Genomic DNA, 72,089 nt, shown 5'->3' on the forward strand with positions numbered 1-72,089 from the left:
TGACCAGAAGAATCTTCTTATTCTTTTCTTAGAGACTTTAAGGGGAGGTGTTGACTCAGCAAAGCAATATAATGGAAAGAAGAAAACTTTGACTTACACAGCATCCAAACGAAAGGACACATACCTACTATCACAACAGGACGCTCAGGATAACAAGGAGAACATGATGAGCAATCTTTAGACGTATCCTCGGCTCACCAAATTCTTTTTGATCTATTGATCAAGAGGTTCAGCAGACTTTGACAAATATTTAGTTTACTTATTTGTAAGACGAATGGGGTAACCGCCAAGCAACCAAGAGGAAGGAAGGAACTCGCAGGTATCATAAAAAACAGGACTCAGCAGCACTAACAACTGGACGCTTCAGGTATGAAAGGTTTTGTGTATTTCTTTTATAAAGAGATTTGAGTATGCATTTGTCCCATTGGCATATAGCACGTAAAATATGCATATATTATGTGAAAATAGCCACTTTCAAGTGATATTGACATTCATAGTCTTCAATTTGCAGAGGAGTGACAGCTTTGACCTAGTATAACTTTGTTAGTAATAGTGCGATTTACACCAAATTTGGCGGGATCATGCTCTATACTGTAGCCTATATTGCTGCAATCTTGTGATTCTAGGGTGAACCTAAGGGGCGTTTTCCTGTCAATTACTAAAAATTGTAGTAATGTACTATTATTAACTTTATTTGAACAGCTATCGGTATGGAGGGTATTTCGGAGCCTACGGACCATATAGTGGCAGCCCCCTGATTTTTTTCAGATTTTTCGGTTTGGTAGTTTCTGAGAATGGCCCCCTTAAAGAAGTGATTACTTTCAACCCCCCACGCTCCCCACCCGTCCAACGAATGTCAAAACTAAGATCGGCTTTGAAAAGTACTAATCGAGACCTTTAATTTGATACCCCACATGACTATATTTGATGAAAAAAAATTTTACACCCCCTTTTTGCATGTATGGGGCCCCCCGTAAATTCGACGTAAAAGGATGTAATTCACTGTATGCGTGAGTTCCCACCTTTCTACCAAATTTGGTGTCAATCGCTATAACCGTCTCCGAGAAAAATGCGTGTGACGGACAGACAGACATAAGGCGGCACATAAACTGCGTCCATAAGCCTAACACTTGAAGCGGCCAAAAGGGCTATCGCAGCCAGTAAAGTTCGGATTGGCTGGGTCGTCTGCCGACTACGAGAGCAGGTAACTCTGAAAAGATGTGGCGAAGAAATGTACTAGCGTTCACGATAGGTCCGACCTGTGTCGTAAATGCGGAAATAAAGGCCACATTGCAAAAGCCTGCGAAGAAAAACCCAATTGTCTGTTCTGCAGGCAAATAAACGACATTGACAGCGCCCATGTCACAGGCAGCAGCACATGTCCGGTGTATAGGAAGGCGATCAACACTATGCGCAAATGAGGTTCCTACAGCTAAACCTGAACCATTGCCAAGCGGCTCAGGACCTGCTCTCCCAGACGATATTGGAAAACAAAATCGACGTTGCTATTATCTGCGAGCAGTACAAAAACCTAGACAGTGGAGTATGGGTCGCGGATAAGAGCGGAAAGGCAGCGATATGGATATGTGGAAATCGGGCTATAGAAGGAACCACCAAGATCCTCGAGAATGGCTTCACTAGAGTAAAAATAGGAGGAATATCTATTTATAGCTGTTATGCGGCTCCAAGCCTTACGACAGGGGAGTTCCATTCTTTGGTGGAGAGGCTAGCAACAGACGCACACAACCATAGTCCTAAGATAGTGGCTGGAGATTTCAACGCATGGGCTGAGGAATGGGGCAGCCGAGAAACGAACGCAAGAGGACGTATATTACTCGAAGCTCTTTCTCGTCTGAATCTTGTAGTGGCTAACACTGGATGCGTGAACACTTTCCGTAAGAGAGAAATGGGGTTCGTAATGGATGTCACTTTTGTTAGCGATGTTTTAGTTAAGGATCTGTTGTGGTATGTCAGTGAAGAATATACACATAGCGACCACCAGGCCATCATTTTTTAAATCAGGCATGGTAAACGAATGAAATGGTCTCGGACGAGAGCTGAAAGGTAGGCAGCTAATAAGTTTGGCGAGGAGATTTTCGAAGAAGTTCTGCAGCAAAATACAGCGCCTGAAGGAAGCGCAGAAAATAAAGCTTTGCAGATTGGCTAGAAGTTGCGACGAGCATGTGACGCATCCATGCGAAGGTATGTTGTATCACAGAAGCGAGTTCCGAACTTTTGGTGGAATTCTGAAATTGGAGAATGCCGCAAGGCCTGCCTCAAGGCCAGAAGGGGCAGTCAACGAAATAGAAACCGATCTGGATACGAGCAATTACATGAAGAATATAAAAACGCTCGGAAGAAACTACATGTGGCCATCATGAAAAGTAAAAGCGAACACTTTAAGCGACTGTGTAATGAAGCTGACACGAACCCCTGGGGTGGCGCCTGTAAAACCGTAATATCGAAAGTTAAAGGCAAACGCTCCCCACCGATCTCTTCCCCTACTCTGCTTGATGAAATAGTAACGGATCTTTTCCCACAGAATGTGAGTACCGCTAACCTTCCCAGATAGACGAGATAGACACCGCCGAAGATCCCATGGTAAGCGAAAAGCAGGTCCTCGAAGCTACGGATAAAATTGTTGGAAATAAAGCAGCTTGGATAGCATCCCAAATAAAGCTCTCAAAGCAGCAGTCAAAATAGCTCCAAATATGTTTGCCGAGGCGTTCGCCACATGCCTTAAAGAAGGAGTATTTGCTACACAATGGAAGAAGAAGAAACTAATTCTAGTCCCCAAGCCAAACAAACCTTTGGGCGAAGCTTCGTCCTACAGGCCGATATGCCTTCTAAATAATACTGGCACTTGTCCTAGTAGCTAACACAGCTAAGACCGCACTTGACGAGGGCAAATGTTGTGCAGTGATTACACTTGATGTGAAGAATGCCTTCAATTCCGCTAGATGGAGCAAGATACTTGAGTCCCTAATTAACTTAGGCGTGGCGAAGTACCTGGTGCGTATTGTTCCCGACTTCCTAATCGATAGGACTCTGCGCTGCGAATCAGATGAAGGAATGAAATCTTACCAAACGACATGCGGAGTTCCACAAGGGTCTGTCCTAGGGCCACTCTTGTGGATTATTATGTATAACGGGGTACTGACCCTAGACCTTCCTACTGGTGTGGCCTCCATTGGTTTCGCGGACGATATTGGTGTGACGGTTATTGCACGCCTTCTCGAGGAAGCCGAGCTCTATACAAATGAAGCAGTCTATGAGATTAAATCCTGGTTAGAGAATGCTGGTCTACAGCTCGCAGAGCATAAGACGGAAGTAGTACTTATTACCAAACGGAGAAAGTGCACTTCCATGAAGATCAAAGTTGGAACGCAAACAATTTATTCCAAGCCTGCACTTAAGTACTTAGGTGTAATGATTGACCAGAGGTTGAATTTCAGATTGCATGTGGAGGGTGCAGCAACCAAGGCATATAACATCGGAGCGCTGGTTGCGAGAATGCTACCAAATATAGGTGGCCCAAGGCCGAGCTGTCGACTCCTTATTTCAAGGGTGGTCAGTTCGATCCTACTGTATGCAGCCCCAGTATGGGCAGATGCACTGCAAAATATAATAAACTAGCTGACCCGACAGACTTCGTACTGCCTCAATCGATAAATAAAAGACCTAAACTTTTGTATAAAATAATTTTAAAACAAACAAAACGAATCCATATTTAATAAAAAAGCATATTGTGAAGCATTCCGTCTGTGGATTCGACCAATTTTATGTCGTGATTGCGGTTGTTGTGTTTGATGTGCACGAACTCGTTGCATTCTGCCTAACTACTTCATTCTCACTCACTAAATAACGCAATTCTGACATAGCAATACGACTATTTTCTTGATCTGTCTCTCTCTGGTCATCAGTGCGGTTAACACGTGAGGTAGCTCTTCGCACATTTGATTGACTGCGACGACCTAAGTCAGGTCGTCTTCTCCTCGGCATAATAAATTGTAAATAATCAAAGTGAGAAAATTTTTCGCTCACTTAGCAGTAAAGTGTCACAATCACAAAATATCAAAAAAATAAGTCGGGAAACCGGAAGCTAGACGCTTCAAGTATGAAAGGTTTTTTGTATTTCTTTTACATATAAAGGAATTTGGGTGTGCATTTGTCCCATTAGCATGTAGCACGTTCACATATTATGTGAAAATATCCACTTTCAAGTGATATTGACATTCATAGTCTTACATTTGCAGAGGAGCGACAGTTTTGACCTAGTATAATTTTGTTAGTAATAGTGCGATTTTGGCAGGATTATGCTCTATGCTGTAGTCTATTTTGCTGCAAAATTTTGTGATTCTAGGGTGAACTTAAGGGGGGTTTTCCTGCCAATTACTAAAAATTATAGTAATGTACTATTATTAACTTTATTTGAACAGGTATCGGTATGGAGGGTATTTCGGAGCCTAGGCACTATATAGTGGCAGCCCCCTGATTTTTTCCAGACTTTTCGGTTGGGTAGTTTCTGAGAATGGGTTCGTTAAAAAAATGGTCACTTGCAACCCCCGCATTCCCCACCTTTTCAACAAATGTCAAAACTAAAACCGGCTTCGAAAATTACTAACCGAGACCTTTAATTTGATACCTCACATGACTATATTTGATGAAAAAAAAAATTTACACCCCCCTTTTGCATGTATGGGGACCCCCCCCCTTAAATTCGACGTAAAGGGATGTAACTCACTATATGCGTGAGCGTTCATAGTTCCCACCTTTCTACCAAATTTGGTGCCAATCGCTACAACCGTCTCCGAGAAAAATGCGTGTGACGGACAGACAGACAGACAGTAAACCGATTTTAATAAGGTTTTGTGTTTACACTGGGATACCCAGAAAGCAGCTTAGGCAGGAGTCATCCGAAAGAATGAACGCGAGAGGAACACGAATGTTGACATGAGCGCAGAATAAATTTCGATCCAGCTCCGCGACGTGATACCAAATAGGAGTCCCGCGGGGAGAGTGGAAGGAGAAGGAGGTGGTTTTAGTGGGTAAGAGTCCCACACAGCCGTGTGGCAGGAGCCTTCGGTAGCTTTTGAAGCTTTCCACCTTCCATCGGCGGAAAAAAAAAGACAGACAAACAGACAGACAGTAAACCGATTTTAATAAGGTTTTGTATTTACACAAAACCTTAAAAACGAGTCCATAGTCGGAGATATCGACAAACAAATCTGAAATTTACGAGAGCTCCATTAGCTACAACACCTATCAATTTGTAGTGCAAAATGAACCACCCATACCGAAGGATGAATAAATACGAACCCGAGACAGTTCGCGATTACATCTCTCCATGTAGAGATTGCAAGAACGGGCGAGAGTCCTGCAGATCGCGCCTAAATGACAGCTGAAACGTAGTGGTTTTACTCATTTCAGATGGGGGTGCATTTCTGCCTTAGTTGGGATAGGCTATGGAGGTTAGGGAATGTGCACCCCCGGACAAGAGGAAAATAAACTTAGACCGGTCCGTCTCTCAAATTTCAACATCTCCTCAGGCACCTGCAGGGCCACAGTTCAAAAGCCCAACAGAAATCGGTGGCTATGGCTTAACCAGGAAAGAGAGAAGGGGATCAAGGAGTCCGTCAAGATCCCCAATTCAATCTCCCACAATCAAACAGCCAAGGGTTTCTGGAATTTTACCAGTCACGGCTCAGTCACTCCTTGTGGTTGAACAGTCTCAGGACCTAAGTAAAACTTTTTCTCCCATGGAGAAGCAAAATATAGTTCCTATGAAGCAAACAATCCCAGTGTACAAATACGACGAGAACACTCAATGCAAAGCGTACACAGCATGTATGGAGAGAAGTAACCGACATACGTAGACAAAATTAATGATCAAGAAAGAATTGAGGCTTTCAAATCCCTCAATTTCCATCAGCTTATGAGGTGTCTTAATCTCAATGACCAGGTAATTATGGTCAAGGAAGATGGGCCTACGAGGATAAAAGTTTATTGTAGGTCAGCGTCCTTTGCGAATAACTTGGCATCCGACAATTGCTTGAGTACATTAGAGCTAAAAGCATATATATCCTTGAGAGATACTCATAGATTTGAAATTATTAATGGTATCCCCCATTGATTACTCAGAAGAAGAAATACTACAGGATATAAACTCTCCGAAAGTACAAAGCCTGAATTTCAGATTTAATGAAAACAAAGATGTCTTCCTTCCGTTTCGAACGGTCAAACTAACCTTCGTAAGGTCTGAAATCCCTAAACATATCTCAATTGGTAGCGCGATGGTAGAGGTTGACCATTACTTGAACAGACCGAGACAATGTTTCGCTTGTTGTAGATTGAGCCACATTGCCACCAACGGCAAAGCAAAATCGAGTAGATGCTTAAAATGCAGTGGATCTAAAGATCAGTGTGATGGCAAATCTTGCGAAAAAAATGTGCTCTATGTGGCGAGACAGGTCCTGACGCCAGGGGCAGAATTTGCACCACCTGGGTTGAACATTTGAAGATCTCCAAGACAGCAGCAATAAAAAATATCTCCATGAGGGAAGCTACCAAAGAAGTAAAAAATTATTATGATTCATTGGACTGCGATGTTGAATGTGACGTTACCATCCTTTCGCCGGAGAAAAGAGCTAGTCCGAACAACTGGACGAGGAATCCTCAAGATGAGTGCAACAGAATCATCAGAGGAAGTAAAAAATTCAGTTCTGCAGTCAAATCAAATCCATGCCCGAACACAAGAACACCCTTTCCCAAAGCTGACTATCAAGAACCACTTATGCCAAACCATCCTGTTTGCGAACACCAAACCTACACTGCTGTATCCCAGTATCAAAATGAAAAAACAGACTGACAGAGTTAACATTACGAGCGACTTAACATTCGTAGAAATTGCAAATGGTCAACATACTACAATATAATATTCAAAGTCTAGCTAACAATAAGTCTGAAATAGAATACTTTGCTAATACTCACGGCTAGGACATAGTATCCCTACAGGAAATTTTCACCTTTAACTCGTCCCATCATTCTCGTTATCTAAAAAGTTTCAAGTTTATGTACAAATTCAGAGAGGATGGCTATGGAGTTGCCCTGGCGTTTCGCAAAGGTAAAAATCAAGGCCAATAACCTATGATACCGAGATGGACATCATTATCGTTAAGACTCTGAACCACCTTAATCCAAACATCACCATTGCCTCCATATGCATGGCCCCGCATACACCTACAACTACTTTCAAAGTAGAACTGGATAAATTATTTCAATTTCTTAGCACTCTTACTCTTCCACTTCTTACTCCAAACACAACAATAACGGGCGACCTAAATGCCAGGTCATTCATACTCGGAGATTCCATAAGGAATAGTAAAGGGAGACATCTCTCAAATACAATATGCAAATCAGATCACTCAACAACGGTTCATTGACCTTTGTGGACCAGCTTACAAATGGCAAAACAAGAGCATCTACCCCAGATGCCACCCCCACTAATTTCAATAATATATCCTTGTCCTAAAAATCGGTTGAACCAGTGCGGAGGTTCAACCGATTTCTAAGAGCAGGCATAAACCAATAGCCATTCACAGTGACACCATTGTAATTCAACAGAAACACACAATAGGTCCCCTGCACCTAAAAGCTGCCTTGCAGTCCATTCCTCCCACTGAGAACTTGAACGGTTTGACATCGGAAATCCAAACTAAATTTAAAGAGTTGACATTCAAAATCCGTAAGGGTTCCACCCACAAACCATGGTGGAACAGCGATCTGAAAATACTCTTTGTAGAAAAAAGACAAGCTCTGAGAGCTTACCACAGTAATGTCAATCATAGCAACTCCGTGTCCTTCTCTGTTGCAGAGAAGAAATGATTACAGGCGGTGAAGGCGGCTGAGAAAAAAGCCTGGGACAAGATCTGGAAGAACTCATTGTTGAAAAAGATACTAAGGTGTTCTGGAAAAGCATAGAAAATTTTGAAAATTTTCAAGAGGAAGAAACCAACAACCGAAGTTGGAACTCTGATGACCAGAAATACCTACTTTTTAAGCTCAAGCTACAACAACCTAACCCCAAACAATTTTACATCCCATTTACTGTCAACATCACTGCAACAAAACTTTGCTCCTGAGGAATCCGCTCTGGTCCTTAACAAACGGAAAAAGAACTTTGCGTCGGGTGACGACCAAATTACGTACACGTACATCCAGTGGCTAAACCCGTCTGTCAAATCTGCTCTGTTACCCTTCATTAATGAAACTTGGCTAAATCTCAACCTTCCACAGGAGTGGTCTATTATTAAGTTTGCGCCCATACTCAAAATAAACAAAGACCTGCCGGACTTTAAAAACTTCAGACCCATATCCCTGATTAATGTTTTCGCCAAAATGTCAGCATACAGCATGCGAGCGTTTCTAAACATTGTACAAACATGTACGGTTACCGCTGGAAATGCAACATGGGGAATGGTACGTTGCGTTCTCTGTAGTAGACCTCGTCGCAACGTTTTTGTGAGGTTCCCTCTAGGTGGGCGTTCCAGCCCCCTCATAGGTTTGTGTACCCCCTGCGGTAATAGAGACGAAGATGTTGCGTTGGACTAGTGGCGTGACACGGTTTGATCACATCCGAAATGAGGATATCCGCGGAAATTGCGGGAGAGGCGTCTTCGATGGTATGGTCACGCAATTCATGCTAACGAGAATTCGCTTGCCAAGATTAGTCTGAACATCGAAGTCGATGGTAAACGACCAAAAGACAGGCCGAAACAACGGTGGCTTGATACTATTAATTGGAATTTAAAAGCCTCGCGATTGCATCCAGATCAGGTATTTGATAAAATAAAATGGCAAAACTGATCACGACGAGCCGGTTCCACTGGAAAAAATCCAGAGTATCCAGACGTTGTTGGACGAGTCGAGCGTATTCAGTCTCTCAAGGCGTTCCCATACCAATTTAGAGTTCACCTGGTTGGACCTAAGTGTCCTTATCGCTGCTTGGCTGTCGGTGAGAATAGCAATGTTCTGCCCCCTGTAGTTCCTTTGGAGATTAAAGGAGGCACATCTGTCAATGGCGCCTGGAATACGCTAGTGTACCTACTCATTGGTTTCCAGTACATTTTCTATGGGTCAATGACACCGGCATCCGCTCCCTCCGCTGTGAGGGATCCGTCTGTGCACCCAGTAATCAGTTGCTGGTTTAAGCCGTATGTCCTAGCCACGCTTTCCCAATTTGGCTTGTTATTCCAACGTGTTTCAAACTTCTTATCAAAGGGAAACCTTGTTATCATGTTATCCCTTAGTATCAGTAATTCGGGACACTGCCTAGAATATCAATCTTCCTTCGGTTTAGGCAGCCCTAAGCCTCAATGATACTCCCGGCTATCCTGAATATTGCCCTGCTTGCCTGCATCTGTATGTGCAGATGGAGAGGGGTTTATCCCAGAAGCACCTCCAGGGATGCCGTTGGGTATGTCCTCATTGTCCCACTGATACACACGCAAGCCAGTCTTTGGAGTTTGTGTCATTCCCTGGCTTGTGTGGTGAGTTCAGTTCTTTCTGCTCAGATTACCGCTTCATAGGTAATCATTACTATTACAGTATACATCCAAAGTAGTATCTTCGGGCTGTAACTCCATTTTTTTTCCTGCTATGGATCTACCTCGTGGGTTTCCGACATATGTCTTCCAGAGTAATTTTTGGTCTAGCGTAATTTCCAAATATTTGACCTGTTTTATCGTTTCACCTCCATATCATGTAATCTTATGGCTCTCAGGTGGTCAAGCTTACATCTCCTAGTGAATGCTACTATGGTGGTTTTGGCTGCATAAATTCTACTTTATTGTTCTTATAAATTACCTTGAAGTCGAGAAGTGGAATTTCTCCTCCTCCGTCTGCCATCATGGTGAATTTGATGTTGGGGATGTAGCTGGTTTATGTTCTACAGGACTATCTCCTTTTTGCTTTTTTTCAACTATGGTAAGAATATCGTTCACATACCGTATTCATATCTTAGGCATGATATTGTTTGTTCCCATTTTCTTCTCAAGGTTGGCCATAAATATCTCACTTATCAGAGGTGAAAATGAGTTACCCATGGCTGTTCCCTTTGTTGTTTTGTAGAAGCGCCCCCTGAAGGTAAAGTAATTTTCTGTCATGCATATAGCTGCCAGCTTCTTCAGTAGTTTGGCCTTTTTTCCTCTTCTGGGTGTTGTGTCCAGGTGGACTAGCTAATGTTCAAGGTTCGCAATAGCTTCCTTTATCGGGATACTAGGGAATAGTGTCGTTATGTCGTACGAAACTATTATATTACCGCGTCGTTCTGTAATTCTACATTCTTAAGTTTATCGATCACTTCGTTCGGAGTGTAAATATTTTCCAGTGCTTTTTTGTGTTAGTTCCTCATTTGACGTGTGAACATGTGGTTTTTCACGGAAATTATTAACGGCGGTCTTGTTGCTACTTAATCTCTTTCAGTTGGTGCCGCTAGCCCTACATGATCAGCCTTTGTTATCAACAAACAGAAGATTTCTATTCCTAACGTGCCGAATACTACTGGTAGCCGCTATTTTCGGTCATCAGTATGCGTCAGGACCTCCCACAAAATCCCAACAACTTTTTTTAATATGACCCAAAAAGCAAAGTCCACGCATGCATGGAATGAACCATGCGAAAGCCCACGTACTTTGCACGCACCTTGACCACCAGTTCGGGACAAATGTTGGTATAAATGAATTAAATATCTACAGCACAACAAAGGAGCTGTCGCTGAAAATGTAACCATTGGAGAAGTCAAAAGAATTCATTATGGTGTGCTTGTTTCCAATTCAGATACAACCTTCCTGTACTTTACTAGAATGAAAACTTTGCTGATCAGAAACCTGCAAAAGGATACCAACAGAATTGGGAGAGGGAAACACTCCTTTAGTACAGTTTTGAAGCATTATTCCACCCAATAAACCAAACCTTCAACTTTCCCTACAGCAGAGACTTTTACTTTCAATAATGGTGTCCCTGTCTTTAACCTTCCGAGCAATCAGGTAGTCTCGGGTTATCAAAAGCAAAAACAGTAAATGATGCAAACCACTATCTTTCAAAGGTCGAGCGCTTGCAGAACTCTTTTTTGGAAAAGATTTTAAAATCATAAACAACGACAACTACCTACCACCATCTCATCAACAAAACATGGACCCCCTCTTGGTTTCGGATCTACCGATAATTAACAACCCTCGTTTAGGATGGATGTGGAACACGCTGGTGGTTTATATCAGCAATAGCCACCACAGCCTAATCCTAATTTTAACCGCTTCTACTACCTGAAGGACAGAATCCTCTGTAGCAGGCAGTCTAGTAAAAATCAATCTAAAAAATGTCCGACTTCCTGCAGAAATCAACCAAATCATGCCTGCAGTGTGAAGTACGGAGAGCCACTTTTCGAACTAAAAACAACTATAGGAAGCCAAAAGGCCGGTGGAATCATTTTTTGACGGAAAACAGAGTTGCTATATAAAGCGTTCCATTCCTCCAACCTCTCAGACTTCTGGATATTCATCAAATGAATCTTGGAACTCTTGGCAGGCAACTCAACAAATTTCATTTAATGCCGAATACAACGTCAAATACCATGATTTGTTAAAGGCTGAATACCATACAGCGTTGCACCTGCTCCGGTCCTAAACGTCTCTGATTGGTGTACTCCAAACTTCTTACTTGCGAATCTGATGAAACTGCTTCCCAAACAGAGTCGTTCATTTACTCCAGGTATGGATGGCATTAATTATTTTGATTTAGTTCGGCATGCTGCGTTTCAGTTTGCAGAATGTGGACCTTATTCAGTGAATTTTTAGTTGGGATTGTCTTGCTGAAATAATTTTTGACTAAACTAGGGTAAAGTGCAAAAGACCTTTGTCAGTTTCATCAAAGAGATAAAATCAGTTTTTTACTAACCAATTTTGACCAATCTTTGATTAAGTCACTTGATAAAGAAGTAACCAATTTTCACCACTTTAATTTGGAAGTAAATGTCAGGGTTTGACAAATCGTTATATCTGGATTTGACATCAGATTCTGGCCGATTCTAGGAACCGCCCAATTTAAATTTTCCACTTCAGAAGGTAATTCCAATCTCTGTATATGAACGATGACTTACCCTGTCTGGTAATTCATTTTTATTGAGAGAATACACTGATCTTGAAGGGTGGTATTTCTGCCTTAACTAGATGTCATACTTAATTGTCATCCCAGATCACTGCGAATCATTCCATCTTTTAACACAGATGGATATTCTACTATTCATAAAAAAAGGTTGAAAATGAAGCTTGGATTTGAAAATACATATAAGCACCCTCAAAAAAACCTGCAGAAAGACCTAGTAGTTTCTGCTTTTTCAAATCTCTCACAGAATTTCAAAATCCCCCCTTAAATACTGGCTTGCACTGCATCACATTTCCATCTAAATTGAGAAAACCAAGCTCAATATAGTTGACTGTCCATTTAATTGGTTTGTTCAGCTTTTGCCCGCAAGTGAATGTTGCGCCCGGCAAAAACCCCTCTGTCATTGCGTCTAAACTTCCCAGCCCCACGGTAGTTATAAAATTGCCTTCCCAAGTTAATCAATTTGTTGCCATTAATTCAAACATTGGCCCAAGCGACGACATATCTAGAATGTCGGCTATGCAAGCAAATCGAGATACAAAAAAAAGCTGTGAGGATCTCGAAGGCAACAGCATCAAATTAATTGATGATGTAAATTCTTGAAGAAGCTGAAAAATATGCAAATCATCACGGATCTAATCGCGATGCGGTTGATATTGAAGTCGGCAGGAAAGGGTAGTGGTGCGTTGGCCTCCGAGATCAGGCTGAGTCATAGGGACATTGGATTTGGCTTTTGAGCCACATGCATGGTTGTAATGATGACAAATGTTCAACTAAATGATGTGAGTCATGTGGCGTTGAAATATTTTTAATATGTGGTGTGGTGGATGTGGGTGAAGTGCATTAAACTTGTTGTCTGCAAGCAACTCCATATGGGGTTCATTTTATGTGTTCGGCACCCTAGTACTGAGACTGCATCTTATATGCGTCATGCATACCATTTCCTTAGCAATCATGTTTCAATTCGGACCTTCAGGACGTGATAAATTCTTAAAAGGAATGTCTTGATTAGATTCATTAGATCAAAGGACGGGATTTTCTTGCTCTAGCAAAGGCTGTGAGGCTTGGAGGTAGATTCTGTATTCATTTAATTAATTGTGACAGCTCTAAGGAGTCTCTCAGACATATGTACAATATGTGTTGGAAAGTGCTTGTCAGAATCTGGCCAAAGCGGCATTTCACTAAAGTTCCATGCAGAGGATGCGGAGACCGAGATGATGAGCGATCCGGATTTCGTACCGTTGATTCATATCCCGGCTTCACTCATGGATGTTTCAGATTCCCTTAAGGAGGTAGCACAATGACCCTCCTAAAAGCATTTGTGCTAAAACTAGGATTCTCTCCTTTGAAAAACCACTCATATTTACTGGTCCCTATGTCGGTTCTATGTTACATAAGAGGTTCAGTGACAAGAAGTTCATGTTCTATTCCAAGGAGTTAAAGCGACCCCAGGGATAATTCCTTTACAATGCGTACCTCTTCAACATATAGTAAGTTATATTTGACATAATATCAACTACATTTCATACCAAATATGGTTGCTGTACCCTCATGTGGGACGAAGTGTTTTAGTCATACCTATGAGCCGTCGTTGTACCAGACTATTTTCTGATAATCTTGCACTCTTCAGCTGTTCTGGGCTGCGTACCTCATCATCATCATCAACGGCGCAACAACCGGTATCCGATCTAGGCCTGCCTCAATAAGGAACCACTTGGTGTAATTGGTCGCCTCCATATTTAACCAATTCGGCTGTAATTCCATCGGCTTCATCTCCAGGGTCTCTGCTGACTGCGGTTATTGCGGCATCCATTTCTCTCTTATAGGTGTTGCGGAGGGCTGTGTTTTGGATGGCTTCAGTGTTAACTCTCACCTGATTGCCAGAGGGGATTCTGGGTGATGTTCTTATTCGAGCTCGGAGCATCATGCCAACGAAATAGTTATCCGAGTCTATATTGGCCCCCCTATATGTTCGGACATTCATCAAGGCTATGATCAATTTAGTTGAAAGTGGTCTCGTCTATGTTTCTGGACCGCTTTCCGCGCAAACCAGGTACCACCACCAACCATTTCGTGTGACACTGATAATTGAATAATCCGCAGTTCGTTATTATTTGTATTTTGATGTAAGCTATGGGAGCCGACGTATCGCCTGAATACGGGCTCCGTCGCTACTTGGCTGTTAAAATCCCCAAGTATGATTTTGATATCATACCTGGGACAGGCTTCGAGGATTCGTTCCACTGCCTCATAGAAGGTATCCTTCTTCGACTCTGCAGTCTCCTCCGTAGGGGCGTGAACGTTAACGAGACTTATATTTTTAAATTTGCCTTGCAAGCAGAGAGTGCATAGCCGTTCGCTTATGTTTTCAAAGCCGGTAACAGCAGGTTTCATATATTGTGTAGCGACTCTTCTCCAGGAAACCCGTCTCTGTCCAACGCATTTCCTGCAACGCTGGTACATCAGCCCTATATTGGGACAGGGTATCGGCTAGCTACTTGGCAGTTTCATCTTTGTAAATTGAGTTGCCAGAGGGGCCACAATAGCGGGTTACGCCGATGATATAGCGGAGATTGTTGTTGCGAAGCATCTCGCGGATGTGGGAGAAGGGGAGAAGAAACCAATGCTATGGAGGATTGGCTGAAAAAAGCGGGTCCCATATTCGTGGAGGATAAAACAGAGGTAACACGAAACGAACCAACCGCTCATTACAGAATGTCATCACTCGAAAACCAGCGATCAAATACCTTGGAGAAGGACAAAGGGCTTTAGTCAAGCTAAGGAGACTTGTTTAACCGTGCCCCCGACTTTCAGACTTTAATGATGTTGGCCTCGCTCGAGTAAGGTGGCTACAACGGCCTCTGAGGAACGTCCATCCTAATTAAGACATGCGTACAGGATGCCCTGGGCACGTCAGTCACGATATTCGAGTGGTTGGCGAGTGGTAGCGGCTTCAGCTGCATGGTGTCCTTTAGCAGACGTAACAGACAGGTAGCGTTAAGTCCTGACCTGGTGTCTTGGGCGATTAGAGCGGTTTTCAGGGCCCTGTGCCACTTTTCGAGCACCCCATTGAACTTCGTGTGGTACGCGGTTATCCGGTGGCGTGTAAAGCCAATGAGTGTATCCAACTCTCGCATTCTCTCGCCGGTGATTACTATTCCCGGCACACTAAAGTGTGAAACGCATTCTCAACAGAGGACCTCCGTACAAGATTGTGCAGTAATGTCTTTCATAGGTATCGCCTCATGTAAAAGGAACAGAAAACAGTCATTTAGTTTTTTCCCAATGGGGCTGCTGTTTCTTTCTAGCCGGAAACTCCGCCACGTTATTTATATAGCAACGTACTTTGTACTTGTACTTTGTAGTGGCGATGTCGTGAGAAGAAATGATCTCACTTGATTACCAACCATTACTAATCTGGAAGAATCGTGGAACCAAGTTAAAGACACGATTCACAAAGCGGCCTATGCAATCCTCGGGGACACCAACCCAGATAAACGGTCCACCAACCAAGATACTTGGTTTTGGAATAACGATGTTCAAATGAAGATCCGTGAAAAGGAACGCCTCTAAGACAAGTGTCTCGACGAAAACGTTGGCCCATTGGAAAACTTACAAGAATGCCAACCGGGAAGAAAAGAAAACGATCGCTGTCACCCAAGCGATCCTTACGAAAGGTCTTTCCGATAAACTGGACATTCGGGATGGTGAGAGAGATCTTTATCAACTGTATTGCCAAAAGCTGACACCAACGCCTACAAGATACCGAACATTTCTGTTGCGCTAATGATAAGAACGGCACTTTGCTCACCGACTGACGAGCCGCGACATACAAATGGCGAGAATATTTCGAGCAGATTTCAACAAAATTCTTCCTCCATCCTCCATCATCCTCTACTTCCACAAGCATTGTCGATATTGGGAGCAATTCCACGTATCAGCACCACTGAAGTCGAGGAAGCAATCAAATGAATGAAATTGGTGAGAGCAACAGGACCTGACGACATCACATTTGAGCTCTGGAAAGCTTAGTACTGAGATCCAACAATATGACTATTGAGGATGGTAGAACACAATCTGACTAGGAAGAAAGCACCACCGTTTCAATATGGAGGTAGTAGTAGGTGCAGAGTCGGAGAAGAATACCTTCTACGAGGCAGTTGAGCGGACCCTTGAAGCCTGTCCCAAGTATGATATCAAAATCATACTTGGAGATTTCAACAGTTAAGTAGGGATGGAGCCCATATTCAGGCGATACGTTGGCTCCCATAACGTACATAGGGATATCAATGATAACGGACTGCGGATTATTCAGCTAGCAGTATCGCACGAAATGGTTGTTGGAAGTACCTGGTTTGCGCAGAAAGCGGCCCACAAACGTGCATGGGCCTCTCCAGACGGGACCACTTCCAACCAAATTGATCACGTGCTGATTGAATGCCGCCATCTCTCAGCCTTGATGAATGTAAGAACATATAGGGGACCAATATAGACTCGGACCACTATCTCGTTGGCATAGTGCTCCGAGCTCGAATTACGACACCACCAAGAATCCCCTCTGACAATCAGGTGAGAGTGAATGCTAAAGCCATCCACAACACAGTCCTCTGCAACGCCTACAAGGGTGAAATGGATGCCACAATAACCGCAGTGAACAGGAATCCTGGAGATGAAGCATCAACAAATGATCTTCACAATCACCTGAAGAACGTTATCATTGATACGGCCACAAAAATACTTGGCTCCAGCCGCAAGAAAAGTCGGAACAGCTGGTTTGATGGCGAGTGTAAGACAGCAACGGAAAGGAAGAATGCTGCATACTGAGTAATGTTGCATTCTCAAAGAACGCGGGCACGCGTAGGGACTTATCAGACGGAAAAAGGAAGCTTGGGAAAACCAACAAGTCTGTGAACTAGAAAAGTACAGGGAGCAACCGCATCAGGCGTGCAAATTTTACCAACAAGTCAGCAGGATAAAGCCTTATACACTTCGATGTTCATCCTGTCGAGACAACGAAGGAAATCAGATTTCCGACAGAATCGGCATATTGGAGCGATGGGTTGAGTATTTTGATGATATCGGCGAGTTGGAGGTCCCGCCAACTGAAGATGACGGACAAATGCCGCCACCACCAAGCATAGAAGAAACAGTCCGTGCAATTCATCGGCTTATAAACCATAAGTCGCCAGGAGCCGATGGAATTACAGCCGAATTGATTAAATATGGAGGCGACCAATTACACCAAGTGGTTCATCAACTTGTGCTCTAGGTGTGGGACAGCAAATCAATGCCTGATGACTGGCAAAGAGGCATTATCTGTCTCATACATGAAAAGGGAGATATCACGTAGTGCAGCATTTATATAGGTATCACGCTGCTGAATACCATCTATAAGATATTCTCCGCTATCTTGCTAGGCTGGATAGCCCTATATGCTCAAACATCATTGGCCCATACCAAAGAGGCTTCTCTCCAGGCAAATCAGTAACAGATCAGATTTTCTCTCGGCGACTCTCTCTTCATCGACTTTAAAGTCGCCTATGATAGCATAGCCAGGGTAAAACTGTACACGGCTATGAGAGAATTCGGTATCACGACGAAATTGATAAGACTGATTAGGCTGACCCTGACCAATGTGCAACGCAATGCTATCTGCCAATGGTGACCTGGGCTATGAAATTACTTCATACATTAGTGCAACCTGTATGAATTGGCGTTCCATAACTGGTAGTTTTTGTGATCGACATATCAACGAATGTCTTAAATCTAAAATTTACCGCAGTGTCGGCCGCCCTGTTGTCCTCAATGGTTCTGCATATTGGCCGACTATAAAAAACAATGAACGGCGCCTCGCGGTAATGAAGACGAAGAAGTTGCGTTTGCCCGGTGGCGCAATGCAACATTATCACATCTGAAAGGAGGAACAAAATTTCGCAAGCGACCAAGACCAGTCGACCCAGCTTCTGAACGAAGAAGATTGGTTTCTAGCCACACTGATGTGTTGTGTTCGCCTTGGTTTGGAGTATAGGCAGCCTCTTCTTCCCTATTGTTATATTTTTTTCGCATCTCATCTTTAATGAAGTCCAATCCGTGAAACGACACCGAATAGCTGATGTTCGACAATCGTACTATCGGTTGGACTGGAATTTTGGTCGTCTTTATCTTAATTTTTTAGATGAATTCGATGGTGAATAAAAACCATTTTGAGAACATACAAATCTTGTCAATAATACAAAAGACAGCAAACTCGTCTGTGCTCCAAATTGCGCCACAGTAAATACTCTGTTTGAGGTGAATGAAATTCGATATATTTTTATTGATTGACTCATGGCCGACTTGTTATGTAGGTCACGATTGGAAAAGCGGTAATGCTCATGATTATCACTTTATCGGATATGCTTTTATTATATTTGATAAGCGACAGTAAAGGCATATCCGACTTTATTGAATTAATCCAATTGCAAGGTGGAGGTGTAAAGGAATGTGATTTTTTCCGCCTTTATGACGCTATTGCAAGCATATCTCCAAAATATACGTAATTCAATCTCCATTATTGAAATTATTAATGCATGCGTAGATAGCATGGAATACTGGAAGATACTATTCCTAACTTCTCGGAATTCTAGTCACTATTCTCGTCTAAATCATTAAAAGGTCATTTGAATCAAAGTTAAAGGTGTACTCCTCCGCGGTAACCGCTCGTTGTAGGCCACTCGGCAATATGTTTTACTAATGATACATTTATAGGCATTTTCTCTGAAAACCACTTCCACATTTGGAATGTTATCTTTAAGGAATTTGGGCGTCTGATATCCCACTTAGCACATTAAACGAATGAAGATGAAATACAATGTTATCAGCGCAGCCCATATTTTTTAAATCAAATCACTTCAAATAGGCGGGCCGTTGCGCACAGTATCTGTGCTTACTGCAAGTGCCATAAATATCTATCACGTGGATAAGATATTACACGAGTAATCGTCAATTGACACATTTCTCTTTGTTGGGTTTGAGTCATAAACGCCTTACCACCGCCTGCCAACGGACCCTGCCATCGGCCTTAATTTATATCCACCAATATGGACGTACGCCTCGTGGATATTATGACGAACTGCTTAAATACTTTTCTTTAAATGGAAACCTCTGCCTACTAATTTTTTCCTCGAAAGAATTTCATATCCAGACGAATGGATTGCCGATAGCCCAAATTGAGGCGATTCTGTATAATGTAGGGCGTGAAGTTAAGCAAAGACTATTAACAGATTAGATGAAGGCTAGGTGTTAATGGTTTTATTCAGTGCATTCGATTATGGGGTTACGAGTTGCCTTCCGACTAATTTATGATGTAACCGACAGAAATGTTGACATCAACTGGATAGATTGCGGGGGAATAATGATATTAACTGCAGAGAGCCAAAGGGCTGTATTTCGGGACTCAGAGATTACGGAGCCCATTTGCAGTCGGAAAATGGCATTACACGAGCGAGGAATAGAATTTTATTTATGTGCTAAATAGGCCGCTCATGTCACCCTTACGTAAATTGCTTCTTTTGTGTTTCTATTGAAAATTATAATTCCAGAAAGAATAGCGTCATTGCTATCTTAGCTTCTGAAAAGGAATGAGCCAATATCTCATAAGAAGTCACACTTCCAAGATGGGTTTTGATGACCAGTTGTAGCTTTTCTGTTCTTTGTTATCCAATAAAGGTTGTTTTGAGCCTTGACTTTCCGTACATCTTCCCCTCCCTTTTATGATCTGCCCATTAATACAGACAGGGAGAGTGTGTTGATCCATCAGATTGAGAACCTTGGTTTTGTTGGTGCTTGTCTCTACTCCACTTCTACCTGCCACTCTCTGCCATTTGACTAAGGTTCATGACTCAGTCGGAGAACAAACAGATATCAGCGTATTAGTGTTCCCGGAGGAAAGATAATGTCGTCCATTGAACCGCTCCATGTATCGGTGACAAGATACAATCCTAGCGGATTCTGCTTTAGAATTTACCTCGACGAATCACACGATATTTGGGCCATTATATGTCGTTCTGACAGCAGCTACTAGCTTCTCCGCAATGCCCCTCCTGTGTAGAGCATTCAGGTATAACAAGCTTTCTCGAAATCAAGAAAAGCAAGTTAAGGTCAATTTCATTAGAAACAAGGTGATCGGATTGAATCACAAGCGGGGAAAAATGCTAGGGCGTCCACCTAAGTCGACGCGGCAGGACTGGCCCTAACCCTGTCGAGAAATGGGCAAGGGTTCTTGACGCACGGACGGCATCAGGACGCAAGCATGTCAGTCAAATACGAACCTGCACGCTAAATGTTGGCACCCTAACTGGAAAAACCAAGGAACTGACAAGAGGCCTTCGCATTGATATCTGAGCTCTGCAAGAAACCCGATGGTCTGGTGTGAAAAGCTGCGACATTGAATGGCTATAAACTTCTCTATTTTGGTAGCCCAGTCATCTCAGAGGGTTTCCCTGACGCCATTAAAGAAGTTGAACGATTTGATGATCGACTGATGAAGCTCACCATTATATCAGCCGAACGCACTATTCACTTCTTCACCGCGTACGCACCACGACTTGATGCCGAGAAAGAGGCCTTCTGGCAACTTCTCGATGAAAAGACTCATCATGTACCTGACTATATCATCATTGCTGGCGACCTTAATGGTCATGTTGGTGAAAAGGCAGACGGTAATAAGTGCCATGTGGTTTGGAGAATACAATGAGGGTGGCGAGCGTATAATCGACTTTGCTGACACACATGACATGGCCTCATTAAACGATTGTCTTATCTTCCTACATTTTATCGTGGGAACAGTAAAACGCAAATCGATTATATTCTCATAAGACGCCGACATTTTACCACTGTCACTGATTGCAAAGCCGTTCCCTACGAGACCATCGCACCTCAACATCGGCCATTGATTGCCATCCAGCGAATTCAGCCGCCGATAAAACAGCGATCACTGGCTCGCTGCGCATTAAATGGTGGCGATTTGGTGAGAAGAAAGAAGAAACGATCTTACTCACACGATTACCGACCATTACGAATATGGAAGAATTGTGGAACCAAATGAAATCATCCACAAAGCGGCCTCTGCAACCCTCGGGGTCACCAAACCAGGTAAGCGGAACATCAACCGAGAAACTTGGCTTTGGAATGACGATCTCCAAATGAAGATCCGTGAAAAGAAACGCCTCTACCCCAAATTTCTTGACGATAAAACACTAGCCAATTGGCTAATTTATAAGAATGCCAACCGGGAAGCAAAGAAAGCAGTTGTTGTCACCCGGACCCTCGGGATGGCGAGAGAGATCTGTATCGACTTGACAAAAGTCGTAACGAACGTACACAGGATATCGAACACTTCTGTTGCGTTAATGAAAAGAATGGTACTTTGCTCACCAACGGTCGAGCCGCAACGGATAGATGGCAAGAATACTTCGAGTAGATTTCAACTGAAGAATTTGCTCATCCTCCACTTCCACAATCATTGCCGACATTTGGAGCAGTTTCATCTGTCAGCGTAAATCGTACTCGAGGACGGCGATCAGATTCGGGTCTGCAAGGGACTCATCTGAAGTGGCTCTGCCACGAAACTTCACCGGAGGTTATCTGGTACCATGGGAACCGGGATGGCCCTCTGAGAGCATATGCTCCAGGAGAGTTCCTGGAGGATGTGTTCTTGGCCCGGTTAATTGCCGTTGGCCCCTAGTGGGAGTTTCATTGTGGTTGTGGTTATGCCTACATCGCGGGCAGAGATCCTCGGAGCTCAAGCGTGGAGTTGCGCTGTAGAACTCGGGTGCAGTACCCCTTAGTTGCGGCAAAGGTGTTAGATAGGTCTCGCATCCACTGGTATGAATGCTGAGCCTGCATTCAGTATAAAGCAGTACCGCTGTGCTAGTCATGGCGGGGCTCTGATTGTGGTCCCAAAATCAATCCTTGTCCGAAGAGAACCGTGGGATTATGCCTAAACGGCAGGTACTCACGTTAAACCCCCAGGACTTTCATGTCAACGCAAATGAAGTCGAGGAGGCAATAAAACGAATGAAATCGGGGAAAGCCACAAGACCTGACGACATCGCATTTGAGCTCTGGAAAGCGAAAAGCTGGGATCCAACATTGTGGCTCAGTGAATTCTTTAATAGGGTTATTCAAGAAGGAAGAACACCATCTGACTGGTAAGAAAGTACTACTGTTTCAATATGGAAAAAGGAAAGTAATCTAGCAGAATGTTCAAATTACCATCCGATCCGGTTACTTTCCCATACCATGGAGATTTTTGAACGCATTCTTGACAACCGTATTCGCGAAATCATTAAAATAACCGTGAGTCAAGCCGGATTTGTCAAAAACTACGACACTACTGATGCAATACACGCTGCGCGGTTACTCATGGAGAAACATCGTGAGAAGCATCGCCCTCTTTACATTGCCTTTCTGGATCTAGAGAAAGCGTTTGACCATATGCCACACGAACTCATCTGGTATGCTTCACGACAACATTTAGTGCCAGAAGAGCTCGTGCGCCGGGTTCAATTGCTCTACCACGATCCGAAAAGTAAAGTTCGAAGTGTGGCGGGTGTATCAAAACCGCTTCGTGTCTCTATTGGTGTTCATCAAGGAAGCGCCCTCTCACCACTCCTCTTTGTTCTTGTTATGAACACCGTCACAGGAGACATCCTACGTCCAGCGTTCTATACACTGCTTTATGCAGACGATGTTTTCCTAGCATCAAATAGCAAAAATGATCTCGAGCAACTTCTCCAGAAATGGGATGGTCGCCCCATGCAACACAATTTTTGACGACCGATCCCCATCAAAGATGCGCAATCACTGTTCGGCCCAGAACCTCGGGTGAACACTATCAGCCAATGGAGAACTGCGTTATGAAATTGCTTCACGCATTAACGCAACCTGGATGAAGTGGCGTTTCGCAACTGGTGTTCTTTGTGATCGACGTATTAACGAACGTCTCAAATCTAAAATCTACTGCAATGTCGTCCCGTCCTGCCGCCCTCTATGGTTCTGAGTGTTGGCCGACTATAAAAGATAATGAACGGCATCTTGCGGCAATAGAGACGAAGATATTGCGTTGGACTAGTGGTGCGATCTCATCCGAAATGAGGATATCCGCGATCGTTATGGGGTGGCACGGATCGTGGAAAAGTTGCGAGAGAGGCGTCTTCGATGGTATGGTCACGCAATTCGTGCTAATGAGAATTCACTTGCCAAGATTGGTCTGAACATCGAAGTCGATGGTAAACGACTAAAAGGCAAGCCAAAATAACGGTGACTTGATACGCTGGATGCGGATTTAAAAGCCTCGAGATTGCACCCAGATCAGGCATTCGATAGACCCAAATGGCGAAACCGATCACTACGAGCCGACCCCGCTTGTGAACGGGAAAAAGACTGAAGAAAAGAAGAAGATGGAAAAGATTGGGTTGGTAGTTTCGGCTACATGCAGCCAATGTGAGGAGGAGGAAGAGACGCCCTACACTTCATATGTAGCTGCTCACCCTTCTCAGATCTCAGACGAAGACACTTTGGCAAAGTTTTCTTCAATAAAGAATCTGTACACTCTCTGCCGCTGAAAAATATTCTCAGATTCGCTAAAGCCTGCGAACGCCATTGAAGAGGCAATTTGCGGGGAAAGGAGCTCGGCTTATATTAATTTTCACTGAGGGCTCGGTTTTTTTTCTCTATGGTCCTGCTCATTTTCAATGGCAGCAGAAATCACATCGTTTGTATAATATCTGCGTTGCCGCCTTTGAGACCATCTAAAAATTGATTATCAAATATTTGCGGATAATGATCGATGCTAAGCTAAAAATCTACCAGTTTAGTCCCGGTATTTGGATTATTGTGGGAGAAATCAACAAGGGTTATTTTCATCACAAATAAAGATGCTGCTCAAGATTAGAGGATCAAAGCACAGTTGAAGAAACTCGCAGTGTCAAAAAGATACAACTGATTAATTGAAGATGCATTCAGAAGAGCACCAGGCGAGTGAGCATACATCAGCGTTGGAATGATTGCTGCAGCTCTCCTACCAAATTAGAAGCATTCTCTATATGAGACAAGGAGACAGAATGCCTTCCATGTGACTGGATTTACAAAAAAGCACACTGGAAAGAATTTAGAAAAAATAGCAAAAAGATTGTGATAAAACTTAACGAATTACTAGGGGTGATTAAATCACGAATCTTGGTTGATTTTTGGGAATCACGGACGCAGATTTGTAACTAAAACATAAGCACCAAAAACGAACGCTACACTTACCTCGTCTCTTAAAAAATGGATTAAGTATAATAAAAGCCCGGAGAAAAAACTCACGGGTCTTGGGGATTATAGGAAATATTGCTTCAATTTGGATGTGCCTTCTTACTATTTTGAATGTGGCAAGACACCTTAGAGATACAGACGAGGATGCTGAGATAGATCCTGGAGGTGAATCTAAGACTCTATAATCTTATCAAGGAGATGGCAGGATCAGAGCCAATCGTCGTAAACCGCGGAATGTGGATGATACAAAAGAGATTTTAATGGTTTAATTTTTGTCTAGAAGCACAGATTTGGACCATCTATCCTTTGGCCTTTACTCAGACTTACCAGCCTTAGTTAGTTAGTTTAGTTAATTGTGGGAGCCGCAGCTCCGAGCACTTAGGCCATTGTTAGGCCCATTGTACTATTCCCGTAAGTTGCCTATTCAATGGCTTCCCGCCTACGGTGCTCGCAGGCTTTAGCGAATCTTACAACATTCTCCAGAGGCAGAGAGTGTGCAGATTCTTCATTGAACAAAACCTTGCCAAGGTGTCTCCGTCTGAGATCTGAGGATGCCGGGCAGCTGCATAAAAAGTGCAGGGCCGTCTCCTCCTCCTCTTCACATTGGCTGCACATAGCCGAAACCACTACCCGAATCTTTTCCATATGGTAGTTTAAGGGGCAGTGTCCCGTCAAAAGCCCTACTAGGGTTTTCATGTCCCACTTCTTAAGGGACAACAAAAATGCCGCTCTAGTGGCCCTAGGCTCTTTCACAAGGATTTTCGCTTGCCGGCAAGAGTTCAAATTTCTCCACTTGGTTGCGTGAATCCTTGCAATTTCACCTTTCAGAGTAGACTTGACAGTACCAACGGATTCCAAGAGCTGGTTCTGACCCCACCATTGTGGATCCAAACCCTCGGCGATCCAGTCTGTCAGCCTCCTCATTACCAGCGATGTTAGAGTGCCCCGGCACCCACATCAGGAATGTTTCGTTCAGTCGGCCAAGTTTCAGCAGCACCTGTTGACAACTCCACACCAACTGGCTTGATATGTTGTTGCCATTTAGTGCTGATATTGCCGCCCGACTGTCGGAACAGATTCGAATGGTGCGACCGACTTACCAGCCTACTTCTTTTTCTTCTAACGCCGCAGATGTGTTCACGTGATTACGCTTTTTGCTTTTGCTTTCAGGGGGTATTACCAAAATTTTGGAATTTTTTTAAAAAGAAAATATGAATTTTCGCAAATAAAAAATTAATAATGCTATGTTTTATCACTGCTGAGTTGTTGTGCTCACTGTTTGACCCATGGTTTCCGCAGAACGTTAGGATACCCTATGCCCTTTTTTCAATGTACCAAAAAACGGTTCGTTTGCGCTGTCAAATGTTACAAAAAAACCTTAAAATAGACTTTTACCCCTTAAACTAATGAGGCTAATATTAGGACGTTACAGCTGAGGGTTCTCGAATTTAGGTGGATCCATTTCGACATGCATTAAGAATGTTGACGAAAGAGAACATAAGATGAGCAATATGACTTGTTTTGTCAATCACAATGATTGATGTATTCCTTGGCGTGCAGTTCCTTATCAAAAGTCGTTCTGCTTCGATGACACAGGAGTCACTTTGGAAATACACTTTTCATATTTCTCATCATTGTTCAAGCAGAAATCGGTTCTTTCCAATTTGCAATGATGATATAGTACTTCTAGCAATTTCTAGTTTAAAAAAATCGTCAATGTGGAAGTTACATGAATTCCAAGAAGATATCAATAGATGCACGACGGAAATCGTACCTGGAATTGGGTGGGTTACACTTCCTGAGAACATGTAGGCAAGGGAACCTCGATTTTGTGATTCATTGCTAAAGAGCGATAACCTTCTTGTTTACAAAGTCCAACGTGGCGCTTCCCTCTTCAAAGTGTTAATGTGATTTGAAGCAATGATTTCACCTGAAATGGAAAAGACACAACAGTAAATAAAAGATAACTTTGCAACAGATTGATAATGAAAAAGATATTTCCAATTCCAGGTGAGTGTGCTGAATGAATCACAGCTAACTCTGGATAATTCAAATAGATGATTCAGTTATAACTCGGTTACGAAATCCGAGCAAGTTCTCCCCCTCATTTAGTGTAATAACTTGCATTTTCTACATTTTCCGTTATCATCAATAAAATGATTCACCCCCTCCATTTGTTCATTTGCACTCATAAAGTTTCGAATGAATCTGATTGGATTACGCACGAGGAAGGCTACTCAACACACCTACTTCGAAACTATATAGTTAAGCAATTAAAAAAATTCCAATCTTATCAAAGGCGCGTCAGCACAAGGTAATCTCCGCGCGATACGTAGTAATTATTTCCGCTAGATTGTGCAACGTCAATTAATTCTAAGATAATTCTAAGATACTTCAATTCTCACAATGAAAACAATGAATGTGAATCATTGGCGTCAAGAATGGGTTCTGCGCAAATTTATTCATGAATTGCAAAATTGCAAAATGTGTACGGTTTTTTCCTCAAAATAATTAGGTTGTAATTATTTTCATTGTAAATTCTAAATATAGACGAGAATGGGATGATTCCATTGCAGATGATGAAATTATGGAGATAATAAAGATGATCGTTCCAATGGAAGTACGACGTTGTTCCCACCGAAATATTGCACTTGTTGACTATTGCTGGGACTCCCGCGTTTAAAACATCTCAGCAAAAATGTGAATTTTGAACATCGCGAATGCAAAAAACTAGAACCATCACGTTTGCGAATTTCCGAATTATATAAAGGCGCACTCAACATCTGCGAGCCGCTTCGGTCACGCTGATCCCAGGGCAGAGGTGAGGCAACGTCTGACGATTTGTCTCTGCCCTGGTAAGAAACCGTAAAGCCGTCATCGTCTGACATTTTGTAAAGTTTGGGTGCTAAGCCCTAAGGGGTCCGTGGACCAAAAAAGAGGGAGTAAGTTGCTCCCCATTTGGTCCGGTCCAACATTAAGTTGATGCTGACTTAGGACCCCATAATTCTCAAAGTCCAGGGCAGAGGCAACTCATCAGACGCTGCCTCACCTCTGCCCTGGGAGCAGCATGACCGAAGGTAACGACAGATGGTAATTGCTCCACCTAATATCATATAATCACAAACACGTAATGGGTACGAATTATATTGAAGTGAAATCCGTCATCAGTCCAGACCTAAACCAGGCCGAAGTAAATATCGTCAGTCAATTTTTTTGCTTTTTTGTAAACCCTGCTGCGCCACATCACTCCGCCCCCAGATGAAACCTAGGGCTTTCAGCGACTGAACCCGGAACTGCGAAGCGAACGCGACGTTGATTTGGGGCGCAAACGGGCTTCAACCTGGACAAGGGGACAGCCCTCCTGTGTCCCCCAATCTCGAGCTGGAAAAAATGTTCTCCCCGCTCGAAAATACGGTATGGGCCTTCGTATGGAGGCTGCAGCGGCTGACGGACGGCATCTGTCCTGACCAGGGCGTGCGTGTACGAGTCCAGTTCCTTGGAAGCGCAGGCAGTTGCAGATGTGTGTCGGGTGGGAGGCGTGGTTTTAAGGCGATGGAGATTGTCTCTCAGCAGACGCTGCAATCCAGAGTCTGTGAGACTGGATCTCTTGTCGAAGACCGGATCACTTGGGAGCCTTGGGTTCTCCCCCGTATACCAGCTCCGCGAGGCTAGCAGCATATTCCTCCCGGCGGATTGTTCGGAGGCCAAGTAGGACGAGAAGCAAGACTTGAGTCCAGGACGGATCGTCGTGGGCCATAATGGCGGATTTCAGCGTCCGGTGCCAACGCTCTAGCATCCCATTGGATTGCGAGTGATATGCAGTAGTCCGCTGGCGTTTGAAACCCAGGAGTTTGCCTAACTCCGAAAAAAAGGATGGACTCAAATTTTATTCACTGATCAGTTTTAATCACTGCAGGGACGCCAAAGCGAGGTATCCACTCTCGACAGAGGGCTTCGGCACAATATTGCGCCGTAATGTCCTTCAGAGGTATTGCCTCAGGCCACCGCGTAAACCTGTCGAAGATTGTAAGGCAATACCTGTAACCGTGCGAATCTCACAAAGGTCCTACGATGTCGACGTGTATGGTGTGGAACCGCTTGGTACTGCGGGGAAATGAGCCCACTTCTTTTCTTACATGCCTGGTGACTTTACACTTTTTGATGTCCTTATTCATGGAGGGCCAGAAGTATTTCTCGGTGACTAACCGATTTAACGTCCTGATGCCTCAATGCCATAAGTCGTGGACCACGTGGAACACTTCCTTGCGAAAGGTGGCCGGAATCTATGGCCGGGGTCCCTTTTCCGAGTATTCGCAGCAGAGAGAGAGGTTCAAGCTGAAGATGGGCAGTTCCCGAAATTTGTTTTGCGGTTGGATTTGAGGTACTGGGTCATCGTTCTGCGCCTTGGCGATAGCCGAAAAGTCGAGTGAGGCGGGGATACATGACAAAGTATCAGCAACTCTGTTTTCCTTGCCGGCAAGTGCTGTATGTCGGATGTGAACTGGCATATAAAACTCAGGGGGAGGCTTTGTCGGGCTTTTGTTTTAAAGCATACGTGAGAGGATTATGGTTCGTGAACAGCGTGAACAGCCTGCTTTCTAGGAAGAAACGGAAGTATTTAGTGCTCAAGCACGCGGCGAGCAGTTCTCGATCGTAGGTGCTGTAGTTCCGTTGAACGGGATTCAACTGTTTAGAGAAAAAGCTGCCAGACTTGATTCACCTTTTGGTGAAGAGCAGCACCTACTGGGATGTCAGAGGCATTAACACAAACGGCTAGTGGTGTATCTTGTCGAGGAAATGCCAAGAGTGTAGCATCAGCCAGTTGTTGACGGGATTTGTCAAACGCGCGAACAGCCTCTTCAGACCACACGATCTCTGGTGTGTCTTTTGTTTTGGGGCCAGACAAGTACGCGTTCAAAATGGACTGGTGTTGGGCGGCCTTGGGCAGGAAACGACGATAGACGTTTAGCATGCCCAAGAACCTCCGCAATTCCTCCACAGTTTTCGCACGCGGGAAGCTTGTGATCGCTTGCACCTTGTCTGGGTCGGGTTGTATTCCGTCAGGGGGAATGAAGTGGCCGAGGAATATCTTCTGAAGCTACAGGGATTTGGTGATATGCCTTGGTTAAATTCAAGGTCGAAAAGATGCGGCAGTTTGCGAGATGATGCGCAAAGTCATGGATAAGTGGAATGATTGCACATTGTGCTTCACTGGTTTAGAGAGACTACATTCGGTAGTAATCTGGCTGAACTTTTGGAGGAGTGCCCGAACACGAAAGTCAGTAATGGCCTCCAAAAGTACGGAAAGATTGTTGTTGAGAAGGGATAAAATTCGGCCTAATGAATTAAGACTAGTCGTGGGGTCTATAAGAGACCTGCTCTGCAAGTCCACTAGCAACCCATAGTGACACAAGAAGTCTGCGCCTAAAATGGGGAAACTGACATCCGCCAGGATGAATCGCTACGGGAACGTCCTACGCAAGCCAAGATTGACGTCCACTTTCCTGCACCCGTATGTGTTAATACGCGAGGAATTTGCCGCCGTAAATTTCAGAGATTGTAGGAATAGCCGGCGGTGCCAGGGCACGGGAAAAACCGAAACCTCCGCACCAGTATCAATAAGATAACTGCGCTTGCTGAGAGGATCATAAATTGTTAGGCGACGTAGGGCTGCGTTCTGGGTGGCCGTCGCCAGGACCCCCGGGGACCCTGTTAGAAGCGAATTTACACGGAAGCTGGTACGGAAGATGGTACCAACAAATGCTTCGATCCGTAGGTTGTTCTGACAGCCTACTACCCGATCGTCTTTTTCGAGCAGTAGACCGCGAACGAGCTCGAGACCTGCCGCCCGAACGCTGAGCGTCCAGCGTCGCCTTCATCTCCGCCATGCTGGCCACAAGAGCGACCATCTCACGCTTCAGTTCGCCTAATTCATCTGAAGGCTGCTGAACAGCCGCTATCATGGGACGCGCATGCACCTCACGCAGCTGCCAGCGCCTTCAAAGATCCGGAGACGCACGCGAGGACCGCCTGGGTGCTCTCCGGAAGTCGTCAGAAGTATGAGTTGTTGTTGATGAGGCGTATGTTGATTATGTTGCTACTGGTGGTGTTGTTGGATGATACCTCGTTGTTGCCTTATTTGAATCTTCCCTGCGGCGGCTTGCACTGACAGCGTTTTTTTTTAAAGGTTGGGGCTCCTGGGCTTGCGATTGATTCTTGACGGCGGCTCCGGCTCCCTGCAGCGACGTCGTCGAAGTCAGCTTCCGCTTCTTAGAGGCTGGCGGTTCAACGGTATGGTTAATGATTTCAGCACCAGATATCGGGGGAACACAAAAACCAACGGAATTTTTCGCGTCTTTCCCAGTGAAATAAATGGCACGAACCTTCCAGTCGGCGCTGATACGAGGTGTCCTCGGCATAATTCCTTGCGATCACTCAATCGAAGCCACGTTCGCTGTGCATCTGGGTCTGGCTCCTTCTGGCGCAAGGTTTCGCTACTTTTCGCCGTCTTCGCAACGAGAGGCACACATAAAAACAGCCCGAACTGGCCTTGCTGCGACTTCTTCCGGGTCACTACTTTAAATGTCTCGTGAACTTTGAATTATTTCTGACTAATGCTCGCACGAAATTAGTTTGGATTCAAGGATTTTCAGATCTGCACGAATTTGCCTCTAATGAATGACCTTTTGTAAAGCACCCTGATGGCTCTCACCATGTTGTTAATGGCTTGGTGCGCGTTGTGCTTGTCCTTGATGAATTCTGACAGCTCAACTATTTTAGTCACAAGCTGCATAAAAGGTAGTTCCTCTGGGACAGGGCTCTATTCTCGTGAGTCCTGGCCAGATTACTCCTTTTACTGACTCCTTCACCTTTTTCAATTACTGGGCTCCCATGGACTTTCTCTTTTGCCGGCTTTGGTATTGAAGGAGATCGTAAAATTGATGAGCTTCTCCTGATCTATTTGCTGCTGCTGGAGTAGCTCTTGATTAAGTCCGATGAGTGTCGAAATCGCCTTTTTTGGCCACCTATCTCCTTTTAGCCCAGCATTCTTTGCTTTTGCAATTGGTGTTCTTGGCAGAGTTATGCTTCGCTTGAACGCCTCCTTCTCCAAATCTAAAACAGATGCCACGGTGGCCAAGTTGTCCACCACCGAGACACTGTCTGTCTGCCTGTCCGTCACACGCATTTTTCTCAGAGACTGAGAGAGACCACATTTGGTGAGAACTGCGAACGCTTATGCATACAATAAATTACATCCTGTTACGTTGAACTTAGGGGGGAGGTCCCCATACATGCAAAACGGGGTGAACACTTTTTTTCACCAAATATAGTCATGTGGGATATGAAATGAAAGGGCTCGGTTAGTACTTTCCCAAGCTGGTCTTAATTTTGACATTCGTTGCAAAGGCGGGGAGTTTCGGGAGTTGAAAATGATTATGGCCATTCCCAGAAACTATTTCCGATTTCTCAACTTGTTGATTAATTGACTTGGATTTTCTGATAATATTGGCAATTTCGTGATCCCTGATCACTGATCAGGATTGTTTGCTTGTCTTGATCACTTGTTACTTAAGAAATTCCCGCTTGAATTTTTAATTTGCAATTCAAAAGGAGGCTCATTATTGGATCAGTTTATTATCTGAACTCATTACAGGGCGGATTTTTTTGTGGAAATTATCAAATTTCAGAATCTTTCACTAGAAAAATGAGTCAATTCTTGGAGATAAGTATAATAAAGCCTATTGAAGGATAGGAATTAGTATTCTCAGCATTGTGCAGTTTGCTTCATTATTGTTTTCTGGGACATGTCAGTAGGTCGGTACCTTTCAAAGCAATTGACGCATTAGCAGGCATTATATTGTTTATTCTTTGAATCGTTACATCCCAGTAAGCACTTTCAATCCAAGCTAATGCCAGACCTTATCACATATTTCCAATGAAAGCAATTATTACATCCACATTTGTTGCATTGGATAACAAAGAGACGACACCCCCCATCCGCATAACTTCGAATTTAAACCACAATTTTCCTGAGAAGCCGCACATTATTAAACATTAAGTCATCAAGTTTCAATTTTAAAAGAATGACTGCGCTCCACAAGTTGGCGAAATTACACGGCACTAGTGTCTTGCCGGGAATACGTACTCTTTTCATTCATTTTTCTATGTTATAGCCAAGGCCCTCTTATGGCATAGACCCCGATTCCAATTGATTGTTTGAATTTCTCAGGAAAAAAAATGTTCTAAAAGTCTCCTTTGCTCAATTCGGAGAATTGCAAACAGCCGATGGGAAGAAAGGCAAGTAAGCAAAATTTCCATTCCGTTAAATACACAAAGTGGAAATAGCTGGTCGTAGGTAATGATTAATGCGAATTGGGAAATTAAGGTGAAAAATCATGCAAAATTGCAAATATGTGCGCCTATACTGCGGAGTGCAGGGGAATATTCTAATTTGGCGACTGGTGCCAAACAGTTTTTCATCGCTTAGACTTTAAGGCGAATTATTAAGTTTCCCTGGAAAATCGTCCCACTTTGATGTCATGTTTTATCGTCTGGAAATTTGATTTTCTTAGTATCTATTTGTATCTTTTTACTAACTTTATCACTCAACAAAATAACTCATTAGTCAGAGACATATTTCCGCCGAAAAATTTCAAATGTGAAATATCTTTAGATTGGATAAATCAACGGAAGCAATTGGTCGTTTGATTAGAGACGGACGCAGTCAATAAATTTTCAAAATATTTACGATTTCTAATGTGACAGGATGAACGAAAAAATTATGTTTGCTTGTTATTATGTTGTTTATTATTATTAACTGCAATTCCAATTTATTGGCGATAATCAAAATCTAGAAATGCTGCAATCAATTCTGCTTCCGTTACTAATTTTACTTGGAAAAGTAATAAATTGTAAGAGCCTAAGCATGAAAAATTCAAAGAATCAACGCTCTGTAGGCCATAAAAACTGATACTCTGATTAAGGCTTTAATCCTTTTAAATATAGAAAGAGAATTCTACGAACTTGGTCGTCGTTATCTATCGCCAATATGAAGAGGAGGAAACTGCCCTGCACTTTATACGCAACTATCGGTAAGCTGTCTTCCACGAGGAAACTCTGTCCTGCTCACAAGTTTCGCCGAACCACATGGTTTTCAGTGTGTTTCCAGCCCCTTGGGATGGTTCTCCTGGAGTCATATCTGTGGAGCTTCAAAAATACCTTATTGCCGTTGATGGCAATCCGCGGGTTATTTCGTTCTTCCTCCATAGTGAAAGTCATTTCTAAGGTTTTGGGTAAAACAAAACCTTATTGACATTGATGTGCTGTCTGTCTGTCTGTCACACCTTATATATCAGAAACGGTTACTCCTATTGATAAGAAACTTGGTAGAAAGGTGGGGCCTGAGAATTCCATTGCATGCAGGGAGTAACTTAGTCTCATATTGTTTTAAGGGGGCACCTAGTATAGTCATGTGGGGTATCAAATGAAAGGCCTCGATTAGTATTAGCTTTAACATTGGTTATAAAGGGGGGGGGGGGGGGGGGGGGAGAGGGGGGGGGGGGGGGAAGTGCGGGGATCGGAAAAGGGTCAATTACTTCAACGACCCGTTCTGAGAAACTATCGAACACAACTATCTAAAAAAATATGGTGGTCCATGCGCATGGTATCTAGGCCTCAAAATACTCTCCATATCAATCTCGGTTTAAACAAAGTTAATAATATTAAATAATCATACTTATTATAAGTATATTTTTTAGAAATTGACAGGCGACCCCCTTTAAGTTTATCCTAGAATCATCAACTTTTGCAACAACTGACAAAGTTTTAGGAGGCCAAAGTTATTACTTTTGTGCGAATTTCGTGCATTCTAAGACTTTGAAAGTCAGCATCATACTAAAGTGATTGCTTTGACAAACTAAATGCATTAACGTTACGAGTTAGGGACAAATGGAACGATCGGCCGCTGAAATGTGCTTCCAGTTTCTCGACTTCTTTGTAGTCTCTCTTACGTCGCTTTTATTTACATCATCCACATATCGTATCCCGGACCTTGGGCGTTGTCTATTTTTTTTAGGTGCATTTCTATATCATAAATACATAACAGAGAAAGGTGGGGGAGAACTTTCCGTCGACACAACTGTAATTGCTCAAAGGTAAACCACACACAAACTGAAAAGTGGCGGTCAAAGGGTAGTATACGTCCCAGGGCGAAACGTGGGTTGGTACCCTCGATGGAGCACAAAACCTGGGAAACGCCTGCTGCACCAACGCCAACAGCTATACCCTATCTCCACCTCCACGTGGTGATCGCTGGGAGTTCTTTCTTTATGAAAAACTGCAGACATAGAAGGATGCAGCGAGTCTCCCGCACCTAAAAAAGGGACAAAATGTAACAACTGGTCCTCCAGGTTGGGGGTTGGGTAGGAAGACTGTGTACAGGAGGAGCAAATCTAGTGGCAAAGGGACACGGAATATCATTGTGTACCTTTGGGATAAGAGTGATAAGAATAGGGGTAGGAAAAGCTGACTGAATTACTCAAATTTGAGAAAAAGGGTCTCTTTGATATATGCGGTTTCGGGAGGAGTATTAACCGCAAACTTGATATGGAAGAGAGGGATCAAAAAATTTGAACGACGCGGTGAAAATAGGAAATAATTTTTATCCTTCATTCAAAGGCAATATTGTGTTACTTGGTCGAAATCGAGGAGAAGGCCCGCGTGGGAAATTGGCCACAATCTTCATGTTAGCTTGTGGTTGAAAAGTGGGAAAACGCCTGTTGCCTCCTTAAGCTTTGCATTTACATAACAGCTTCTGAGAAGAGGAGAAGAGGAAATTGAAGTAGTTTAACATCCCTTAAGGCTAATCTCCAACGTCATGAGAATCCTAATTTTAGTCAAATTATCACTTTCAGAATCAACCCCAAACATTAGTCCCAAACGCAACCCCCGACCTGTCTCATTAATATGTGATGGACAACAGTTACCAGCAATCACCGAAACAACAGAGCTTGCATCACTCACAACTACTTCGCCAAAAACTGGAGGCTACTGCGAGCTGAACCTTATGAAGGCTATTGATTTGAGTGATCCTAGCAAAAATGTTAACACTGCAAAAACCAACGGCAAGTATGAAATGGACGCGAATATAATCCGAAAAGCTGAGAGTCTGCTGGGGAAAACAAGTCTGGATAACATTGACCTGACTATAACCAGTTTAAACTACATCGACGGCCAGCAACAGAATAACGTCTATTTGAATGGCAAGGGTCTGAAAGGAGTTTTTGAAGCGCAGGATGACACCAAAGGTCGTGATACTACTGATTGCAAGTAAGTCTTTTTGGATTACTGGATCTTATACTTGTTTTGAACATTGTAGTGATGCCCAAGAAGTCGTTAGAAACACAAATCTTAGTCCAAAGGGTGAAAAGCCTATGATACAAACCGACAAACCCGATTTTATCCTCTCCACCGCCGTGAATAAGGTCACTAACAATAACGCTGTTGAAAAGAAGAACCTGTAGAATATTGAGAGCGAGACGAGCCTTGAGTTGATGGTGTCATCCACAATATCAGCGAATTCGAGCAAGGTTCCGCTGATCGGAGGCCAAGAGAACAAGATTACACAAGAGCAGTTAATAAAAATGCGGAGGAAACGGAAGTGTCCAAGCTATTTTCATTTCTACAAATATTGACTGCAACATTTGGAAGCTTCGCACACGGTGGAAATGATGTCAGGTAGGATTTTCATAAGTAAGGTCCCATCCAGGTTTATTAGTTTTTTATTCTCATCAACAGTAATGCTATAGGCCCATTAATCGCTCTCTACATGGTCTATAAAGAGGGCTCAGTGCTGCAGAAATCGGAAACTCCACTCCCCATATTGGTATATGGTGGTGTTGGGATTTCCGTTGAACTTTGGCTGTGGGGACGACGTGTGATAGAAACCATTGGCAATGATCTAACCAAGATTACACCATCGACGTAAGTTCAATTTCATTCAACCGACCTTAAGGTCTTAACAAGCTGTTTTTGCTTTACAGAGGTTTCACCATAGAAGTTGGTGCTGCTATGAAAGTATTACTAGCCAGTAAAGCGGGAAAGCCGATGTTACGAAGCCACGAAAGGAGCAGCTACCCGATACCCTGTCCCAACATAAGGCTGATGTAACAGCGTTGCAAGAGATGCGATGGAGAAGAGCCGCTACACTATATATTATAGCGGCCATCCAGTAAACCATGTGTCCCGTATACAGGCGATATGTCGGCTCCCATAGCTTACAAAGGGATACCAATGATAACAGACCGCGTATAATTCAGTTAACAGTATCGCACGAAATGGTTGTTGGAAGTACCTGGTTTGCGTGGAAAGCGGTTCACTAATGTACGTGGGCCTCTCCAGACGGGACCACTTTCAACCCAATTGACCACGTGCTGATTTAAAGCCGTCACCTCTCAGCCTTCTTGAATGTCAGAACATATAGGGGGTTCAATATAGACTCGGACCATTATCTCGCTGGCATCGTGCTCCGAGCTCAAATTACGACGCCACCTACAATCCCCTCTGACAATCAGGTAAGAATGAATACTCAAGCCATCCACAACACAGCCCTCTGCGACACCTATAAAAGGGAAATGGATGCCGCAATAATCGCAGTCAACAGAGGTCCCGGAGATGAAGCTTCAACAAATGATCTTCATAACCACCTGAAGAACGTTATCATTGATACGGCTACAAAGATACTTGGCCCCAGCCGCAAAAAAAGTCGGAACGGCTGGTTTGACGATGAATAGAAGCTAGCAAACCAACGGAAGAATGCCGCATACCGAGCAATGTTGCATTCTCAAAGAACGCGGACACGCGGAGAGACTTATCACGAATTCCTTCGAGCGGAGAACCGACTTCACAGACGGAAAAGGAAGCCTGGGAGAACCAACAAGTCCGTGAACTAGAAAGTCTTAACAGATAAAATGCAAAGTGTATTTCATTCGGTGAAGGGCACAGCTCTGCGGGGTGGCTGAGTACCTGACGCCAGTTCTGAAGGTAATTACTGCTGCAGAAGTTTTTCCCAACATTATGTTCCTGGGTCTTTCTCCCAGTCGCTTTCTCCTCATACTGCCCGACTGTATTTGCGTCTCTTTGTCATCATTTCTACAGGAAAGTAAATTCCGCGAGACGGGAGTCCTTACGCCTGAAGAGTTTGTGGCCGCCGGGGATCATTTGGTTCATCATTGTCCGACGTGGCAATGGGCAACAGGGGATGAGGCGAAAATCAAATCTTCTTTACCGAAAGGTGTGTGATTGATCCATATTTCCAGCTATCTAGTAAGTGTCTAATATTTTCCAGACAAACAATTCCTTATCACACGAAATGTGCCATGTTATCGGCGCTGTAAACAGATGGAGTACGTCGGAGAGGAGACTGTGGTTGAAGACGACGCAGGCGATGGATCCTGGGTCGAGACGCATCACTATGATAACGACGGGACCACTGAACTGGAGGATAAGGTCTGCGAAATAACACTGGACAATGCTAAGGTAAGATTTCGAATAAAGAACCTTTGGCGCGCCTACAATATTGACAATGGTATTCACAGCTCGACGAGTGCATTGATAACAACTCAAGTAAAAACAACGCCGATAATGATGACGACGAAGACGATGAAGCCATTGACATGGAAGAGTTCGAGGAAAGCGGCTTGTTAGATCTAGTGGACCCAGTAAGTAGCTTTATCTCACTAAGGTGAGCCACTAATAACCAATTTCCTTCGTGCAGGCCACAGCAACAATAACAAAGAATCCTGAGGCCAAAACAAATAGCCCAACTGATGGCGGGGACGGAGGCGCGGGCGATTCAGTGATTCACACGAGGACCTATGATCTGCATATCACATATGACAAGTACTATCAGACGCCAAGGTTATGGGTTGTAGGATACGACGAGGTAAGTGGAAAGCGTCCCGAACTTGTGACTATTGATATCATCATCAACAGCGCAACAAGTGATATCCGGTCTAGGCCTGCCTTAATAAGGAACTCCAGACATCCCGGTTTTGCGTCGAGGTCCACCAATTCGATATCCCTAAAAGCTGTCTGGCGTCCTGACCTATGCCATCGCTCCATCTCAGTCAGGGTCTGCTTCGTCTTCTTTTTCTACCATAGATATTGCTCTTATAGACTTTCCGGGCTGGATCATCCTCATCCATATGGATTAAGTGACCCGCCCACCGCAACCTGTTGAGCCGGATTTTATCCATAACTAGACGGTCGTGGTATTGCTCAACGATTTCGTCATTGTGTAGGCCAAAAATTCTTCGGAGAATTCTTCTCTCGAACGCGGCCTAGAGTTCGCAATTTTTCTTGCTAAGAACCCAAGTCTCCGAGGAATACATGAGGACTGTCAAGGTCATTGTCTTGACAGTAAGAGCTTTGACCCGATGGTGAGACGTTTCGAACGGAACAGGTTTTGTAAGCTGAAATAGGCTCTGTTGGCTGCCAACAACCGTGCGCGAATTTCATCGTCGTAGCTGTTATCGGTTGTGATATTCGACTCTAGATAGGAGAAATTTTCAACGGTCTCAAAGTAGTAGTCTCCTATCTTTATTCTTCCCATTTGACCAGTGCGGTTTGATGTTGTTGGTTGGTTGGTTTTCGGTGCTGACGTTGCCACCATATACTTTGTCTTGCTTTCATTGATGTGCAGCCCAAGTTCTCGCGCCAATTGCCGCCTGCTCGATTTTTCGTTCTTCCCATGATGTCGATATTGTCAGCATAAGCCAATTGTTGGGTGGACTTAAAGAGGATCGTACTATAAGGTCAAAGCTCTTACTGTACAAGACTATGCTCTTGGAAGTTATTATGTCTTCCTCGGAGACTTGGGTTCTTAGCATCACTTTCCTCCATCACTTTGAACCTTCGTGGAACAATCTCCTTTTACCTGATGATCCTCCTTTCAAAGGCGTTTAACCTTTTTAGTATTAGGGTCTACGTTTCGCTACCACAACATAAAAAAATTCGCAGGGATATATAGGGTCTTTCAAAAGTAAAAAATATTTTTCAAACGCTATCTTTTATCTTCATATTTGTCAAAAAAAATAGTAAACAATATATTTGCATTGCCGGATGCCCGAGTTTCATCAGGCCAACAACTGACCATCTGAAACAAAACAATGGGTACTCGCCGCAAATTGCGACTATCGCCGGCTGTACACTGCACTTGTTCCAGACGAATAGTGTCGCCGACATTTGGCAACTGCTTGGACGGAATACATTCAATTGCACGGTAACAAGGACTGGTACATAGCATTGTAATGCTAAATGAATAAAAAGATGCCAATAATTAGCTTTGTTTCTGATTTTTTGTATGATTATTAAATAAGATTCAGTGCTGTGGGAGATTTTAGAGCTGATAGATTTTAGGCAGCTGGGTATGGTTGTTGTAGGATGGAGTGATTTCTACAATTCATTTTTTGTTTGCATTCGACTAGGATTTCGATATCATTCTGATAAATTTAACATGTTTCCAAAGATAGACCACTGAAATCTAAACAATAATGATGATGACATGAATCAACAACAGCAAACATATTAATATCTACTTTCCTAGAATTAAATGAAACCAAACAAAGAATGTTATTTACTTGTTTACCTCAAAAGTCGGATACACATATTTCATTCCGAAGCTGAACAGTAAAAAGACCCATTTTCTTGGTGTTTTCAATACATGTAGTTCCTTTTCCGAAGAGCATTAGTATCTCATTATATAAATAGAATCTATTAAAGTAAAACAAGTAAATTAAATTCCCGCAAACTGCAAACATTGGCACACGATAATAAAGGCACACCAAATCAACTCCCCTGGAAGCCAAAAGAAACACAGTCTTCCCTCATTACTACTGACTCCAATGGGTATTGAAACATAATATTGGCGTGGCCAATATCCGCTAGCACTTTAGAATAACAAACCGCACCTTTCAGTACGAGAACTCCAATTCCAAGAACACAGAAGCCATTCATCTGATTCAAGCTGCAACTGCTCCTGAACGCGGCTGACCTAAAGGTTATTGTTCGATCAATTGCGAGACCACTTCCGCAGTGTGAGAAACCGTAGATAATTTTATGCAAAATTTAGATAGTTGGGGCTTTGCCGGCAAAATTAATGAGAACGTGTTTTGCAAGAGGAGGTATCAATTCGGCACACGAGCATCTAAGATGGTTTCGAAATAGATGCAAGAAATATTGTTCAGTTATTTGAAAGGAAGTTGTGCAAAGTCGCAGAATCACTGAAGCGATATTTGGAAATTTGAAGTAAAATTGGGGATCATTAAAAAGTTAACCTTAATAAAGTTTGAAAAAACTGTACTCCATAATTTTGTAGACTTTTCTCCGATGGTTACTGTAATTGGGAGCTGTTGAGCAATAGATGTAGCTTACGGTTGAATGTTTGTTACTCCTATCTAAGATTTGGGGTAAATTTAATTCGTTAATAAATTAGTATTTATCGAAATACTTAACACAGAACAGACAGACCCGATTTAGATAATCGAAGTAATTATGGCTGCTATTATCTCTCACGTTTTCCAATTCTCTGAAAATTATATTATACAACTTTCCGACAATTTTCTTTTATGGAATATTTTCTTAGTAATGTGGTATTTGCAATATCCTCCATACTGTGGTTACATTGCGAATTATATTTCAGTATTGAGTTGTAGTTTCGAGCTCAAATCAAATTTAAATCGAGGTTTTAATATGTATGTGAATATTTATTGAGGGAAACAAAATAAAATCCTCAGCTTTTCTCCATATATCACATATTTTCCTAGCGTCGGGCCCCAGTAATTCTCTTCTTCGAAGAAAGTTGGAGCTTAAGCCACCATACAATGACAGATACAACCTTCAGCAGAATTTACAGACCTTTGTGTTCCTTTTAAGCCACGAGCCACGTTCACCAATATATCCTTCCAAAAACTACTGTGAGACCATAGCTATGGAGTAAAATGACAGCTCTGATGGGGATGCCTGCTTTTGACTTTACGAGTTGGGGTAGTAAGCGGAGTTTTAAGGGGATTCTCAGGAAAGGTTCACCTCGCCTTCTTTGTTTCTATACCTGTAGTCCACCTGATGACCAAAAAGTAATTTTCGGCATAAAGGCACAGGGGATTTAAGAGAAGTTAAATTAGAGAGTCAAATGACACTAGCCGTTGGTTCCAGTCATTTGAAATCATAGTTTTGATAACCTCGACGTGTTCGCAGTAGACTAAAATCGCCCCTCCCCCTCCAATTAGTGCGTGATAGCAGGCATACCATGTATGAGGTGCCGCTAACTAGCAATAACAAAACGCTTTGCATCTATACTGGAGAGTGGAAAAATACTTCTCCCAATCCTATTAGTTAGTTTACGGTCGTGATTAGCTGACCGAATTCGAAGCCATGACTGTCAGAAACCAGGGCCTCCACACAGGGTTGTGGAGAGGGTTTAGAAGCAACCCAGGTAACCAAAAAAAATCTACTCACGGCCAGAGTAGATAACTGACCTTTGGTGGTAACAAAGGATAGCAAGCAAGTAGCGCATCGGATACAGATCAGTAATCCCGTTGCATTTGTGCAAAGGAAAACTACAAAAATGAGGATACTTCGGAAGGTAAATCGAGATACCTGAAGGAACCTTGAAAATGATGGAGTGAAAGTGGGAAGTCGCGAGCAAGGAGATAGACCTGTAACCTGTTGAGGAAGGCTCTCTAGTGACTTAATGAATTGGACGATTGCTAGAAGTCCATATGAGTTGGTCGGAGTTGGTCAAGGGAACAGAGCTATCTCAAAAATCTAAGAACTTGACGGTAAAGCTCTGCCCGTAAATATGGAAACTCCACTGAAGTCGACACGCGCTCGCATGCCAGTGTGTTAGTCAAGCTTGAGAATGTGGGAGGATTTGTTTGAAAACTTCAATGGAGGATTGAGACGTCGATCTCTTACAACTCAAGGCAAACAGCGATTCACAGGCGAGTAAATTGTATCTGCAGTAAAAGGACACCAAAATAATGGCTACTACTAACCGACACCTTTCATTTGATACCTTACGTGACTATATTTGGTGAACAAAAAATGTACAGCCTACTTTTGCATTCATGGGGACTGCTCTCTATCATAGAGGTGCTTACTTGCCTTCCGTATCGACGGAGCACTTGATGGAGCTTCAACATTTTCGGGTTGGCCTTCAGGATCAATTTGACCATCTTTTATTTTTTGGGGTAGCTATCCCCTCTAGGTTGTTTTCAGCCACTTAAGATGGTCTCTTGATCATCGCCCAATCATTTATGTCATTACAACTGCTGTCAGGATAAATTTTTCTTTTCTCTGCCTGCTCTTTTATTATCAGGTTTCTATGAGCACGAATGGCAATAATCCCGGTCTGGATCCTACCCATAAGTCCTTCTGACAAATCATGTTTACCGGCCATTGATCCCATGCAAGGGACTCGCCTAATTCTTGCAAGTTCAGCGAGTCAACTTAGCGTTGATAGTGTGCCACAGCGTCAACCATATCCCTGTCACCGATGTCACGAGGTAGTTTCATCCGTTTCACGACAGAATTTGAATGATGCATTTGAAATTTGGTTCAATGGTCCATTCTACATAGAATTTTTATTTTATTATTTTGGAGGTAGGCTTCAGAAATTGATACCTCTTTAATTTGAGGATCCCCTTTTCCCTTCCTCCCTAATCAGCAGTATAACCTACGTTAAATTAACGGGCCATTTTCAATTACAATCGCCGCGACAAGCCAAGGTATTAAGGGGACCTCCAAGATCATGTCGTCATCGATCTTTCCACGGTACTTTTTAAGGTTTAGTGTGAAACAAAACCTTATTAGAATTGAGTCGATGTCTGTCCGTCTGCCTGCCACACCCAATTTATTCGGAAACGGCTGGACCGATTGTCACGAAAATTGGTGACGGAATGTGGCCTGTTGTTCCCTATATATACGGCATGGTGTCATGTGTTAAGTTTAAGGGGGGCTCCCCATACCAACGAAACTGATCCCCTATTTGATATCGGGTGAAACATCCCGTTTCGATATCTGCACAAATAAAGTTATTAATAGTATATTAGCATATTTGCAACAGAAGCGAAATCTCATTCGCCTTTTTCTGAATTAATTTTAACTTTCGCAGCAGATTCCACATTATTCAATGCATTCGGGCGAATTCATCTTGACAGAGGAGAATGATTTACCGCATTTGTAGGCGCATGCGCATGTTGCTGCAACATGAACTCTCGGAGTTTAATCGAGTTCAAGGCAAGCGTAGCGCCATGGGGACCGGTTCGTAGGTGGTCAGCTGATCAACGGACGGTGGGAGTGAAATTTTTTTCGTGAGCGAGGCGGTGAATGATTCAACCATATTTTTTTTAGTAAATTGAAATTGTTTCGAAAGTGTGTTACATCAGTGTTTCAATTCGAATGAATTTTGGAGAAAAAAGAAGTGAATACCGGGATTTAAAAATTTCGTAGTTTTGACTGGAACTGTTTAGCGTGGAGTTCGTCCAATCACTTGCATTTGAAGTGGTTTCTTTGTCTACCGAATTTAAGTTTCGTGCATTGATTGGTTACTAGGTGGATCCCAGTGGATTCTGAAAGGAAGTTTTCGATGTTGTGACGTCGGGCAATCTTTTCTACTTTATAATTACCAATATGCAGATCCTCCAAATAATAGCCTGAGGATGTCAAGGATGGGAGGGAACCTCAGGGCCTCGCCTCAATAACCATCTGAGGCAGAAGAAGCAGTGATCGAGACTGTGCTCCGTCGTGGATCTTCCCTCTCGATCGCGGCACTCGGGTGCGGAGACTAACGGCTCCACGCGCGTGGTCGAGCTGTTTTTTAAGGTTTTGTGTAAAACAAAACTTCATTAAAATCGATTTAGTGTCTGTCTATCTGTCCGTCACACGCATTTTTCTCGGAGATGGTTATAGCAATTCAAACCAAATTTGGTAGAAAGGTGGGAACTGTGAACGCTCACGAATACAGTGAGTTACATCCTTTTATGTCGAATTTAAGAGGGAATACCAATACATGCAAAAGGGGTGTGTAAATTTTTCACCAAATGTAATCATGTGGGATATCAAAAATCTCGATTAGTACTTTCCGAATTTTTAACATTTATTGGAGAAGTCATTTCTTTAACGGGGCCATTATCAGAAACTACACAACCGAAAAATTTGAAAGAAATCAAGAAGCTCTAGGCTCCAAAATACCCTCCATACCGATATCCCTTCAAATAAAGTTAATAATAGTATAATATATTACTATAATTTTTAGCAATATCCCCCTTAAGTTCACCGTAGCACCACGAAATTTAAAGAGAGCCAAGGAGGGTTGGATGTAGTCAAAATCAGAGGAGGAGCGAAGTATAAAGCCTGACAATTTTGCAGCTCGATTGATGACATCGACGCAATTGGTGTGAAAGCAGAGCTTATTGTTGAAAGTGACTCCGAGGTCTTGAGTTGAATTCAAGCAGGATAAGGAATGCCCGTTAAGAGAGTAGGAGAAAGAAGTGGGTGAGGATTTTAGGGAGTAGCAAATAGAGTAAAGAGGGTGAGAACGAGCGGGAAGGACAGCCGTTAAAAGAGACGCGGCAAGATCGGTTGGAAAGGTAACAGGCAAGCCATAAAACAAGTGGTATGGGAATGTTTAGAGACGAGAGTTTGGATAGAAGTATCTTGTGAATTACAGTTTCGAAGCCTTTAGCGAAGTCAGTATAAACGGTATGCACTTCTTGCCGTGACTTTAGACATTTGGCGACAAAGTTGGTAAAGTCAAGCAAATTGGAGGCAGTAGACCCACGTTTAACGAAGCCGTGTTGCTCTTTCACTATGTGTTGGCCAAAGTGGGCGGACAACCAGTCGCTGACATATCATCTCAGGATTTTGGAACAGGAGGAGAGGAGGGAAATGGGACGGCAATTCTTTGCAAGCATACGGTCGCCACTTTTGTGTATGGGGATGATGAGAGCCTCTTTCCACAAGCCGGGAAAATGATTCTCTTCGAGGCTTTTGTTGAAAATAAGAGGAGATAGGGGAAGTGAGATGGACTTTTCAGTTTTGAGCAAAAAGAGGTTTGGAAAAGGTAGCCAGGTCCGACATTGGTATCAAGTTTGCCAATGAGGTATTCGGCAAGGATTGGAGTAAGAAGGGGAATGGTGGGCGATACGGGGCAGGCTACATCCACTATCGAGAGGGATTCGAAGGAAGGAGGGGGAGCATAGACTGACGAAAAGTAGCGATAGAGTAAATCACAAGATAGTTGTGGGGGAGTTAGCTGAGAAGCCAGAGAATTTAATGGACGGACAGGATAACTGGGCAGGGCAACGGGAGTTGCGAATGTGGGACCATAAAGGTTTCAAGCTTTCGCCCTTTAGGGAATCTTCCACGCTGGACAAATATTCGTTTCTGGACTTACGTATTAAGGATTTGACCGAGGAACGTAGAGATTTGAAAAAAAATAAGTCAACATCGTTTCTAAAAGACAGGAACTTCTTCCCCGCAGTCTCTTTTTGACGTAGTTTTTTGTGAACTTCAGTGGTTAACCAAACGGGGTAAGAGCGTAAGCACTTAGGAGAGGAGGGAACGTAACAAGGAAGAAAATCAGATAAAATGGTATAGAAAGTGTTGAGTGCTTGGTCACACGTAAATGGAGAGAGAAGGGGGACCCAGTTGATTGACGACAGGGCTGAGTTCAGACCTTCGAAGTTCGACTTACGAAAGTTGAACTTGGTAGGCTTGCGAGGGACAAAAGAGTGGAGTCGGGATATCTGAACATCGAACTCGAGAGCAGGATGATGGGCATCAGGGGCAACGTAAGACGGAGCATGAAGGGATTGGGAAAGACAACGCACAAGAAGGTTAGAGAGGAAAATGTCAAGAGTGTTATCTAAGTTGTTTCTAGGAAGGTTAAACTGGAGGGCGCCACAGGTGTATATGAAAGTGGATAGAGGAAGAGAACGGTGGGTCGAGTTATTAGGGAGGGAGCGAAGGCTAGGAGAGCATAAGAAGACTAAAGTCGCCACAGAGGATTAAAAGTAGTGAGGGAAACAACACGATTAGGATCTCTATTAATCTGCTGAAGAAATCCTCGTACAGAGAAGGCGGGCTTAGGCAGGGAAAGTATACACACCATATGATAAAGGGACATACGTTTGGCGGAAAGACAGGTATTGTGATAGAATCGTAGAAGGAGAAGGAAAAGATGATTTCGGCACGGAGAGGGGACTTAACAGCTATTAGGGCTCCTCCGCCAGTTGTCTTGCCAAGCGCAGCGCAGTCTCTGTTACAACGAAAGAGTAACCTTCCAGGAGCTCAGAATCTAAAATCCTGTCATCCAGCCAGGTTTCAGAAATGCAGATGACATGATGTTGGAATGCTAAGGCAGACAGTGTGAAATTCGACAGCTTGGTCGTTAGACCACTTACATTTTGATAAAAGAGTGTATAGTTGTCGGAATCACTCAAGTTTGGTGAGGCAGGCGGGCGAGCCCGGAATTTTCTCGATTCTTAGTCCTCTGATAAGGCTTGACGCATATATTACGTGCTATGTGGCATGGAAATGGGGCAAATCCATACTCAAATGGCTTTATATAAGAAATACACAAAACCTTTCATACCTGAAGCACCCAGCTTACGGTTTCCCGACTTGTTTTTTTATTGTGCAGGTTTAGCTCGCATTCTGGTTTTAGTGCGGACTTACGCATCGGTATAGACACGTTGATTTTGTACAAATAACACGTGCGCGATCAAAGAGTTAAAAGAACCCCGTCCCCCACATTCCCGTGCCTGGCTAGCACAGAGGCGTGCAAAAAGATGTCAACCGAGCACTTTGATGGAACTTCAGTATTTGCGAGTGGATCTTCACGGTCAACTTTTTTGGGTTTCTGGGATAGTTCTTCCCTCTAGGTCGTCTTTGGCCACTGAAGATGCTCGTTGGATCATCCTATTTCGCGTAGTTTGCATTACAGACGCTAGCCCATGAAGAGGAAGCTAATTGGGACAGGATTCAATTTGAAGAATGTCTGCCTAACTCCAAAGGAGTGAGCCTGAGATGAAGAGAAACGGGGAAGCAATGAAAAAATGAGCCAGGTGCAAACTCCGCAAGAACGCTACGAAGCTCAGGCGTGATATTTTTCAATTTTTAAAAGATGGTCTATGTTTTTTTCGTAGATATTATTTCCCCACAGTTCTTTCACCACTTTTATATGTGAAGATCACGTGGGAAATAAACAGCGCTTTTAGCTAAAAGTTCAAGTGAAATAGCAAGGTCGACAATAAACCACCCACCGTCAAGATCAATTAAAGAGAAGCGTGATTTCTGAAGAAAGCCCTGGCAAGAGTTGAAGCAACCAAGAAGTGGCCACTTAGATGTTTACAGCAACCAAAGCCGAGAAAGTAGTAATAGACCACTTGACCAATTAAGTGCTACCCACAAACATCAATATGTAAACAAGTTTTGGCCGTAAGTAAACAAACTCATCAGCGCAATTTTCATTCAAGGCTTACGTGACCGCGATCATCCAACCCTAAGTGTACACTTGGTAGCTTCCAATACGTGATTGGTCTCGTGTCTTGTTCAGTTTTCTTGCCCTCTTAAGTTTTGACTTTCCAATTTCCGATGCCCTCAAGCCACCCTGAAATATCACTCAATGACCAGACACGTTGGTAACAAAGTAATGGAATCGCTGCCGAAATTCTATGAACCGCGGCGGACATGAACCCATTATCTCTCCTCCAAATTTGTTTATAAATATTCTGACAGGAATTAATGTGCAATTTACCTTCTGAACGGAATCGGCGCAACCCGGGGGTGCGATAATGAATTCCGCGGAATCAACTGGGATTGTATGAATGGAACCCATGAAAATTTGCAACAGTCATTGATGCTTGCATCTGTGTAACTTGAACTTTTCCATTGACAACGCGAATAAAAAATTGTTTTTTCCGTTTTGCGATGATGGACGACGATAACCCAATGGCAAATAATAATTATAAACATTGTCTCACGTTGCCATACTAGCAGCTCATGGCTGGAACAGGGAGAGCCACAGGGTGGGGGTGGGCGCACCAGATATGCACTTGCTTCAACTAATTGAGGAATAGTGGCGACCTCGTATGGGTACGTGTGGTTGTAATTAAAGCAATGCTTGGGGCGATCTACTTGGAAAAGTTATGAATGAATCCGTCTCGCTGGTGAAAAGTAGGCATAATAAATTCCATGTTTATTTGGAGGGAGCCAAACTGTTTATAGATGCAAATCGGCACTGGTTTCACGAGAACGCTAATTTTATACTGATCCGAGGAAAGTGGGCTTGTAGGCTGCTGATTTCTGAGGAAAAGAAATCAATCCCTGGCAGCAGCACTCAAAGTGAAATTCGTTTCAGCAGAATCCATAAATATAAATACTCTGGATTTATTAGCAGCCAGTACTTTCTTGGAAGTGATTAGATAACAATTGTATAAATAATCCACGATAAAGTGAGCATTTGAGATGAATACTAAGCATTCAATACGAGTATTTGCGGATTAAGTTGGCGGCGCTCTTCTCCTCGGCTCCGTCATAACCTAGATTAAATCTTTATTCATTTTGTAGCTATCAAGTGATGCCTATCACAAATAAAAGAAATGCTGGAGATTTGCGCTCAAGGTTTTTCTTTGTTTATTTTCGAAAACGATAAGAAACAGCATTAGGGGTCTGCCAGAGAACTAACTTCTCCTATCTCTCAAAGGAGGGCTAAAAGGAAATCCTTCCCTCTCTCTCTCTCTTGATTACTTGAAAATTAATGCCCCCTCGAACACGTCGAAGATAATGAAAATTAGCACAAATCATTCATCATACCACTCCACATTTCCAAAATATCCTTTCCCTTCTCGCTCGGTCAGAAGGGAAAGTACGTTAACTTTCATGAGAGAAACTGAGAATCAGCCCCGTTCACAACACAACTGCCAGAAAGCGGAAGAGAAAGGTTTGACACAGAAGGTAACTTTAGCCACTTAGGAAGTGAGACTATAGACTAAATTCTGGCAGTCAGAACCTTCTTTCACACCCTTACTAGAAAAAGCTTAAAAAAGCTGGTGATGTGGACGCAGTGGACCTAATGTCGGTAAGCGAAAATTGAGCCACTGCGAACCAGGCACCGTGAACCTAAATCTCAGTCAACTTCAGTGAAAGGCTCAGTGAAACAAGACGAAACAGTTACGCCAAAGCAATAACCGAAGAGAAGGTTTTCGAAATGAGCTCCTCTTATTTGGAGTGCACCGATGAGGCTACCTTAAAATGACATCCGCAGGCAATCCCAGCTTTTAGTTCAAACGGTTCGCCCAAGTTTACCATTGAGAACACCAAGGTGAGCAGAATAGAACGCTTGTCCTACACTCGGCCCTCGCATGCTAAGAGAACCCAGGACTATGCACGACCAAATACGGCTATTCTCAGAGAAACCGATCATGAGGAACCGAGTCTTTGATGGCTGAATGTAAAGATAACTACACGCTTCTGTTTTTAAATCACACATAAGACTACTCTTATGTCAAAAAACATAAAGGTTGGTGAAATCAACCTGTAGCATGGCAAAGACACTTCCTTTCTGTTGGCAGTAAGGTTGACAATGCTGCAGGACTGCCGTTGTTTAGTATTATTATGTAATTATTTAATTACAATATGTATTTTTAATTATTTAATGAATTACAATTAAATTGTCTGATTAATCTAATTTACTTGACGGCTGACTCTAGAATGACCAGCCCCGTACCTACACCGGCCCCGTGGACCCTAGCTGATACTGGGTTTCAGCGACAAAACCCGAATCCTGGCCCACCAATTTTAGCGCCATGCACCTTTTTTCCCTGACACCTTAGCCCCGGGTTCCTGGCCCTGCATCCACGCCAACAAAGACATCTGTGCAGACGTCCAAGTCCTTAGGACTTTAGTCTTCGTCGAAGAATGACGAGATGGCGGAGGCCGCGGCGTTTTGGAGCAAGCGCAAAAGCCCAGTGATGGAAAGAGCTGACCTGGTATCGAGCACAGAATCGCTAGGAAATCTCAAATTTTCGTCTTATACCAGCTCGGCGGAGTTCGCGGTAAACTCTTCACGATGGGCTGTACATAGGACAAGTAGAACGAAAGGCAGGACTTGCGACCACGAAGAGTCATTGTGTGCCATTTTAGCGGCCTTTAGAGTCCTATGGCAGCGTTCCAGCATCCCATTGGACTCCGGGTGGTACGCGGCATCCGATAACGTTTAAAGCCTAGGGTTTGCCTAACTCCGAGAACAGGGTAGACTCGAACTGCATTCCCTGGTTAGTAATGACTTCAGCTTGAGCCCCAAAGCGTGAAATCCATTCCCAAACAAAGAGTCTCGGCGCATGAAGTATTGCTTCAGGCCACCGCGTGAACCTATCGATGATTGTGAGGGAATACTTGATGCCAGGAGAATCTCGCAAGGGGCCAATGATATCGATGTGGATCGTGTTAAAATGCTTGATAGACCGAGGGAATGAGCCAACTTCTTTTTGTATGTGCTTGGTGACTTTACATTTCTGGCACGCAATGCACTGTCTAGTCCAGGAGTTAACATCCTTTTTCATTGAGAGCCAGAAATATTTACTTGTGACTAGCTGACTGATTCGTTGACTAGTGACTGATTCGTTGTCCAAACACTTAAATGTGCAAGATCATGTACAGCAGTACTTCTTTGCGAAAAGTGGCCGGAATATATGCCCTAAGTCCTTTTTCAGAGGTATCGCAGAGTACTTCGGAGGTTGAGCTGAAAAGGGGAAACTCCCAAAATTTGTATTTTGGGTTGTCTCTGAGGCTCTTAAGCACTGTGTCATTCTTTTGCGCCGTGGCAATTTCAGAAAAATCGACCGTGGCAGAGACCTCTGAAATGCGTGACAAAGCGTTCGCAACTACATTGTCCTTGTCGGACACATGCTGGATGTCCGAAACAATTGTTTGGAAAAGAAGCTCAACGGCTGCCAGCTTTGCTTCACCTCTTGGTGAAGGACAATGCGGTGCCTGAGGCATCAACGAATACGGGTATGGGATGCATCTGGGTGAGGAAATACCAGGAGTGTAACGTCCGCCAGCTGTCGTTTGGCTAGCTCAAATGCCTGGACGGCCTCTGCAAACCACGCAATCACGCGTGAGTTGTTTGTTGTGCGGCTTTGGGCAAGAAACAACAATACTTTTGTTTAACATGCCCAAAAACCTTCACAAATCCTTGACTGTTTTAGCTTATGGAAAGTCTGTGATGGTCTGAACCTTGTCTAGATCCGGGTGGGTTCCCTTAGGGGAAATGGTGTGGCCTAAAAACTTCACCTGCTGTTGAACAAATTTAAATTTTTCAACGTACAAGACCGGTCTCGATGAGATGTTGAAAAATGCATTCGTGATGTTCAGATTAAGAGGAAGAGGAGACCAAAACATCAAGTATACAAAACAAAAGTTAAAGTTTCGCAGGATAGAGAGGATGAACCTTTGAAAAGTCTGCGCCGCATTGCGTAGGCCAAAAGGCATTCGTGTAAACTCGAAGATTCTGAAGGGTGTGCATATTGCCGTTTTCGGAATATTTTCTGAACCTACCGAGATTTGATACTACACCTTGGCTAAGTCCAAGGTCGTGAAAACATGGAAGTTAGCGAGGATGTACGCAAATTCGTGGGTGAATGATATGGGGTAGCTACTTCTTCAAAAATATAGAAAAACTGACTGTTGGGCAGGAAGCCAGTTTTCCTGAGGATTTGAGCGAGGTTGCATGGTCTATAAGAGACCTGTCCAGCAGATACACTAAAAACTCATAGAGGCCTAAGAAGTTTGTGTCTAATATGGGACTGCAGATGTCCGCTAAAACAAAACGCCATGAAAACGTTGGCCGAAGTCCTAGACTTACATGCACTTGCCTGTAGCAGTAAGTGTGTGTGTTTGAGGAGATTGCCGCCGTTAGTTTGAGTTGTTGCTTGTGATTTCGTGATACCAAGAGGACTATGACGTCTTCGCCTGTGTAGATTCAGTAATGGCGCCTGCTCAAAGTATCACAGACGGTTAGACGACGTGGAGCTGCGTCCTGGGTAGCCGCCGCCGGATCTCCCAACGAATTTGGCCTTTGGTTGCCTTGGGTTACCGCATCTTTGCCTTGTCTGCAAAGAGGTGGTACCAGCAAATTGCAGGACCCGTTGAGACCCCCCACGTGGGGCTACTCGGTCGCTCATTTCAATTGGCGGACCGCGAACGAGTTCAGGACCTTCCTCTCGAACGCAAGGGTCGCGAGGGTAACTACCGTCTGCTGAAGGTCGGTAATTTGGCTCGTGGCTTTCCGTGACACTTAACTGATCACGTAGCGCGCATACACCACCTGGATCTTCCACTTCCAAACACCGGGAGCCCTCACAGATCATGATGGCTTGAGTGAGGGGGAGTCGCTGCAACCACAGCCACTTTAGAAGCTCGACTCTGATTTTGTCCTCGCCCAACTGCTCCATCTCGAACAGCAGTTGGCTCGAAGAGCGGTCGCCTAAGATGAGCTCCGTCAGCAGGTCATTCAGCTTTGCTGACTCACTTACCGACAGTCGTTTGATGAGGATGCCCTTTAACTTTGAGAAGAGTACTCTTCATGCACGTCGGCGACGAGTCTAATCGACTCCTCGTCCAGGCCGACGAGTGCATGATTAAATCGCGTAGCATCAGTAGTGATGCCCGTGAGCGCGAACTGCACCTCCAATTTCCAGAACCAGACCTCCGGGTTACGTCGCTAAAACGGTGACACCCGTACCGCCACTGCGGCCACCGGCCTGTAGCGTTGGTGTCGTATGACATTGCAAACTAGCCGAATTTATGTGGAGAACGCGAAGAATCCTTCGAGCCCCACAACGAGCGGAAAACTTGACTTAGAGCGAAAAATGTAACAGCACCACGACCAAATTTACCTCCCAAGAGGCGGAAACACTCGACCCCAATGCCAATAGCAGGATGAAGAACCAGGAGAACCCGTGGAGTGCCAGAGGCCAGAGCCTGCTCAACTTTGTCTTTACAAAACTTTGCGATGGGCTCTTGCGGCCTACCGTTTTTTACTTTCAACAAAACTTTTAAATTTTTCAAATTTAAACAAGTCAATAATATTTACATATTAAAAAAATGTAGGCTGCTACGCGAGTTGCTGAAACTTCTTTGAAGGGAACCTGTTTTTCTTCCATCCGGCCTTAATAAGGAACTGCAGACACTCCGGGTTTGGGCCGAGGTCCACCAATTCGATATTCGTAAAAGTTGTCCGGCGTCCTGACCTACGCCGTTGTTCTATCTCAGGCAGGGTTTGCCTCGCCTTCTTTTTCTACCATAGATATTGTCTTTATAGACTTTCCGGGCTGGATTATCCTTATCCATACGCATTAAGTGACCCGTCCACCGTAATCTGTTGAGCTGGATTTTATCCACAACCAGGCGGTCGTGGTATCGCTCATAAATTTCGTCGTTATGTGGGCTACGAAATTGTCCATTCTCATGTACGGGGCCAAAAATTCTTCGAAGGATTCTTCTCTCGAACGCGGCCAAGAGTTCGCAATTAATTTTGATAAGAACCCAGATTTCCGAGGACTGCCCCAATAACCGTGCGCGATTTCATCGTTATAGCTTTTATCGGTTGTGATTTTCAACCCTAGATAGAAGAAATTTTCAACGGTCTCAAAGTTGTAGTTTCCTAATTTTATTGTTCTCATTTGACCGGTGCGATTCGATGTTGCTTGTTCTTAGATGTTTGGCGCTGAAGTTGAGATCGTGTACTTCGCTGGCCTTCATTAATGTACAGTCTTATGCCGCCTGCTCGATCTGGATGAAGGTAGATTGTACATCTCGAGTTGTTCTTCTCATAATGTCAATATCGTCATCGTAGGCCAATATTTGGGTGGACTTGAAAACGATAGTGCCTCTTGCATTGACATTTGCATCGCAAATCACGTTCTCCAGGAGAGAGAGAGGAAAGAGGAACCCCAGAACCCCGGAAAGAAAAAACGACTCTTTTGACATAGTTGTTTGATTTTGAATACATACAACCACCTATTAGAACCAGGCTAGATCACTAATCAACTAATTAAAACAATACAATCTTATAAAATAGTGAAAAGGATAAAGATTGAATTCCAACCAATTTAAGAATGTATAGACATATATATGGTAACATTATCAGTGGAAACGGTGAATATCACTCTTGGCTTTTCAATCTCAACTCCTCCGATATCATATCAACGAGTGAGTTGGCAACCTCCGAAACGGACGACGCTAACCCTTGAATCGATACACCGTCCTTGCAGGACATTGAAGCAGCAATAAAGAATCTGAAGGCGAGGCTATTCCCGCGAGCTATTGAAGGGCCCTTGTGAGCTGGAAGGTGTAGAATTCATTCAAAGTATTCCCTGCTTGTCGTAAAAGGCGACTAAAAAGAATACAGATCCATGGACTGGCAACCTGCAACTTTGGGAATTCTTTAAATCCTAGAAATCTGAGATCCCAGTTAGTGGTAGAAGGAAATGATCGTCAAGATTCCGATGAGAGAGTAGATTGAGTTTCGTTCTGAATCCTTTTGTACTGATCCCGTCAGCTCCCTACAGATTATTTTGGAGCAGCGTGTTGAGTTCAGATGGTTTCCAACAGTGTGAGCAGGAAGTAATCTGGAATGCTCTACGTAGGGCGGACATACCGGAGAAGTTAATAGCTATCATATTAAAAAGCGACATATGGTGATACAAAATCTCATATGTTGCACCATGAAAAAATCGCTGAGAAACTTGAAGTTCAAAGCGAATCCGACAAAGTTGCAATCTACCGCCGACATTATTCTTTCTTGTCAGTAATGACGTCCTCCATGGTGGCTTGTCCGGAGGACGTAGAAGACTTCAATTGACCATGACTTCTTTTCTCAAACATTCTGATTATGCTGATGACATCTGTCTGCTTTCTCAAAGAGTTGTCAACCTTGGCCAAATGGCATGAACAACAGACTGAAGCCTTACCCGAAAAGGGTCGTTTTAGAATACCAGGAAAGTGCACGCTCAGCTTTTTACCGTGAAACAGGAGCTCGACAAATGCTGGAAAGTCGAGATCTATTAAATATTAGTCGACTTTAAGCGAGCATACTATAGCACCGACTGCAGTTTGCTATCCCAAGCAGGTCGGGAATAGAATAAAAATTTCCCTAATATAAAAAGATAATAGGTGCTGGTATAATGTTCATAATGGGCACCGTTTTTCTAGATAGTATTAACTGTAGACACTGATTTTCTCTCTATGGTCATGATCCCAGTAAAACTAGTTCGTCTCACAAAAGCGACCATGACGGACTCAACTCCGCAGGTGTGGTTATTTAAAGCGGTCTGAATGACCCACTTTTAACACAGCATGGTCTGAAGCAAGGAGTCTGACTGGCCCCAACGCTCTTCAATGTGACCTTTCAGCACACAATCAGAAAAATCCCTGTTGTTACTAAAGATGCGCTGGTCCTTAAGTCAACATAAGTGGTGGCGGACACCAATAACATTAACATCTTATTCTACTCGGTGTCAATGAAACCTTCGTGAAGCTCGATGCTGCAAAGGAAGTAGGATTACAGGTCAATAAACAAAAAACCAAAATCACGACTCAAACAAGGAAAAATCTGAAGGCGACGGCTCCAGAGATAATTGAGGACTTAACCTTCACCGACAGCGCTTCATTATTAGATATAGAGAGCTGGGTCGCGAACGCGATTATTAGGATTGGAGGCAATGCATCCTAAGGCTCAAAAGGGAGTGTAACGCTACGAAGAAGAATAAAAGCTTGAGAATATGAAGTCTTTTTGAAAATGCAGATATTGGTGTACCTAATTTCCAATTGACTGCTGGTTTGTCGTTCCCTGGGTAAGGATAAGGATAAGGTCAGATTTTTGTGAGTTGGACAATGAGATGAAAAGTGATACTAGTTTCCAACAAGTAATAGGAACACGGCCCACGCAGTAAGTCAAATGTTTTCTCAGACTCCAATGCAAGTGTCAATTCCTTACAGTCCCCTTTTTTGTTTTACAAATTTCGAAACTGTCTCTCGCTTCAAATTGCTTTCTTGAAAATTCTGGAAGTTGATGAAGGTAGATGTGTTTTTTCAACGCTATCGTCCTGTGAGCAGAGGGATCAAAAGCCAGTTTTCCTTTCCTGAAATAATCAGAGCAACGGCATTCAAAGGCATCATCGGTCAGTTCTGCGGAACTAGCCGTAAAAAAAAGATGTTCTGGAAAATATTTCACCATATTTTGACGCCATTGTCATCGTCAATTCCTGAAAATTTCCCGAAGTATTCCAGGGTCTTGGTCGATTATAAATATGTATCTGGTACAGCAACAAACAGCACATGAATTCACGTCTAACTAGTGCCTGTGTCGTACCTTCTCAGAGAATGTCAATATTTATCATGCCTGGAACCCCTCCTTGCTTTCAATTTGTCCCCAAAGAGTTACGAAGATAAAAAGCTTATTATCTGAACAACAAATTCCAGACATATAGATATTCGGAGAAAAAATCATGTGAGTTGTGGGAGTATCCATCGAGAAAGTGACCTCTTTTGCATCGAACGTACGCCATGCAAGCCAAATATCCCTTTTTCAATTTGTATCCCTGCCACAATGAGATTCTTAGTATTTTACTCCTACGCCAACGTCAGGTCAGGATACTTTCATGACGTATATAGAACACAAACGCCCACTACTTTGGGGTTTTGTGGACGCTACAATGTCCTAGACCAGCGACTTACGTTGCATACTTTCCTATTATCAGTCAATCAACGTCATTACCTCATTCCTTCTTCGTCGCTAATGCTTGGTGACATGTCAACCACAGGCAGAGATTCCACTTATGTTTTCCAATCATCAACGAAACTTGCCGGTGACATGCGTCCATTCTTGGACAATCTAGCTCTCAGCTGTCGAGGGTCCGATTCTCAGTAATTCCATTATGAATTCAATCAAACTGAAATAGCTTTTGCCGCTTGCCTGACAGATTCCCATGAAAACCATCCAAGTCATTATGGTCTTTTATTATCCAGCCCCCAGAAGTTCTATTCCCCGAAATAATTTCAGTTTCACACAACTAAAAACCACAAGAGAAATCATCTGAGTATCAATTACTCTGTTCTTTCCCTATCTAAGCACGAGAGTTACATGCTACTCGGGAAAAAATCTGTAGATTAAAATAGATTTTAACCAGAAAGCCATAGTCATCATAACATTGACTTTGCAAACACTACAACCTCCCATTCAATTTCAATTTTAATCGAAGTTCTAATCGCCTGCAGGGGATTTTTCCTTGAATTACACTTGATAGCTTTCATTGTGGATTGGCAGAAGAAATGATGAAATGGGAACAGCACACAACGCACAGCTCCAATAATTGTAGCCATGTTCCATCTAAGATGCATGGCCAATGTATCTGGATGCTTCCAACCGTCTGGCGAATTCAAAATTGCCATGTAATTTTTCTTGGTTCACTCATTTAGCAGTTTGTCCCCATTAAAGCATAACGAAGCAACAACTAACGAGGAGCATGTAAATTGTTGTATGTTTTTTGAGCCCCAATAGCGACCCCTAACGCTTCTCATCCCAGCTCAGCAAGCTGCAAACCATTCACCTTCTTCTTTGCTGTGTTCTTCTTGATTGAATTCAGTTTTTTCTGCACTTTTTTATCTTAACTTTAAACGAGCGATTCTTTCAGGAATTCGAGTTCAAGGAGGTGTAGCCGTGGAGCAGTGTCTCGATTTTAGGGGGAATATGCATGAATAATTCATGGAATTCCGATTTTCAAAGACAAGTTCAATAAAGTTTTGCATTATTAATTTCTTGAACTTTTCTCTCGCTGCGAGTCCTTCTGAGCTTCTGAAGTTGCTTTGTGTTATCCATAATAATGTCTGCATAGAATTTTCCTTCTTTTTGAAGCAACATGCATTCATCGAGACTGGAAAGTGGGAGTTCCATTTGTGAAAGCCCTGGTGAATACTGCAAGTAAATTTTATAGGCAACACGTACCCAAAACGATATGTTGACAGATGAGAGGGAATGGTCTAAAGTGTTCATGTTACTTCCAACAACTCACATGTAGCTTCAAAATAACCGAACCTGAGGATAGTCATTTTGTCTGGGATGACAACAAATGCCGAATAAGATTCTACTGAGGTCAAAGTGTATGAAGTTTTTAGGTTCCTCAATATTACCGCTGAAACCAAAGTCTATCTAAATCTCTACCGTGTCAAGAGCATGGTAACCTGGACGTCAACTAGAATCAATCAATTTAAATAGCAGAACACTATGCAGAACATACGATGGACGTCCTGGCAGGTAGGATAGTCTTTACCTTACTCCCATATGGTTCTCCCTCGACGATTACCTACCTTATCGTGATGAGGGAGCTCAGTAAGGAAGATTCTCCAGGAAACGGGAGGTGACATCTGAAGCCAAGCGGTAATCAAAACCCCAGCCAAGATATGACTACCGTGCCGAGGGCGGAATGGTCACATGGGTTAAGATGTGGCCGTAAACGGTGAACTCTGGGTACCAGGCAGCCCCCAGATTCAACTATCGGGTTGTTGCATATGAAATGGCCGTTTTGGCAATGAAGTGAAGTTAGTAGCAATTTTGGTGTATCAAATCACACACACGTCAATCTGTGAGAGACATTGCAGAGAAACTGGGCGTACACTATTCGACAGTTTCCCTGCACTTGCAACAACTTGGAAAGGTGATAAGCTCGAGAAATGGATTCCGTATGCCCTTACGGAGCAAAACATGGTGCTTCGAATGGAAATTTGCAGTTCTTTACTCTCCCGCAACAGAAACGATCCCTTTTGGCACAGAATAGTGACATGTGATGAAAAGTTGATATTATACGACAATCGTCGCCGATCAGCACAATGGCTAGATGCTGATGAGCCACCAAAGTACATGCCGAAATCGAGCCTCCATCCGAAGAAGGTAATGGAGACTGTTTGGTGCTCTACAGCTGGAGTTATCCACTATTCTTTCTTGGCACCTGGAGAAACGATAAATGCACAGAAATACTGTGCCCAACTCGAGGAAATTCACCAAAAATTGAGTATTCAACGGCCGAGATTGGTCAACAGAGATGGTGTGATACTCTTTCGCGACAATGCACGACCTCATGTTTCAAGAACAACGGTTCAAAAGTTGAACGAATTGCAGTATGAGACTCTGTCTCATCCACCATATTCACCGGACCTTTGATCATTTTTTGGCAGGAGGACAATGTAGGAACGAAGAGGCTGTCAAAATTGCCTTCGACGAATTTATCAACACCCGACAGTTAGACTTCTACGAAACTGGCATAAATGCTCTTGAATCTCGCTAAGAGAAGTGTTTTAAATCGACTGGCACCTATTTTGATTAAATAAACAAATTTTTATAAGCTTTACAGTCGTTTCAAATTTTAGTACAAAAACGGCCATTTCATTTGCAACAACCTAATATTTAGATTCTCTGGTTCTCCTGTTGAAACCAAAGCCTATATAAACCTCTACCGTGTTAAGTATACGGCGGGCTTTTTCTAAAACATGGCAGCACACACTGTCCGCTTGGACACCAACTAAAACCACAACCAGTCATATCTCAATAGCAAGGCACTATGCAAAAAAGGCATCTTAGCAGCCTATGGCAGCCTGTAATTACCTTACTCTCCATATGAGAGAGTCTAGGCTTTCCACTCTAGTCTCGTAACTCATCAATTAATGAAGGGGGGCCGACACTTCATTGACTTGCTAACAATTGAGCAGAACGAGGCAAGTTCTGAATATGAAGCCTTTTCGTAATACCACCCCAGGTGTGAACGCTAACTAGAAAATTAGCCTGCAGCCTTGACATCAATCTTGCCAGTCTAGGAATGTCAGAAGTGTGGATTTCCGCTGCAGAATCTTCGCCTACTTATTCTGGGTATAGGAATAAGGAGGCCGGTACTATCGACGAGCGTGATAAAAAAGATCTCGCTAAATACGCTAAATTGTTGAGGAATACAACAGCAAACACCTGGCAGACGAGCAGAAGGCTAAGCCCATCGGTCTGCAACGCAATCGATCTCAAGACGAGGTCGAGCAAGATCACAAGCAGAGCAGAGTGGGCAAGAGCTTAGACGCTAAGCAACATCTGAAGAAAAGTACGCAGCAACAGTCCGCCCACGAGTCACGAACTGCAAAACCCTTCAGCGACATGGCTAGCGGTAAACTAGCGCCGGAAGTATGAACCAGTGTTGAGGCCAGGCTGTCGGAGATGGTCATTGAGCATCTCCTGGACACCGAAGGCAAACGCATGGGATTCACCCCCTGCTTTGATTCCTCTCAGGTATTTCGTGGATTTCACGTTACAGCTGGCGAGGACCAATTCTCTAGGGACTTTCTCGGTTCGTGCGTCGTTAAGATCAGCGATACCTGGGAGGGCGTAAAGCTCAATGTCATCCTTTATGACGAGATTCCCAGAAGACCGGTCGTTCGTATATGATTGCTGAAGATCCGCATGGATAAGGACAAGCTCGTCCAATCCCTGCGCTTTTAAAACCCCAGAAGTCCCATGGGGTTGTTATCAAGGAGGAGGAAACCCAGACAAACAGCAAACTTTTCTACTCCGTATAAACGGAGAATGCCTGGAGGCACTGAAAAAGGTCGACTATGAAGTGCAGTCCAAAGTCAGGAACGCAAAGGTAAAAGTGTTCCGCTCTGCAAAACCGGACGACGACCTAGATCCAATTGACGCCGCCAACGAGCTGTTCGAGGAATCGAAGGTCGACGGGGACTGACGAACCCCCCACGCAAGCAGATCATGCTGAGGATAATGCAGATAAATCTGCAGCACTCGAAATGCGCCTCGGTTAATCTACTTGTCTTCCTCCTAGTGGAAGACATCGACATCGCGTTGGGTCCCCGCGAGGAAGAGTCTGCACGCTTTCGTGGTGAAGCTGGAGCAGGCGGAGGCAGAGAACGTATATATTTCCCCGGCTCACATGGCTCACGACCGATCAGCTCCACCAGAAGCAGTACAGCATTTGACGAACACCATAGCAACAAAGAAGGCCAAACTGTTGATAGGCTGCGACGCCAATGCAAGGCATATGCTTTGAGACAGCTCGGAAATCAACGAGAGAGGTGAGTCATTCTTTGATCTTATTATTACTTCAAACCTATCGGTGTGTAACATGGGTAGTAAACCAACTTTCCCCAGCTCGGAAAAATGTGGCAGTTGGGAAGAGGCCCTTGATATCACCCTACTAACCGATAATGAGATTTTTAAGGTGCAGAACTGGAGAGCGTCTGACTAAAGATTCTTCTCAGAGCACAGATACTTTTCAGTCTGGATCATGCTGTAGAGGTCTCTAATCGTTTCAAAGATCCCAGGAGGATCGACTGAAGCAAGTTTGCCCAAGTTATCATTAACGAACTCGTCGACGCACAAATTGGCAACATTGGCACGACAGACAAACTAGAGTGAAAGGTTGGGCTCGGAAAAAAAGTCGCGCGTCTTGCTAAATATAGAAAGAATACACGTGGTGGAATGTAGATCTGTTCAGTTTCAGGAAGCTGACCAAGGAGATCTTCAACATCTACTACAGGCACAGTTATTTTGACCCATACTAGGTACAAGTCGATCTGAAAATATACAAGTCAGCCATCAAGACTTCCAAGAAGCAATCTTGGTTGGGCATTGAACATTGAAAGCACCAGCAAATTTGAAGCATGCATCCTCCTCAGGAAGAGCCTGCACGCTTTTCTTTTTTTCACAATCAAATTTGAGTAAGTTTCTGGCCAAGGAATATAGGAGTCCCTACGTATAATCTCGCGGTGTTTGTAGTAATTAAATTATTTGAAATAATTAAGATTTGCTTTTTCTATTCGCTAGTGATACCGAATTTCGGGACCACTTGTTACCTTCGTCAGTACTAACAAGTTTTGTTAATAAATATCACTAGCGAATAGAAAAAAATATTTAAAATATAGAAGCTCTTCCTTTCTTAAAAAGCCGGAAGGCGTCTAGACGAGTGGTGGTGGTGAAACCCGGTAGCTGCTAGTTCAGAAGCAATTGCCAGCCTTGTTGGAGGAGATGCATAAACAGTTTCTCCGCATATAAATCTCCGAGCCCAGATGGCATAATTGTCTTGTGACTTGTCGAGGTTTACCGAAGCTGCATCTCTTTGGGATACATACTAACGGTACCACATTCTTAGAGAGTGGCGGGCGTGGTTTTCATACTGCAAACGGGTAGGTGCGGCTCGAAGGGTGAGTTCTCGAAAAACTTTCGATCAATCAGCCTCGCTTCTTTCGTATTGAAAACCTTAGAGCGCGTTCACTTAAAGACGATTATGGAAAGGCCGCACTTCTACAAGCCATAGGAGGTCTGCCTCAAAGACAAATCTATTTATCTATCTCGCTCTTTACAAGTTAATTAGGACGATTGAGCGGTGGCTACACTATAAAGAATGTACTCTAGCTGCTTTCCTGAATATAGAGGAAGCATTCAACAACGTTAGTACCATTGCCATCAAGGAAGCCTTATCCAAAATAGGATTGAAGGAGTACCTCACGCATTGGATTGCATCCATGCTGAGAACTAAGATTATCCAGTTTGATCAAAGTTGAGGTACGCCCCAAAGTGGCGCCATATCTCCAGTGGTTGATAGTGATGGACGAAATACATATGCCGACTTGGTAATATTGATGCCAGAAATGTTCCCCCAGTTACGAGTGAACTCATGGAGAGAGCGATGAATAAGGAGTGCCTGTGGGCTACAACTTGCGGGCTCGATATAAGTCCGAACATAACGGAGCTGATGCTATTCACCATCATGATAGGGGGGCCTAAATTTTCCGCAGCTAAATGAAAAAAGATTGGTTCTTTTCTCCAATGTAAAGTATCTGGGTGTGATCCTGGATCCTAGGTTAAATTTAAAATTGAACATGGAATCGAGGATTGACGAGGGCTGTATAGCCGTCTACGCCTGCAATAGGACTTTTATAAAGAAATGAGATTTCCCTGCTGAATAGTCGAGGCGCTCAAAGTCATTCTCCGTTTGGTTCCCGGTCATAGGGACATAGAGGGAAGTGAGCGGCCTGACGGACTGGCCATGCCGGGGTTTGCTCTTGGCAATCCCACGGTAGGTACAGTCCTGCTGACAACTGTCAGGAGTGGAATCTACTCGTACTATTTAGTAGACGTTAAGTGCAGATGGCGGAGGCTCACCACCTGCGCGAAGTCAAGAAAGATTTGGTCCGCCTATAACCAGACCCAACCACAAGAGCTCTTGCGCCGGACGCGTGCAAATGCTACAAAATGACGGCGGTCTACACTGGGCATTGGACTGTGAGGGACTGTACCGCCAAACCGACATATAATTCACATTGCGGAGAAGAGGGAGAAGGCACTCCCTAGCTCCAGCTACAGCCAGGGTAAGGGCTAGGTAAACTATTCTTTGAGGACTTCGAATAGATTTCTAGTTGCATCATGGGAGAACGGCTGTCTTTCGTGAATGCTACGGAAGATGATGCTTTCCTTGCTCTTACCATAGCAGCCATGGTCTTAGGAGTTTGTGGTATCCAAACGTTGCACCATAGCACTAATTGGACTCCTCAAAGACCTGATCTGGATGGAGTCGCAAAGCTGTCAAATGACCCTCCAGCATATCAATTATAGAGGTATCACGTTGCTGAGTACCATTTATAAGATATTCTCCGTTCTCTCGCTAGACCGGGTAGCCCCATACGCTCAGAATATCACTGGCCCATACCAAAGAGGCTTCACTCCAGGCAAATCAGCAACAGATCAGATTTTCTCTCTGCGGCAAGCGATGGAAAAACTGTTGGAATATGGACAACAGTTGCACCATCTGTTCATCGACTTTAAAGCCGCCTATGATAGCATAGCCAGGGTAAAAGTGTACACGACCATGAGAGAATTTGGTATACCGACGAAATTGATAAGACTGACTAGGCTGAACTTGACTAATGTACGAGGCCAGATAAAAGCAACAGAATCAATCTCAAGATCGTTCGACATCAACAAAGGGATGTCCTATCATCCGTCCTTTTTAACCTGGCCCTTGAGAAAGTGATCCGTGATGCTGAGGTAAATGCAAGAGGTCCGAACTCTTGGCCGTGTTCGAGAGATGGATCCTCCGAAGAACTTTTGGCCCCGTATATGAAGATGGACGATTCCGTAGCCTACATAACAATGAAATCTATGAGCGATACCACGGCCGTCTGGTTGTGGATAAAATCCGGCTCGATAGGTTACGGTAGGCGGGTCACTTAATCCGTATGGATGAGGATCACCCAGCCCGGAAAGTCTGTAAGGGCAGCATCTATGGTAGAAAAAGAAACCTAGGCAGACCCTGCCTGAGATGGAGCGATGGCGTGGGTCATGACGCCAGACAGTTTTTAGGTATATCGAATTGGTAGACCTGGGCGCGAAACCGGGATATCTGGAGTTCCTTATTAAGGCAGACCTACCTCGGATACCGGTTGTTGCGCCGTTGATGATTATGAAGTCCCTAGAGAGGGGATGGAAGGAACTCTTGTTTTGTCTAGCCCCCCCCCCCCCCCTGGATTTTTTTCGCTTAGTCCTTTCTATGTTTCCTCTCTATTGCTTTCCACTAGCTCTTTTCTGCTATTCTCCACTATCTCCTCGTCTCGTTTCCTTCGCCTTTTCGGTCCCTTCTCCTACTCTTCCCAACGTGTGTCCTCCTTTTTCCTCCTCAGTTGCTCTTTCTCTCTTCCACAATTGATGATGCATTACTGAACTTTTCTTCTTTATTTGTCATCCCCCTTTCCCTCGCCCTGCATTGTTTATTAAAATTTCTATACAAAACAATCGATTTGTTCCATGTATAGACCCAATCAAATTCCTCGACATAACGTTCATTCCCAACACCGCAAAACACCTATCTTCCTCAGATACCTTCTGAACCAGGTCTCCACAAAAATTCATTGCATTCTGAATGTCAATTTCCTGGAAATGATTTCTCCATTTTCTATTCATCGCCCCGAACCATGGACACCCCAACCCGCCTCGCACAGAAGATTGTTAATTTTTTCGGTTGGGATTTAATCATGGGATAGTCGCTCTGTCTCTTTGTTTCGATTGATATTATTCATTATTTACACAATCTTTTTGGGAATATGTTACACAGCTTTCCGGCACGAAAAAACCGCTCGAGGAGATAATGAACTTCGAGGTCCAAGCTTGGAGCCGAGTTTCAGCGCTAGCAAAGCCAATCTTTTTTGCTTATCCGCGAGTTAATTACGGTGCTGAAATCATTTCGGGGTTATTATGGGATGAAAAATTCTACTCGAATCTTTTTCTTTTCGGGTGGATCTTGAGAACATTTACATTTGGGTTTCTCTGCGGAAAAAAACCTCAAATTGGCAAACCATGTGCAGTTTTTGCCAACTGCAAACAGTTAAATAGCAAAATTTTCAAGTGGGTACTCATTGAATGGTTTCTTGAAATGAGATATTTGAAGTTTGCGGACAGAAGGCTTGACATCTTTATTGGATTCTATAGAAAAAGAGTTCGAGCATGAAGTCATCTTCTCGTGGCTTTCTTGGGGATCTGGATGGCTGTGCAAAAATAAATCAGCGAGTACAAGAAACTCATTGATCCGCCCACGGTAGCTGCACCAGAACAGGTATTTTGATTGAATTAGTGGTTTCCTTTCCGAGCAAAAACGATACAGCACATATTGTGCCATTGAAATGGTTGTGGTGTTTCTTTGAATTGAGCAGATTACAGACAATGCGAAAGGTCTTGAGGCAACCGGTCGTTTGCTATTGAGCGAAAGGTGCAATCTGGTGCTTTGCTATTGAAGGAAACAACTTTTTAGGTATCCTCCAGCATTCCTTTGAAATGAGCCACAAAAAAGTTGATTGAATGTTAGCTGATCCACCTCTTGGGACGTATAACACTTATGGCCGACCATAATAGAAAGCCTACACTCCTGTTGCTTATGTAGACAAGGTAGATAACCCTCGGTTGTTTAATAACTCCTCATCTCCTCATAAACAAAGACTCTACCTTCTACAACATAATATCTATTACTTAGGAGATAGCATCAACCGTGCTAACCGATGCCAGAAAGGGAGTCTATCGCTAGAACTAGCAACATTTGTATTGTACTTTTGGAAGAGGAACACATCTACAAGGATGTGAATTAGATGAGAAGTTTAGGATCTTTAAACCGAGTAAAGCTCTCTCAGAACGTAAATGTGGTTAATATAATCTATCAATCACTGTAAAGTAACTCAAGATTTAATAGCATAGATCACTCGCAAGGAAAACAGACAGGACCAAGATACCTTCACGGATAGAGCTCTCCATGTTACACAAAGCATCTCTAAGGCATGTGACGCGATCGATCGATTTGCCACAGAGCCAGACGAACGGCTCAGAGGGCAACAGGTAGGATCAATCAAGGGCAAAAGAAACATGTCTATAGGGAAGTTCGCAAGAACCTCAAGCTCGCCATCCAGCGAAGTAAGAGGGAATGTTTAAGGAGCTCTGTTTGGAAGCGGACATAAATCCGTGGGGTTGCGCTTATAAAATCATGACAGGCCGATCATCTCCCCAGATCACGTGCCCTATGCTCTTTTTGAAAATAATCTAGGGGTTATTTCCCCAACAAGAGGGGGATACTGACACTTTCCAGCGTCCCCTGAATGTGACGCCGATTCCACCAGTCACCAGGGACGAGCTGTTGGAGATCTGCAGTCGAATAGGCGACAGGAAAGCCCCGGGTCTAGACGGAATACCGAATAAGGCCCTCAAACTTGCCATCAAATGTAGACCGGATACGTTCGCGGAGCTATTCGAAACGTGCATGTCCGAGGGTATCTTTCCTGCACCGTGGAAGCGGCAGAAGCTGGTGCTGTTGCTTAAGGCTGACAAACCGCAGGGAAACCGTCCTCCTATAGACCCATATGTCTTCTAGACACTATGGGGGAAATTTTGGAGCGGGTTATTTATAATAGACTACTCCCAGTCGTAGAGAGCCAAGAGGGCCTTTCAGATAGGCAGTATGTGTTTCATAAAGCCAGATAAATCATTGATGCCATCAAAATGGCTACTGGCTTGGTCGAAAATGCAATTCACGGAAGGGGTTGTACCAGCAAATATTGTGTGGTGGTGACCCTGGATGTGAGGAATGCTTTAAACTCGGCCAATTGGAACCTTATACGAAAGTTTTTGGCAACGATTGGTGTCCCCACCTACCTCGCCGCCATTATCGATAGCTACTTGCAAGAGCGGACACTCTGGTATAATACCGATGATGGACCCAAGGAGTACGTTGTCTCCGCGGGTATCTGACAGGGCTTTCCACTGGGTCCACTACTGTGGAACATCATGCATAATGATGTACTTAATCTTCCGGTTCCGGAGGAGGCCACGATGGTGGGTTACGCCGATGATGTAGCGCTGGTTCTGGTCGCAAAGCATCTCGAGGATGTTGAGTTGTACTCAAGCGAAGCAATCAGTGCTGTTAAGGCTTGGTTAGAGAGTGCTAGACTGACACTCGCGGAGGAAAAGACAGAAGTGGTCCTCATCATTAAGCGCCGCAAAAGAAATTACGCCTGCATTAGAATCGGGAATCATTTCCAAGCCAGCCATCAGATGCTTGGGGGTGATGATAGACGGAAAACTCAATTTTAAGCACCACATAGAGCATACTTGCAAAAAAGCATCCACACACACCAGGATGATGCCGAACGTAGGAGGACCGCGGCATACTTGCAGGCTGCTCATAGCCAGGGTGGTGAGTTCTATCATGCTGTATGCAGTACCAGTTTGGGGAAACGCGCTGCAGATTTTAGGCAATGCATATTAACTGAGTACGGTTTACAGAAGAACAGCCTTAAGGGTGTGTTCTGCCTCCAGGACCGTCTTAGATGATGCAGCGTTCGTTATCTCGGGAATGATGCCGATTGACATCTTGGCAACCGAAATGATGAACATTTATAACACCAGGTCCATGTCTCCCTTATCTCAGGTGAAAAAAGCCGAAAGGGGGAGATCCATAAGCAGATGGCAACAGCGATGGGACCAGTCAGAAAAGGGTCGTTGGACTTACAGGTTGATCTCTTCCATCAGGGAATGGCTGGAGAGAAAGCATGGGGAGATCAATTATAATCTCACTCAATTGGTTTTAGTGGGTTTCGTGGGTAAAAATCCCACAATCTGGCGTGCCCAGGCCAGAGTCTTTTGAAGATTTCCACCTCCTTTAAAAAAAAGGCAGGACCAACACCAATGAAGTAAATTGCCTAGAGCAGAGGCCAAACAGAAGGACACCGGGTATAGCCTGTTGGGGAAGCAATAAGGTATCGACAAATTACCTCCATGAGTGTCAAACCAACTAGTCTTTATATTTAAAGCTCTTACATGCCACTTAGCGTTTCTAGTAAGACAAGTAGTGCCTCCCTCAGAGGCAATCTATCTCTCTTTGAGGGTGATATTTACTGGTAAGTGGTGATAACCACACCTTGTACGAGGTAACCCTACTACAGGGTGCGGCAGCATAACTTCCTTTTTTAAAATGCGCGCCACTCAGTTGATGTCATAGCGGAGCGCTAGTGGTCTCGTTCAAGAGGGGATACTGTAAAGTTTTGTCCCGACACGGTTCAGTCGCCATCATGCGTTGGAATAGTGAGGAACGTACCTTTGCCGTTGAGGTTTTCTTTTCAAGCGGATGTTCGGTTATTTCAACACAGCGTGCATTTCGGAATCGTTTTAATTTAGCCCCGTTGGCTCCCGTCCCAGACCGCAAATCAATTGTTACATGGATCACTACATTCAGACAAACTGCAAGTGCGACAAAAGGAAGAACTGGAGTCCCTCGGCCCGTTAGATCACCTGAGAACATTGAAGCAGTGAGAGCGTCAATGTTGCGATCGCCACGGCGTTCTTCGCGCAAACACGCATCTGCCCTTGGACTATCCGATCGTTCTGTGAGAAGAATTCTTCGTGATGATCTTCATTTTCATCCCTATAAGATGGCGATAGTGCAGGAACTTTCAGAACGTGACTTCAATTCTCGGATGAACGCGTGTGAGCTTCTTCTTGATGTCGTTCCCGAGGGTGCTATTGTTTTTTTAGCGATGAAGCCCATTTTCATTTGTGTGGGCCGGTTAACAAGCAAAACATGCGCTACTGGGCTGAAACCAACCCTCGAGAATTGCATCAAAAGCCTTTCCATTCACCCAAAGTCACAGTGTGGTGTGCAATTTCCTCAGCTGGAATTATTGGTCCCTGATTTTTTGAGGAAAATCAGGTTACAGTGACAGTGAATTCGGACCGGTATGTAAGCATGCTACAGAATTTGGGGGACACTTGGTTCCAACAAGACGGTGCAACAGCACACACTTCAAGAGCATCGATGGCTGTTTTGAGGGAACACTTTCCAGAGCGCCTTATCTCAATTAGAGGTGATTTGGAATGGTCGGCACGCTCTCCCGATCTGTCCCCTTGTGATTTTTTTCTATGGGGTTTTTTGAAATCCCGTGTTTATGTGAACCGTCCAAGAACCCTACAAGATTTGAAGACCAACATCCAAGAAGAAATTGCCAACATAACACCTGCTATGCTAACCAGAGTCATGACAAACGCCAGAAATCGGTTTACGCAATGTATGGAAAATGGGGGACGTCAACTAACAGATTTGATCTTCAAAACAATGTAAATAAAAACTTTAGACATGTACCTACATTATAAAAAATAAATAAATATTTTCCGATGCATACAATAGTTTTTATTGAGTTTTGAAAAAAGGAAGTTATGCTGCTGTATTAATAAAAAGGCTACGGATCAAAACTGAGAAGTCTAGAAACACCTCCTTCAACTCAGGTTCCCATACGAACCGTGCTGCTCAAAAAGCTGAACCAGCAAGAGTACGTCTCAGATCAGTATATGAGTCGTCAGGAAGGAGACAGACCTCACTGGCGCAGGTGCTAGATGGCATCTGCCCTATCTGAAGGAAGACCTGAATTTAGAAAAGGCTCTTAAGAAGGCTCACGACAAACCTAAGCCTTCAATATCGGAGCCAAGAAAACGGAGAGCAGCGGAGATTAGCCTACAGGAGGGGAATGCGCCTAAAAAAACCTAAATCCAAGAGGAAGGATATCCCCGCCAGGAGGGTTGCCATTAACTATGCTAGTGCGGGTAAGGGTATACAACTGGCCATACTGTCGAAAACATTTCCGAAGCAAATACAAATACTCACTCGTGAGGAGCAGGAAATTATTGAAGACCTTGTTATCAGATAAATGTGCAAGAAATTGAGTGAGAAAGTCTTGTCCATCGGCGTACGTTTTTGATCAGGCCATATACAGGTGGGTTCCGCAACATAGGACACCGCGGATTGACTTAGGATTATAGTCGCTAAATTCTCAGGCTAGAAACAAGCAAAATTGCTAACATGTGCTTGTATGATATATATGTTGAAAGTGTATCTAAAGCCGCAGCGTTAAAGACGCAAGATCTTATCTAATGATGCGATAATGGGGATATTTAGAAGCAAGGTGGAGAAGAAAATCAAACTCTTCACGATAGGGGTAGATTGCTCGTCCCTGGAGGCAATCAAATAGCAAAACTACTTTATCAACTATGAATTCAGCAACATACCTACCTGTGCATGTGCACAGGTAGAAGCCGAGGAAACATACTTCAGAGGAGACAACGGGTGGACAGCTTACCGCGGCCCGCATCAGATCAGCAAAAAGGAGACTCTGCAGCGCTATAAATAAAAGCAAAACTCGTGACGGCAGAATCAGGTCAACAAGGTGAATGAGGACCTGTGTCGATTTGGCTGTATAGCGTTGTCTCCCGGCAAATCGGGGCTCTGCGGAAACCCTGCATACTAAGTACCGACTAAATGGACCGCATTGTACGGCCATAATTCCTCAGACATCCGATACGGGTTGATGTCAATGGCGCGGATACCGATTGCTCCCTTTTCACAATGAGAGAGTTCGCCCAAGCGGTTCTTACCATGAAGGAAAAGAAGGCGCTGGCTCTTGATGGTATCCCGACGGAAGTTTACAAACTAATATTCCAGAAACGACTACATTAGCTGCTTGGGGCGTTCAACGCTTGTTTTAAGGAGAGCATTTTTCGTTGTCGCTGGAAGGTGGCCAGACTCGCGCTGATAAGCAAGGGAAAAGGAGCCCCGAAGCTGTCGTCTGCATACCGACCGCTGTGTATGCTTGACACGGCCGGGAAAAAAACCTCATCAAGGGTAGACTCGTTGAAGCAATCCGCGCTGCCGGGAACTTATCCTCAAGGCAGTTTAGGATCAGAAAAGGGAGATCCACAGTGGATGCTGTTATGGAGGTTGTCGATGCGATTCATCGAGCCGAGGCACACAGCCGCCGATCTCGATGGATAGTGCTCCTCATAACGCTTGATGTCCGAAATGCCTTCAATTCCGTAAGATGGACAGATATGCTAGGCACATTAGAAAACTCATTCTACGTGCCATGCTATCTCTTGCGGATATTGAGGGATTATCTGAAAGACCGCTCCCTGCTCTATGAGACGCTAGAGGGCCAAAAGAGGT

At 43.7% G+C, this 72,089-nt stretch overlaps 1 protein-coding gene and 1 pseudogene across 1 annotated transcript; both read left to right on the plus strand.

Moving 5' to 3' along the window:
• The first annotated feature begins 26,441 nt into the window (after nucleotides 1-26,441).
• Nucleotides 26,442-37,032, plus strand: LOC119647733 (sodium-dependent phosphate transporter 1-A-like). The gene is made up of 7 exons (XM_038048840.1): nucleotides 26,442-26,466; nucleotides 35,370-35,784; nucleotides 35,834-35,974; nucleotides 36,031-36,192; nucleotides 36,253-36,438; nucleotides 36,498-36,563; nucleotides 37,029-37,032. Exons 1-7 carry the CDS (start codon nucleotides 26,442-26,444, stop codon nucleotides 37,030-37,032), a joined length of 999 nt encoding a protein of 332 aa, XP_037904768.1.
• Nucleotides 37,033-37,424: 392 nt separating this feature from the next.
• LOC119647738 lies at nucleotides 37,425-49,113 on the plus strand (annotated as a pseudogene).
• Nucleotides 49,114-72,089: the final 22,976 nt, after the last annotated feature.

Source organism: Hermetia illucens, chromosome 2 (assembly GCF_905115235.1).
Source record: "Hermetia illucens chromosome 2, iHerIll2.2.curated.20191125, whole genome shotgun sequence".
In the NCBI taxonomy this organism is placed as follows: Eukaryota; Metazoa; Arthropoda; class Insecta; order Diptera; family Stratiomyidae; genus Hermetia; species Hermetia illucens.

What these genes read in the sequence shown, in the direction of transcription:
- LOC119647733 (XM_038048840.1), top strand. Translation starts at nt 26,442, where the DNA reads ATGAAAAAGATATTTCCAATTCCAG. An exon ending in AAAGATATTTCCAATTCCAG is followed by an intron (nt 26,467 to 35,369) that starts GTGAGTGTGCTG and finishes TATCACTTTCAG; the next exon opens with AATCAACCCCAAACATTAGT. An exon ending in GCTGTTGAAAAGAAGAACCT is followed by an intron (nt 35,975 to 36,030) that starts GTAGAATATTGA and finishes CCACAATATCAG; the next exon opens with CGAATTCGAGCAAGGTTCCG.